The 72,089-nt window shown below is 35.6% G+C and overlaps 3 protein-coding genes and 1 non-coding gene across 4 annotated transcripts; 2 read left to right on the top strand and 2 right to left on the bottom strand.

Moving 5' to 3' along the window:
• Window positions 1-1,716: 1,716 nt before the first annotated feature.
• Window positions 1,717-1,822, bottom strand: LOC132287463 (small nucleolar RNA R71). The gene has a single exon (XR_009473031.1). It is a non-coding gene; the product is annotated as a small nucleolar RNA R71 (small nucleolar RNA).
• A 20,580-nt stretch (window positions 1,823-22,402) lies between these two features.
• LOC132285582 (plasma membrane ATPase 1) lies at window positions 22,403-30,591 on the bottom strand. Its single transcript, XM_059787773.1, has 21 exons — window positions 29,972-30,591; window positions 29,749-29,868; window positions 29,279-29,377; window positions 29,033-29,170; window positions 28,733-28,867; window positions 28,429-28,608; window positions 28,125-28,331; window positions 27,920-28,039; window positions 27,695-27,814; window positions 27,479-27,601; window positions 27,288-27,392; window positions 27,029-27,173; window positions 25,816-25,980; window positions 25,440-25,678; window positions 25,214-25,246; window positions 24,976-25,057; window positions 24,418-24,578; window positions 23,764-23,949; window positions 23,466-23,648; window positions 23,167-23,345; window positions 22,403-22,773 (listed from the first exon to the last, which is right to left on the bottom strand). Exons 1-21 carry the CDS (start codon window positions 30,023-30,025, stop codon window positions 22,677-22,679), a joined length of 2,871 nt encoding a protein of 956 aa, XP_059643756.1. The 5' UTR covers window positions 30,026-30,591; the 3' UTR covers window positions 22,403-22,676.
• Window positions 30,592-43,784: 13,193 nt separating this feature from the next.
• On the top strand, window positions 43,785-45,572 carry LOC132280897 (uncharacterized). The gene is made up of 2 exons (XM_059782655.1): window positions 43,785-44,934; window positions 45,199-45,572. The coding sequence occupies exons 1-2, from the start codon at window positions 43,785-43,787 to the stop codon at window positions 45,570-45,572; spliced, it is 1,524 nt and encodes a 507-aa protein (XP_059638638.1).
• A 1,587-nt stretch (window positions 45,573-47,159) lies between these two features.
• Window positions 47,160-48,461, top strand: LOC132280896 (uncharacterized). Its single transcript, XM_059782653.1, has one exon. It carries the CDS (start codon window positions 47,160-47,162, stop codon window positions 48,459-48,461), a length of 1,302 nt encoding a protein of 433 aa, XP_059638636.1.
• Window positions 48,462-72,089: the final 23,628 nt, after the last annotated feature.

Genomic DNA, 72,089 nt, shown 5'->3' with positions numbered 1-72,089 from the left:
TGTTGTGGTTTTTAAGGTTCCTACAACCTTAAAAGTGAAGATCCTGAGAAGAGAAGTGTCATCCGTGACGATAGAGATGAACTCAACACAGCTAATATCCAACCTCATCATGAGTAACTAATTCCTCTCTTACATCACAGATGTAACCCAACCTAATATTATGGTTTGATTGTTTTAACTCCGGGATTATTTTTAATGTATGATTATTTTTCTTGATTATATGAATGTGAGCACTTAAGACAACTCAAGTGGTTTTCACGCTTTAATAGATTATAAACTATTATTCCCTTGTCTTAGATGTAATAGTTTATATTCTATTCTCAACCTATCTTGTTGTGCGGTATCTGGCGGAGCCCTGCCAGACACTAGAATAGAGGTTATATAATGGTACTCTCATATTTTTTTACAAAAGAATGTTTTCATAATCTATGCTTAGGAAAGGTGGTTCATTCGCAAAGTAGTTAAAGTAGGTAGAGTAGGTAGGCGGATAGTCCACGCTAACTGCATATAGGTTATAGTTAGCTAATCTTGTAAAACATCTTTCTTTAAAACCCGAATTGAACGAATGTTATTGAGTTCAATTCTTTTCAAAAATATTATTGTTAAATTCCCAGAGTTAGTATAATTAATCATAATATGATGGTTGTGGTGAAGTCAAAGCCCTGAGACTCTCTCTCTGATCATTTTAATTAGTTTAATTCGCTGTAGTTAAATATTTTGTTATAATTTTAGTTTGTTAAATCGTGACAACCAACAAACTTTCCAACCAAGTTACCGATAAACCATAAAACAAAATTAAAGACTAATGCAAATCTCATCTCCCTATGGGTTTAACATCCTCTTTACATAGAGGTATCCTACACGATATCGTTCTATTGCGAGCGGGTGTTTTATTATTGCGAGATACACAAACAATTTTTTGCGCCGTTGCTGGGGAGATTATTTTTGTTTAGTTTTTAATTAGTTACTTTGGTTTACCAGTGTTCGAACTTTCTGATATCTCACCTTACTTCTTTTTCTTTTCAGGTAGAAATTAGCAGTGGGGACAAAGACGCTTAAGGGAGAAAAGCTTCGGTTTATTAAACCTTTTGTGAGTTTTACTATTTTTCTGTTACTTGGAATACTTTCTTTTTGTTACTGTTTGGATTAGTGGAACCAATGCATGTTAACTCGCCAAAATAGGTCAAAACCTTTAGTGCATGATTCTGAAATAGAGAGAACTTTGAGTCGGTTAAGAAAACTTAAAAAACATTTGAATAATATAGATAGTTCCTCTGATAACATGGCTGAGCAACTTAATGCACCAGGGAATAATGGTAATGGTAATGGAGAATGGGATCCACCTGTTCCTCCTCCACAACCACAATTGAGGGACCTTCATTCCTACCACATATACTTCCCCTTAGTGCTTTGCTTTTCCGGATGCTGATGCAACACATTTTGAAATCAAGCCTGCTATGATCCAAATGCTTCATACCTTCCATGGGTATGCAATAGAGGATCCTTATAAGCACTTAGATGTGTTTTTGGAATTTTGCTCAACTATCAAGTTGACCACCCTAACCAATGATTCACTCAAAATGTGTCTTTTCCAATTCTCTCTCAAGGACAAAGCAAGAACTTGGTTGCAGTCCCTTCCAACAAATTCCATATCTACATGGGACACGTTACAATAGGAGTTTTTGAAGAAATATTACACTATGGGTAAAACCACATAAATGAGAAGAGAAATCATGGCATTTTCCCAAATCCCGGGAGAACAGCTCCATGATGCGTGGGAGAGGTATAATGATCTTCTAAGAAAATGTCCACACCATAATATTGTTCAATGGCACTTGATACAGATATTCTATGATAGTCTTACAGATTCTTATAGAAATATGGTTAATGCTTCCAGTAATGGAGCTTTTCTGCGTAAGAGTCCGGCTGACTCTTGGGAACTGTTTGAGGCCCTGAGTGAAAACTCAGTGCAACATACTTCTTCCTCTAGGTCTAGGTCTTCACCTAGAATGCATAAGGTTGAAAAACTTTATGAGGTAGATAAATCTAGTGAGTTAGCCGCTCAAATAGAAGCCTTGAACCGTAGGTTCGATCAAATCTTATCATCTGGCTTTGCTCCTATTGTTAATCCACAAACTGCCTTGCCAAAGGAAGTTTGTTCTATCTCTGTTAATCCTAACCATTTTGATGACACTTGCCCTATGTTGGGACAATTATCTGAGATCTCACAGGAACAAGTGAATGATCCATTATCTAGGCCAGTTTATAATCCATATTCTTCTACATATAACCCTGGCTGGAGAGATCATCCCAATCTGTCATGGTGTAATAAGAATCAAGGAAACACTGTTTCCCAGTCTCAGGGGCAATATCAAAATTCATCTAATCCTATGCCACAAAAAAATTCTTTCGACCAATCTGGTATTTACCGTTCACCTCAGTTTAGGAATCAATCCACTCAAGCTCCTAATCTTCCACCTCCTCCTAGAAATTCTGCTTTTGAGGAACAAGTACTCAATGTTCTTGTTGATCTTAAAGCCAATACCCAACTTCTTAATTCTCATTCTCAAGCCATAGCAAAGCTAGAGGCACAAGTTGGGCAAATAGCGAGTACTCTATCTCAAAGAAATGGTGGAAAGCTGCCTAGTCAGCCAATATCCAACCCGAAAGGGCAGACTTACATGATTGATGAAACCAATTCCTTAGGTATTCATCATGAGCAAGCTCAGGCTATCACTGCATTGAGGAGTGGTAGAGTGGTTGATAACCAAGTTGAAAAATGATAGGAGGAAAAAGAAAGGTTTAGGATTCCCATTGTTCCTATCATTCATCATTCACATCCCAAGGATGTTTCCTCAAGTGCTATTCCACAATCCACAAAATGAGTTGAAGGTGGAGTCATTTCTTCATCTACTCCTAACCCTGAGATAGCTTATAAGTCAAAAGCGCCTTATCCTGAACATCTCAAGGAACCCTCCCACTTTGGTAAACAAGGGGAGAAAATTCAAGATATGATGGACGTCTTTAAACAGGTCAAAATCAATCTTCATCTGCTCGATGCTATAAAGCAAATTCCAGCCTATTCCAAATTTCTAAAGGACTTGTACACTCTTAAACAAAAGTCAAAAAGCCAAGTTCCTAAGAAAGTTTGTCTCACCGAGCAGGTCAGTGCTATTCTGAAGTATAACACTCCTCTTAAGGTTAAAGATCCTAGTGCTCCTATAATTTCTTGTATCATTGGAAACAATGTGATAGAGCGAGCACTTCTTGACCTTGGAGCAAGTGTGAATCTTATTCCTTACTCGGTGTATGAGAAGTTAGGTTTGGGAAAGTTAAAACCTACGTCGGTTGTTCTACAGCTTGCTGACCGTTCTGTCAGACAACCACGAGGTATTATTGAGGATGTACTTATAAAAGTGGACAAGTTCTATTTTCTGGTCGACTTTCTAGTTCTTGATACAGAACCAGTTCACGATTCCAAAAAGTATATTCCAGTCATTCTTAGGCGTCCTTTTCTAGCCACAGCGAATGCTTGCATTAACTGTGGGACTGGGGCTATAGATTTATCTTTTAGAAATATGAAATTCAAGTTAAACATCTTCAATACTATTCATCATCCCCACGATGATAATGAATGTTTCTTCCTTGATGTTATTGATGAGTTGGTTGAAGAATCACTCCCAACTATTTTATCTAAGGATCATTTAGAAACTTGTCTGAATCACTTCAATTATGAAGATTTTGATATTGATTCTTCAATAGCTGAAGTGAATTCTTTGTTCAATTCCACTCCTATCACAGATTTTCATCCATGGAAATCTAGGTTAGAGCCTCTTCCACCACTTTATAATACTCCGTCTATTCCTTCTTTAGAGTCTCCACCTAAGCTTGAGCTTAAACCACTACCGGAAAAGCTCAAGTATGCTTTCTTAGGTTTAAATGACACCCTCCCGGTGATCATTGCTTCCAATCTTACAAGTTCCCAAGAAAGTATTCTCTTAAAAGTTCTTGAGCAAAATAAAGAGGCTATTGGGTAGAGTGTGGCTGATTTGAAAGGAATTAGCCCCATAATTTGCATTCATCAGATTCATTTGGAGGAGGATTCTCGAACATCTCAGGAACTCCAACGAAGATTGAATCCTAAGGAGGTAGTTTTGAAGGAAGTGGTGAAGTTGCTAGATGAGGGAATAATCTACCCCATCTCAGATAGCAAGTGGGTGAGTCCTACTCAGGTATACCTAAAAAGACAGGTATTACAGTAGTTGAGAATTCTGAGGGAGAATTAGTTCCACAGTGCACCACAACTGGATGGCGTGTGTGTATTGATTACCGAAAACTCAACTCCGTTACTAGAAAAGATCATTTTCCACTTCCATTCATTGATCAAATTCGAGAGCGATTGGCTGGCCAGAGCTGTTATTGCTTTTTAGACGGATATTCCAGCTATAATTAGGTGGCCATTGATCCTAAGGATCAAGAGAAAACTACTTTCACTTGTCCATTCGGTATGTTTGCATGTAGATGAATGCCTTTCAGATTATGTAATGCGCCAGCAACATTTCAGAGGTGTATGATGTCTATCTTTTCGGACATGGTTGAAAAGTTTCTCGAAGTCTTTATGGATGACTTCTCTATTTTTGGGTCCACATTCAAAAATTGTTTTCAAAATCTTTCCCTAGTGCTTCAGTGTTATAGGGAAACCAATCTTATTCTTAGTTGGGAGAAGAGCCGGACATATCATTTCAGAGAGAGGTATTGAAGTTGATTGAGCTAAAGTAGATTTGATCTTTAAATTGCCTCCTCCTACCTCCGTAAGGGGAGTGCGATCATTTCTTGGGCACGCCGGGTTCTATCGACGCTTCATTAAAGATTTTAGCAAAATTTTTCGTCCTTTGTGTAACCTACTTGCAAAGGATGCTCCTTTTGTCTTTGATGAGTCATGCCTTGAAGCTTTCCAAAAGCTTCGCTCTCTTCTTTCTTCAGCTCCTATAATGAATACTCCGAATTGGGCTCTTCCATTTGAGATTATGTGTGACGCATCTGATTATGCTATGGGTGCCGTCTTAGGACACCGAGTGGATAAACTACCTCATGTTATCTACTATGCTAGTAAAACTCTTTCAGATGCGCAATTGAATTATACCACTACTGTAAAAGAGTTCTTGTAGTTGTCTTTGCTTTAGATAAATTCGAATAATATCTATTAGGTTCCAAAGTCATAGTCTACTCTGATCATTCTACTTTGAAACATCTTCTTTGTAAAAAGGAAACCAAACCCCGTTTGATTCGATGGATCTTCTTGCTTCAAGAGTTTGATTATAATCTCCGGGATAAGAAAGGGTCGAAGAATGTTGTAGCTGACCATCTTTCTAGAATTCTAATTGAGGATACCTCAACTTCCCTTCTAGTTTGTGATTCCTTTCCAGATGAACAATTCTTTGAGGTTTCTCATAAGGATTTGCCTTGGTTTGCTGATATTGTGAATTACCTCGCAATAGGCAAAATTCCTTTATCTTGGTCAAAGTACGAAAAAGATCGATTCTTTTCCCAAACAAGGATGTACTATTGGGAAGATCCTCAGCTAGTCAAATACTGTGCTGATCAAATCATTCGTAGATGCGTTTTTGAGAGTGAATTTCATAGTATTCTAACCTTCTGTCATAGTTTGGCATGTGGAGGTCATTTCAATGTAAAGAAGACTGTAGCTAAAATTCTTCAATGTGTTTTGTTTTGCCTTCACTCTTTCGAGATGCGTATTTATTCTGTTGGTCATGCCTTAGATGTCAGCAGCTAGATCGATTTCTAGAAGGAACATGATGCCCTTAACTCCAATCTTAGTTTTTGAGGTTTTTGATGTTTGGGGTATTGATTTCATGGGTACTTTTGTTCTGTCCAATAAAAATGAGTACATTCTTATTGCTGTTGACTATGTGTCTAAATGGGTTGAAGCAGTGGCTACTAAAACCGCCGACCATGCAGTCGCGGTTGAGTTCATTCAAACGAACATTTTTAGTCGGTTTGGTATGCCACAAGCTATTATTAGTGATGGGGGTGCTCACTTCTATAATAGGTACTTCCGTACCTTGTTCTAAAAATACTCTATCACTCATAAAGTTGTTTCTGCCTATCATCCCCAAACAAATGGCCAAGTAGAAATATTCAATCATGAAATTAAGAGAATTCTTGAGAAAACGGTTAAGCCAGATCGTAAAGATTGGTCTTATAGACTGAACGACACTTTGTGGGCTTACCGAACAGCATATAAAACTCTGATTACTATGTCACCTTACCTTCTTGTCTATGGTAAAGGGTGTCATCTTCCTGTAGAGTTAGAACACAGAGCTTTCTGGGCCATAAAAAAGCTCAACTTCGATATGACATCTTCTGATTCTAACAAGAAGCTTCAATTAACTGCGCTTGAAGAATTACGTAATGATGCTTATGAGAGTGCTAAGGTTTACAAAGCAAAGACTGAGGCTTTTCATGACAAGCATATCTTGCGTAAGAATTTTGAGCCTGGGAAGAAGATTTGGTTGTTTAATACACAACTGAAACTTTTTCCTAGAAAGTTAAAGTCACGTTGGAAAGGTCCATACATAGTTATTTCTGTTACACCTTATGATGCAATAGAGATACAAGATTACAAGACTGGACAACTATCCAAGGTCAATGGACAGAGACTTAAACCCTATATAGAGGGTAGTGTGCAGAGAGGCACAGTCGAGGCAGTAAAGATTCATAATCCTATTTACTTGGACTAGAGAGGTCAAATTTTCATCGAGCTATCGACGTTAAACATAGCATGCTATCGAGCTGTCGACGTTAAACATAGCATTTGTATGTCGTACCGTAGTTTATTTTGATTTTTGTTTCATTATTGTAGTTTTGATTTAATTATTTTCTTTTCTAGATTTTAGGTTTATTTTAGTTTACATTTAGGTTTAGTTTAGTTTAAGTTTGAATAAAATAGAAAAAGAGAATAAAAATTGAAAATTGAGAAAAATCCAAAAATTTGTCTCAATGCTCGAGCCTAAAAGTTGAGGCTCGAGCATCAGCTACTATAAGCTCGAGCATCGATACCAAACGCTCAAGCCTTTCATCATCGTTAACATTAGGGTTTTGCAATAGCCGTGCTCGAGCCTTACACTTGAGGCTCGAGCCTCTGTACTTTAAAATAAAAGAAACCCTCGAGCCACAGACACAAACCCTCGTGCATTTACTTTGTTTTGCTTCCATACACTCTCCAATCTCTCCATATTGAGCATCAACACCATTCAAGGCTTCGATTCCACATCAAAAAGGTACGAATCTCTTCCTTCCTATTGGTTTTATATAGATATATATATATGTGTGTGTATATATGGTCTATATATACACTAATTTCATCTCTAATTGATGCCCGAACCTATTAGAAACCTTCCTTATGAATTTGTATACTCCAATCTAATGTTAAATCTATAATCTGAACTTGCAAAAATTCCAAATCTCAAACGGATTTGAAGAACACAGGTAAGGGTGATTTGGGGTGTTTGAGGACGAATTTATTGAAGTTTGGGGGTTCTTAAGTAATTGAGGAGAAGTTTAGGGGTTGTTTAGAGAAGTTTTGGGGTCGATTTCGAAGGATTTGAGGGAGATTTGCTTCGGTTGAAAACCAGGAGGCTTAAGCCTTCAGATTAAGGCTCGAGTATTTACTTACGGCAGGCTCAAGCATCAGGACTCCAAACTCGAGCATTAGCCAGCACCAAGCTCGAGCCTTAGAGCACATACTTAGGAGTTTTGCTGAGACAGTGATTTTGGTTTATAGAGATACCGAGACGGCCGAGGTAGCGGGCTGTCAAGACGCCGACGATGGCATTAGATGATTCTTGGTAGTATTGCAAGATCTGCTTTGAGACAGATTTTGTTATAGAGGATTGTCAGCGGCACCGCGATACCTTTTGGGCAATGAAGGCCCTTCAAGCTCGCCAGCTCTCGGGGTTCTTGACGTATCTAGCCCAGATTACCTATCCTAGGCTAGTGAGAGCATTCTATAGATCCCTGCAGTTCCATGCAAGAGATAAGGAGCAGGAGGAGGAGGATCACTTCACAGCCACTGTCGATGGTGTATAGCTGAAAGTGAGCTGTGATACTATTGCTCAGGTTATGGGTTGCCATAACAGGTGCCCAGCCGCTCTTGAGGGGAGGTTTCCATAGATTCCCCCGGGCACAACCCGGGAGGCAATGGTCCGTGCTTTGGGCCATGGGCAACATGCCACCACCTGGGAGACGATCCATAAGTCACAACTTCTAAGACTTTTTTGGTTTTTAGATACCGTCCTTGTGGCCAATGTTCGCCCTATCAGACACAAGATAGTGTAATGTGCTGAGATGGTGGATGCGACCTACCATTTCACGCCGGCTACTGGGTGTCTATTCCCCAGTTAGTTTTGGTGCAGCTCCGCCTACTTTATGAGGAGATGGGAGAGGCCCGACGCCCTCCTATTCATCATATTCACTTTCCTAGGCTTGTCACATGCCTGATGGAGGTAACGGGGGTTCCAATACCCCTAATTGAGACTAATGTTACTGTCTTCACCCAGTACCGTTTCACGCAATGGAACGTCTTTGGGCATATACCCAAGACGAGGAAGTTGGAGTGGGGTGTTGACGATGAGATCCGAGAGGATCAACAGCATAGGGACGTCGAGGCGTGGGGTGTGCTTTATATGCTGCACTTTCTACCTTATCCACCTCTGCCTACTATTCTTTCTACCGACCCTGCTGATGTGGTGATGGCAGCAGCGGATGAAGGCGAGGACAACGACGACGATAATGAGGATACGGACGAGGAGATGTATCTCTCCGAATCTAGGCCTTAGGTGAGGAGGAGACCCACTCCTACAGCCCAGCCTGAGAGTTCTTCTCAGGCTGAGATTAGAGTTTTACAGGCCTGGGTGGCCGAGCTGCAGGATAGACAGACAGTGATGCGGCAGATGCTGACTGCGCAGCAGAGTATATTGGAGAAGTTACTTCGCCGTACTCCATCCGCTCCATCCACTTCTTCTGATCCACCACCACCATCACCTATGGATTAGTTTTAGGACTTTTCTATATTTTTGTTTATTAGGCCGTCTTTTTGCTGTATTTATTTCCATATGATGTATATCTGCCCTAAGTCTTTCTTTTACAAGCATTATACTAATTTCTGATATATATACATGCTTGTTGCTTATATTCTCCTTGTGTTTATATTTTTATATGCTTACTCCATATACTGATACTCTAATGTGTGTTGGAGTTTATTGATTTTGCCAAATACAACACATTAAGTTTGGGGGTGATTTTGAGAGGAACCATTATGTTGAAGGAGACGATGCTGAAAACTCATTTTTACCCATCTGTGCAGTATTTTGTCATATCTTTGTTGGTCTACTTGTATGGTAATATCTTTCTAACTCAGCTTTGTTCTCACACGTTGAGGACAATGTGCACAATAAGTTTGGGGATAAGGTTGGTTTGGAAGTTTTAATTTTTGGCTTAATCTGCTTACACAAGGATATTCAATAGTTGATAACATAAGCATATGTTTGAGTCTATTGATGGTTATATACTCTATTTGCAGTCTGATATTGGTTGGAAATGGTTTATATGCCAAATTATTGTGAAAAGGATTACTTGAAAAATTTTCAAAATCAGTTGGTGGCCTGTGGTCCACTCTGTTAGGATGATTGTTGTTTAATGATGTTAATCTCTGAGATGCTACACTTTGCACATATTCACACTTGCATGAATTATGAGGGGTAGAAATTGGAAGTCTTGTTTTGTTTTAAGTTAAACTAAGATGATCAAGTAGATTTGATAATTTTGATGACCAAGGTATAAAAAAATAATAAAAAATAAATAAAAATAAAAAAGAAACAGAAAAATTTAGTATATATGCAAAGCAACAAAAGAAAATTTTCTTCACCAATGTGAATGGAAAAAAATATATATATATGATAAAAATAAAAATAAAAAAAAAAGTAGAAAATGATCAAGTTCAAGTTTGTACTTAGATTGCTTGAGTGATTAAGTCCTTAGGGGTGTGTTCTGACACCTAATGCCCTAAGATCGTCTGGTCTGGGAGTCATTGGCTGAAAGCTTGTTACATAAGGGGTTTAGGTTGCCTAAATTACTTGAATAATTAAGTCCTAAGGGGTGTTTAAACACTTAATGCCCTAAGACCATCTGGTCTGGGAGTCATTGGCTGAAAGTTCGTTACAAGGGTGATTTAGAAAGCTTAATAAACCTGAATATTACACAGTATCCTTTTAAAAAAAATGCATACCCAGAAAAAAATAAAAATGCCTTGGGAGTTGGAATTTGAAGAGTCTACTTGTGAATTAAGGAATAATAAGGAATAAATGCAAGTATGGACAGTAAGCCACAAGTTGAATTGTAGGATCAATTTCAAAAAAAGTTTTAGAGATTAAGATTGTTGAATAAATGATTAAACTGATATGTGGGGACTATGGTTGCTTAATTGAAATTAGAGGTTGAAAGTTTTTTTGATTACATGATTGGTATACTTACTGTATTTGACTGATTAATGAACAGCAGGGATGATATGATTTGAAAACAGGCTTGAATAAGCTTATTGTGCATTTAAGGCACTGGTTTGAGAAGTTTGTGGGTATTTTCACTGAAACCCTAACGAGACTACAACTCGTCCACTAGGGGTAACCTAAGGGTTTAAAGGCTTGTTGCATAGGCTAAATGAAATTGTGATTCCCACGAAAGCGGCTTTTTAGTTCTGTATTGCTAAGGGACCAGCAATATGTAAGTTTTGGGGTGTGATGAGCGCTGAATATATGTATATTTGAGCCCCTAAATACGTATATGTTAAGGCCAAAAGTGATACTTCTGTCCATAATTAGACTAATGTATGTTTAATATGTGTTTATAGGTACTTTCCCAGATAAATGGTTAAAACCGGGACTTTATGACAATATCGAAGCTTACAGAGTCATTGCCGGTCATCCAGAGCAAGCCAAGAGCTTAAATGGTGAAGTTTGAAGAAATTCAAGCCTAAAAGCTTGAGCCCAAGTGTTAAGGCTCGAGCATCACAACAAAGAAGTGAAGAAAAGTCAACAAGGCCCAAATGCTCGAGCCTTGTACCTTGATGCTCGAGCCTTACCATAGGGTGCTTGAGCCTTAACCAATGGTGCTCAAGCCTTGACTCTCAAGCTCGAGCATGAGGCGTCGGAAATAAAATAGTTGATTTATATGTTAAGGCTCGAGCATCAGTGAAATTTCAATCCTTTTGACGGTGTTATTCAGAAGGCTGAAGGTGTGGTGGCTTTTAGAGTTCTTACAACCTTAAAAGTGAAGATCCTGAGAAGAAAAGTGTCGTCCGTAATGATAGAGATGAACTCAACACAGATGATATCCAGTCTCGTCATGAGTAGTTAATTCCTCTCTTAGGGCACTGATGTAACCCAACCTAATATTATGGTTTGATTGTTTAAACTCTGGGATTATTTTTAATGTATGATTATTTTTCTTGATTATATGAGTATGAGCACTTGAGACAACTCAAGTGGTTTTCACGCTTTAATAGGTTATAAACTGTTATTCCCTTGTCATAGATGTAATAGTTTATATTCTATTCTCAACCTATCTTGTTGTGCGGTATCTGGCGGAGCCCTACCGGACACAAGAATAGAGGTCATATAATGGTACTCTCATGTTTTTTTAGAAAAGAATGTTTTCATAATCTATACTTAGGAAAGGTGGTTCATTCGCAAAGTAGTTAAAGTAGGTAGAGTAAGTAAGCGGATAGTCCACCTTAACCGCAGATAGGTTATAGTTAGCTAATTTTGTAAAATATCTTTCTTTAAAACCCGAATTGAACGAATGTTTTTGAGTTCAATTCTTTTGAAAAATATCATTGTTAAATTCCCAAAGTTAGTATAATTAATCATAATATGATGGTTGTGGTGAAGTCAAAGCCCTAAGACTCTCTCTCTGATCATTTAAATTAGTTTAATTCACTCTAGTTAAATACTTTGTTATAATTTTAGTTTGTTAAATCGTGACAACTAACAAACTTTTCAACCAAGTTACCTGTAAACCATAAAACGAAATTAAAAACTAATGCAAATTTCATCTCCCTGTGGGTTCGAAATCCTCTTTACATAGAGTTATCCGACACGATATCGTTATATTACGAGCATGTATTTTATTATTGCGAGATACACGAACATCGGGTCCAAGGGTGTTTTGAGGAATGGTGAAGAGGGAAGGTGATAGTGTTGGCGCTAGGGCGTAAGGCAATGCCATGCCAACAAATCCTTAAAACAAAAATGAGCACAAAGCCTAGAATGCTCAACACCCAACTGTTTCCTTAAAACCATCCACATCAATCATTAACACTTAATCGGCTATGATGGTATTATCCTATAAATATTTGAGGAAGAATCCCTTGGTGGTGGCTTGATGGTCCAGTGGGATGATAGGTTTGAACTGTTGTTTGGAATGAGTAGCAATAGAGGTGTTATGGTGTGGTGTTTAGTGCTGATTGATCGTGTCTAATTTTACCACTCGTAATAGGACAATTCCATGTATAATAGTGCTATAGAAAGAGATGTCGAACCCACAGGGAGATGAGATTTATATTAGTCTTTAAATTCGTTTTATGGTTTACCGATAACTTGGTTGGAAAGTTTCTTGGTTGTCACGATTAAAAACAAACTAAAATTAAGCTGAAATATTAAACTAAGTAATCAAAGAGAAAAATCTTAGGGCTTTGACTTCACCACAATCATCATACTATGGTTAACTGCTCTAACTCTGGGAATTTAACACTTATGTTTTTCAAATGAATTGAACTCAATAACATTCGTTCAATTCGGGTTTTAAAGAAAGATGTTCTACAAAATTCAGTTAACTATAACCTATCTGCGGTTAGCACGAACTATCCACCTACCTACTCTAACTACTTTGTAAACAATCCACCTTTCCTTAGCATAGACTATGAAAACATTTTTTTTGCAAAAAACGTTCAAATACCATTATATGACCTCTATTCTTGTGCCCAGCAGGGCTCCGCCAGATACCGCACAACAAGATAGGTTGGGAATAGACAATAAACCATCACATCTAAGGCAAGGGAATTATAGTTTATAATCTACTAAAGCATGAAAACCAATTGAGTTGTCTCAATTGCTTATAGTCATATAATCAAGTAAACATAATATAATAAAATAAAATCCCAGAGTTAAAACAATCAAATCATAATACTAGATTGGGTTACATCAGTGCCCTAAGAGAGGAATTAGCTACTCATGACGATATCGGATGTCATCTGTGTTAGAGTTGTCTCCATCGTCACGGACGGCACTTCTCTTCTCAGGATCTTCACTTTCAAGGTTGTAGGAACCCTAAAAGTCACCACGTTACTAGCCTTCTGAATAACACCGTAAAAAGAACTTGAAATTTCGGACCCCTTCTATCAAGGCTTACGCCTTCTTTTATAGAAGAAAATAAGGATTTGGTGGGCTTTTAGGTCTTCTAGCCCATCTGGGATGAGATACGGCTGTAAAGAGAGCAATCCCGTACTTTAAATCTAACATGTGATGGAAGGCTCGAGCTTTAGGAACAGAGGCTCGAGTTTTAAGGTTCAAGCTTGAGCTTTAGGAATAAGGCTCGAGCTTCTCTGGATTGATGCTCAAGCTTCAAGAATTGGTGCTCGATTTTCACTTTGACACTTAGCCAATTTTTTTTAACTATTTTCCGAAGCGTCTTTTTCTTCAACACTTAGAATATTTTTGGGATTGAAATCTTTTAACATTGCTCGATCCAAGCTTCATGGACTCAAGCACTATGTACCAGGCTCGAGCATTTGGGACTCCAAGCTCGAGCTTCAATGGATAGTGCTCGATCCTGAAGGTGAGGCACGAGACCTGGAGCATAGCCTTTCAATTAAAATCAACTCTTCAACTTCTAACGCCTCATGCTCAAGCTTGAAGGTCAAGGCTCGAGCACCCTTAGGTAAGGCTCGAGCACCCTAAGTTAAGGCTCGAGCACCCTTAGGTAAGGCTCGAGCACCCTAAGTTAAGGCTCGAGCACCTTAAGGTAAGGCTCGAGCACCAAGGTACAAAGCTCGAGCTTCAATGCCTTGTTGACTTTTCTTTTTCTTTATTGTGATGCTCGAGCCTCAACACTTGGGCTCGAGCTTTGGGGCTTGAATTTCTTCAAACTTCACCATTTAAGCTATCAGCTTTCTCTGAATAACCGACAATGACTCTGTAAGCTTCGATATCATCATAAAGTCCCGGTTTCAACTATTTCTCTGAGAAAGTACCTATAAACACACATTAAACATAAATCAGTCTAATTATGGATAGAAGTATCACTTTAGGCCTTAACATACGTATATTTAGGGGCTCGAATATACATATATTCAGCGCTCATCACTGATGAGCATAATGGTTTAAGGTATGATCCGAGGATGGATTAGAGATTGTGGGTTATTTGTTGTGTGTTGTCAGGTAAGTGATAGGATTATGGCCAGTTAAGGCAATTATAGACTATTTAGTCATTAGAGCCAGTGAGGACGATGTTGCCAGATAATCACCTTTTTCTTTTGACAAGTCAGTGGGTTGTTGTGACTGAGGTCACGGGTCTTATGTGTACGGTGATCGAAGTAGTATCGCCTGGGAAGGAAGAGACGGAATGGGTGGTAAAATGTCTTTTTATGGCTTAGAGGTTGTCATTTAGGAGTGACTGATTCTAGATAGAACAGGACGCGGTGTCCAATGTACTATAATCGTTCCTAATGTTAGTACGCTATGAGCAATTGGTGCTCTTATCTGATTGATTTTGGTTAGTATGGGTGTTGCAGAGTAACGTATGCGAAGTTCCGGGGTTGATAGTGTTTGACGGTCCATTTGTGGCGAGGTCGCCTAGATTTAAGTTCATAGTTCCGTATGAGTATCCAGTTAATTCTTCTCCTTGTGTGTAAGGAGTTCAGTTCATTTCAGGTGAGATTGGGTGTCCACGGTTGGACGATTGGTGAGCAGCATGTGATAGGGTGTTAGGCACATTCAGGTACGAGTCGTCAGACTCTTATGAGAGTGGAGTTGTTACCCTTCCATTTGTTCTGGTCTTGACAAGGACGTCGTTTGTCGTATATCTTGTCCTCTATCTAGGAGTTGTGCGTGTCAGCGGATAGGCTGACCCGTGTGTAGGTTGTTATGTTGTTAGAGTTCATTGGTATGGGTTAAATTGAATTGGTCGACTCACTCCCACGGAGGAAGGTGGAGTCTTTGGTTTTTGTTATGTTTGTTTTAAGAGTGGCTTGACCGATGGTGTATGAGGCACGAGTTGCCGAATAGGGATGTGTGTTTCCAGTGTTTATTACTAGCAGTGATGGCTAGGGAATGTGTCGTGAACTGTAAGTTCAGGGATGATTAGGTGATATGATGTGAGTCATGTACTTGGGTGTTTTTATAGACGTTTCATTCAAGCAGTGTTTTGAGGACTAGTGTCGGTATCGTCTTAGGATTAGGATTATATGATTTGAAATGTAAATGTATGATTCCTTTGAGGAGTAATCGTAGTGATTGACTTTGGTTTTGAGATCTCAAGCATGAGATAGTCGCATTGTGTGTTTTGACGAGGTAGGAATTGAATCGAGTGATGTTATGGAGTTGTTTACCTAGTATAGGTGTTATGAGGAGATTAGAGAGCTTTTATGTTGGTCGATGATTGTAACGTTTGGTGTCATGTTATTTTTAGCTTGTTATGGGTTATGTGATTAAAGAATGATTGGGATTTTTAGAACAGGTATATGACTATATAGTTGTTGAGGTTACGTAGAGCGATGGATTAATAGTGAGTGGATCTCATCGTTGTTTTGTGGACTGTGTGAGATTGTGTTTGAGGTTTAAACCTGAGGATAGGAACGACGTCTGTGTTGAGACCAAATCGATGATGAGAATGGCCTGGCCAACCATTTCTCCTGAATCAATCCCTCTTTAGCACGATGTCGGGTCAAAAGTTAATGATTATTTCGACTTGTTAGTGACAGTGAGAACATAGTTATGTACGCTGTGTTGGTATGACAGTGTGGACTCAGATGATTTATTTCGGGTGACGAAGTGTGTTAGGTGGGTCCATGTGTCCAGTCCATTTGATTGTTATCTTATTTTAAGGATTTATGTCCTGGGTATAGGATAGTGCGCTCTACTGATTTGCTAACTAATGTTTATGCAGTCATTGGGAGATTCATTGTTTGGTCATCTTGAGGTTGGTAAGTATTGTGATTGTCGTATAGTGCGATTAGTAGTTGTAGATGCTGTTATGTAATGGTGTAGTTACGTGTTAGATAGCGAGTGCTTGGTTTGACAGAGATGTATAGAATTGGGATTTAGTGTGTCCTTTGAAGGATAAGTTGAGGTTGGATGTTGTCTTATTCAGTGGTTTGGTGACCGTTCTTCTTTCGGGCTTTGGAGCCTTTCATGGCAGTGTAGAGTTTACCGATGTCCGTTTTGAGTCAGGCGTAAGGTCTTGTTGGTCTTGTGTTCTGATGTTTTGAGAGATAAGTACCCTCATAGGGTGGTGAGTATTGTGTTTTAGTGGTAATAGTATGTAATTGCCTATTGATGTCCGGTGTCAAAGGCAATAATGCCGGTGAGTTCATAATCGTGTGGTCTTATGGGGTGTTTCTCGATGAAGTGTGTTGCTGTAAGCCTTTTTCTTTAAGGAGAGTAGATTTCGAGAACGAAATCTTTTAAGGAGGGTAGAATGTAATATTTCTAATTTTTACCATTTTCCATTTTCTGGAATTTTTTGAATTTTTTTTAGGGTATTTTTGTCTTTTTCTCGTTTTGCGTGTCAGACACTGTGAGATGTGTCTGGTGTGTCTGAGAGTTAGTTGGGGCATTCTATTGGGTTCAGGACTCTTGGAAATGTAATGGTTGCTATTTCGGCATTTTTTTTTTCATTTTTGGGCCGGAAGGTCCCAGGTGGGACCCGTTACCGGGGCTGTGGTGTACGAGGACTGTGTTTTGGGTTCATTGCATTTCATGCATGTCTAATTGTTGTACATTTGTGTGGTGACATGTTTACTTTGTGAATGTAAATTGGTTAATGTATGTATATATTTATATAAAGGTTAATGTTAAAAGATATTTTAAGTGACCATGGGACCCACCATCATTGAAAGTCATTACAAATGACTTATTACATTGGCAGAGTCTTCATTTCTCACCTAGCAACCACAAGATTCTCCTTCTCGGCTCCATTTTCTTTTTTCTTTTTCTTTTTCTTTTTTTTTTCTTACACACTTCAAGCCTTGATCTAGAGTTAATTATTGAGGATTTGACCTTGCCACTTAAAGCAAAGTTGATGAGCGCGTCTGGATCTTCGTTTTAATCGAAGCAAAGTTACGATTGGCCAACCATTGGATTTTCAAAATTTTGGGCAATTTTAGGGGTTTTCTCTCACTTGATGTAGGGATGTCCTAATCAACAAAAACTCTTTGATTTTTGTGAATTTTTTTTATAATTGAATATATAGCATGCTTCATTGTGCTTAACTCCTGAAAGAAAAGAAAAAAAAAATCATTTTATTGTTGTCAATGATTTGTATATTTATATAAAATTCTATGTCTAGGTGATGTATGTGTATGTGGTTTGTAAACTTGATGTGAGAAGCATGCTTATGTGAATTTATTTCATAGATTATGTGATTAACATGCTAAATTATTGTTACATGGAAGTACGATATGTTCTTCGTATTATTTGTAGAACATGTTAGGTGGTTAAGTTTGAATTAGAAGCATGATAATGAATATTGATATGGCATGAAAAGGCATGATACATTCATGCATAAGCATCGGGAAGAAATGGGAAAAATGATTTTAAAGAAAATGAAAAAGGTTTTGGGAAAAAGTTTTGAAAGGGTTTGCGAAAACTCGGCCGCCTAGGAGTTGCCTAAGGACCGTGGCGTTAGTGTGGCCTAGAGGGAATTGGAGAGATTGCCCTAGCATGGTTGAGTTACCTGGCCCCAAATGACGCCATGGAGTCACCATGGGTCTGTACAATTAGCCAATCCTTCTCTCGTGCCACCATGGAGTTGCCATGGGACGGATTACACTAACGGTTTAGAAATGATGACGGAAAAGGTTTTGGAAATGGGGAGCGATATTGCATAACATTACATTCCATAGCATGGCATGGTTCGTTTATAACTTAGATTATTGTTGTTGATGTTGTGGCTATATTTTTTTCCGAAAATGGCATGATCCCGGTTCTTTTTCCTATTCCTCGTTTGGATTCACGGGGTCACAAGAGGTGTGTCTTAGGCACCTCATACTGAGTCATTGTGCTCACCCATTTATTATTAATATGTTTCAGGACACAAAAAGGAGGTAGCAGACGACCATCCACCACAAGTTTAGACGGGATTGGAGATTTATATTTTGCTATTTTTTTTTAGAACTTTAATATTTTGTAAATGTAAATCTTGACTATTCTGTAAAACTTTAGTATAATTTGCATAATGTCGTAAATTATGAACTTTTGATTTCAGCTCTATTTCATGAACTATAAATTGATGTAATTAGAGTATGTTCCTTGTAAAGGAGTATGTAAATCTTGACTATTCTGTAAAACTTTAGTATAATTTGTATAATGTCGTAAATTATGGACTTTTGATTTCAGCTCTATTTCATGAACTATAAATTGATGTAATTAGAGTATGTTCTTTGTAAAGGAGTATGGGACTAGGTAGTAAACTGGTGCTTCCATGTTTTTTAAGGAATTGGAGGAATGGGACTCTTTTATATGTCTGTTGTTGTTTTAGGAATGTTTTATATTATTTGCATTGTGGATTGGGAAATGATAGATTAGTTTGAGGCCATTACATTTTTTTTTATACAGTTCAACAGGTTATAGAGGGACTTTTTCTGCAGAGATCGTGCCGAAATTTTATATATTAGTATTATTATTATTATTATTATTATTATTATTATTTTGGTATCTTTTTGGGTCGTTACAGAGATGAAAATTGAGATTCTTCTCCAACAAATTGTAAGAAATTATCAAAATTGTCATTTTATTAGTTAAATTGGGAGTTGTAGTTGTAATATGGTGGTGGAGGATCCATGGAATTGAACTTGAGTAAAAAAATATAACTAAAAGATTGAGAAAATGACTTAGTGGTTGTAGTTGTAGGTTGAAGAGTAGAGAATATAGATGGGTTGGATATGAGGTGAATAATAGTACGGGTTGATGTATTTATAGAGACAAAAAAATAATAATAATAAAATAAAAAACCAAAATACCAAAAAATCAAAAAATATGCTTTTGTGCCAATATAGCTGTTAAGGCACTATTTAGGTCAGCCAAACAGTGCCTAAAATGGCTATAATGTCGATAAGAATATTGAAATTTTTAAAAAGGAAAAAAAAAAATCACTTTTCTCCATTTTTTAAAAAACTTTTTTGGTCCAAAAAAAGCCTTTAAGGCACTGTTAGGCTGAACAGTGCCTTACGACTCTTTGGTTCAGTTATTTTAAGGGACAAATAAAAGAGACCAAAATAACCCAAAAACTTGATTTTTGGGTATTATTTCAGCTAAACATGCCCTTAAAAACAGTACTCTGGGCTAATACAGTAAGTTAGGCCACAATTAAAATATATATATATATATAGGCGGGCCCGCATGGCAGGCCGCACTCACTAACAAGGTCGTCGTTTCCTCGATCCACATGACGTGGCCCAATTTTGATGACCCACAATGGAACAGATTGGGTCACCAAAAATAAACCCAAATCGCCAAACAGGCCACCATTGGACTTGCTTTAACAATAACTATGAATTATGAAGAGAAAAGACTAAGAATAATGCTACTGAGCACACCAATAAGCCAAACAAGTCAACAAAAAACTGCCGGAGACACGACAAAGGCGAGGACAATGCTGCCGAACACACCGGCAGACTAAACAAGTTGATCAAAACTGCCGATGACACAGTAAAGACGAAGACAATGCTACCGAACACACTGACAGCCTAAACAAGTCAACAAAACACTGTCGGAGACACGACAAAGGCGAGGACAATGCTACCGAATACACCTGCAGCCCAAACAACTCATTCAAAACTGTTGAACAACTCAAAGACACGACAAATACAAAGAACATTACTGCCGAACAAACCGGTAATCCAAACAAGTCACAAATAATACCGAAAAACCCTTAGCAACATTTCAAATGCTAAGAGAATATTCCAAAATAGGGATCCGAACCTAAGAAGAGAAATTAAGCTTTGATATCATATTATAAAGCATAAAACAAAAGCGAATAGGTAAATAAACGAGTATAACACATAGATATTACGTGGCTCAGCCACTAGGGCATACATCCACGGCACAAAGAACCGGCTACATCACTTTTATAATTCTTTCTCAATTTATACACAATACAATGGTGGAGGCTCCTTTATATAGGAAAAGAAATTAGGAGAATGGAAAGAATTATAAAATAGGAAACAAGGAGGATTTTTCTCCATTGATTCCTCTAGTAACACAAAATCTTCAGCAATAGGAAACAACATCATTACTGAAAGATTTTTCTTCACTGATTCCTCCATTAAATTTTCAATATATTATAAAGCATGAAACGAAAGCAAAGAAATAAATAAGTAGAACACATAGATATAATGAAGTTTAGCCAATGGGCCTACATCCACAGCACAAAAAGCCTAAAGGGCTATACTAATTTTATAATACTCTCTCAATTCATACACAGGAGAATGGAAAAAATTATAAAATAGAAAACGAGAAAGATTTTCCTCCGCTAATTCTTCCATTAATACTTCAATAATATGTGTGTGTTAATGTTTAGGGTTCTTTGTACAGAGAGAATTCCCCCAAAAATATATCGTCTCTCTCTCTCTCTCTCTCTCTCTCTCTCTCAACATAGTTTTAGAGCACGGATTTCCTTTTCTGATCAAAACCCTAGTTCGCTGTCTCTAAGAGAGTTTTGTAGTAGCTGTGTTGGTGTACTCTTCGTCGTCCTTGCATAGGAAGAGCAGTTGATCATCTTCCCTACTTGTTACAAGTGTATTCGTCACTATCCTCTTGATCGTCACTGTATATTAATTGATCCTTTTTGGGTGTCATTGGTGGCTGGAATTTGTTGCTGGTGTTTAGTAAATAACCCCTGCTACCATTACGGATCGTGTTGGAATGCAAATTACTACTGTCAAATTAAGTAACACCAATTACTTGCTATGGGCTCAGGCTGTGAAGATATCCTTAGGAACTCGAAGGAAATTAAAATATATCAAGAATGATCTTCTGTCCAAAACTGATAAAGGGTATGAAAATTGGGAAATTGAGAATTACATGGATATGTCTTGGCCATGGTTCTTTTCCATTGCCAAGGAAATATGGGATGTTGTTCAAGAAACTTATTCTATGGAAAAAGAAAAAAAGGTTTCGAGAATCTACTCTTTGTATGAGAAGATGTTTCTTTTTCGACAGTCGGGGAAGGGTATAGGTGAATATTATAGTGCTTTGAAAGGATTGTTGGATGAATTAACTCAATACCACCCACTGACTACTGATCGTGAGGTACCGGAACGGCAATGGGAAGAATTTTATGTCTCTATTTTTCTTGCTGGTTTAGATGTTGATCTCCATCATATTCGCAATCAAATTCATGCTAGTGATGGAGGACTCCCATCTTTGGGTAATGTTAATGCACGAATCTTTGGGTAATGTTAATGCTCGATTACTTGGAGTTGCTAAATCATCGTCTTCAAAATCAGTTGGAAAAGAAAATTCAGCTTTGTTGACCTGGTCTGGGATTCAAAATTCTACAAGGGGTCGTGGTAATTCCTCAAAGAACATGGATATTGTTGGGTTCACAGATGCTAACTGGGCTGTAAGCCAAATGGATAGGAGGTCTACATCTGGGTATTGCACGCTTGCGGGAGGTAATTTGGTAACATGGAAAAGTAATAAGCAAAATGCTGTGACAAGATCGAGTGCAGAGGTAGAATATATAGAGCGATGGCGCATACAACTTACGAAATGATGTGGGTGAAATCTCTTTTACAAGAATTGGGTTTTTCAAACAACATGCCTATGAGAATGATTTGCAATAATCAGGCTGCTATGTACATTCCTAGCAATCTGGTGTTTCATGAGAGAACTAAACATATCGAAGTAGATTGTCATATTGTGAGAGACTTGGTGATGAGTAAAAGGATAGTTACTACTTATGTGAGATCCAAAGATCAATTAGGAGATGTCTTTACCAAGGCATTGGGGAAATCTCATTTTTCAGATTGCGCTTCTCAAACACTTTCAGCTGCATAATTCATTAACTCAACTTGCAAAAGTCAACAAGTAGAAAAGATCAAAGAACAAAAGGACCAAAACATTTCTTGTATAAACATTATCAGTACTTGCCTCCCAGTTAGGGTATTGCAGAAACATGTGAAGGAAGACATGACCAAAAAAACAAAAACAAAAAAAAAAACATAAACAAATAAGAACTGATGCAGGCATCCTGAGATCTGAAAATGGAAAGCACAGTTGCACAAATTGAAATGGCTATTTCAAGGGTAACTCACAACTACATGCTGATTTATATGTCTTTAGTCTCGGCACCAGTGAATTACATCTCTAGAATATATCATCTCCTCAGACTGTGTATGATTGCTGAATTGTTTCTATATCGAGACCCTTCAATCTTACCACCGATTCTACGTGACCTTTCAGTGTGGTTAGTTCTCTCAACCTGCAGCAAGCCATGCAAACAAAATGTATCATGAAAATAGATTTCTAGTTTATATGCCAACAAAACCCAAAGGGGCCATAACCAAACACCACGAATGCAAAATGCATGTAGTAGTAATACTATACTAGAGGTGGCCTAAACAAAGTTGGGAAGAATCAAAACCTCTAGTGACAACAATAACACAATCTAATTAAATTTGGCTGAGTAGACAGAACAAAGCCAAGGCCTCACCAATAGAGCAAAAAGGAACTACACCCATTGAACATTTTTTTATTCCTATGCTGAATATGACTCTAGGTCATCATTGAGTTATAATTGAGTAATATCGCGATTAAGGCATGGAAAATCTGATTTAGTAATTGAATCAACTCTTTGCTAAAGATTAGTGCACACCTTGCTATTTCAGCTCTCCTTTTGGCTTCCTCAGCCATCTGATTAAGCTCAGTGAAGTTAGTTTTGTCACTAAACATTTTGGGGTCGGGTACGTCCAGCCCATGAAGAGTTCTTTGAGCATGTGCCCACTTAAGTTCTCGTTGTTCCTTCCCAAAATCCTTTTGCCTAGTGAAGGCAATCTGCAAACGAATAATTTATTAGAAGGGGGGAAAGTTGAGTAAAATAAGAGTTCTTTTTGGTGTTTGAGAAATAAAATGCCATCCACAATTCCCAGGCCATCCAATCAGTGTCATTCATACCCTTTGCTCGAGAACAAGATCCCATGCCCTCCCACTAAGAGCATAGCGAATAAAGAACTTTATAAAATCAAGCGGGAAGTAGAAGATGATATTGAAAAGCCAAATCACACCAGCCCAGCCCCATCCAATTCCTTCAATTGCAGCAAAGCTCCAGTTTGCATAAACCGCAATCAAAGTAGCAATCTGAACACTTGAAAATAAAGATTATGCAGCTAAAAATAAAAAATAAAAGGTAGAAAGATTAATGTTTTATCTATAGTACTTGAAAGGAACTTGCAGTAGATCAGAAATGACTCACCAATTGAGCAACCACAAAAGCCACCACAAGCAACAACCCAGGACGCTCAACGAAGGACCAACTTCGAGATCGTGTAACAAATATGAGAGCCTGACTGATGGTGCTCACTTGAAGATATACAGCTGAAGCAAGCTTTCTGAAGTCGTCGTGAGCTGTTTTCTCCAGAGTTGGCACTCCAAATACCCGCTGGAAAATTACCAGGAGAATGGATCAACTAAAAATTAACTCATCACTAACACTAAACACATAAAACAAGTGAATGCATGTGGATCTGATAAGCAAAAAAAATTTCTTGATAACAGACAAACACAAGCAGAAGATAATTGCAGGTACGACCAGCTGCATAGATTTTGCTATATAGTATCATGAAAACCAGGTATTGCATGTTCTTCTTCAATGTCAAATAATAATAACAATAATAATAAGACACGACAGATTTCATTAGAACCAAATCGACCACTAAAACAATTTTTTTCAAAATAGAATAATACAATTTCAAAAAGAAGAAGAAAACACATGAGAAGTCCTTAGAACCAAATCGACAACTAAAACTAAACTTTTAAAATACAATACAATTTCAAAAGGTTTATACTCAAAGACGCATCTTTAATGCAAATCTTCATTACCAACTATAATGAATACAGGCATGCTTACAGGGAAAAAGTTTGTTTTGTATGCCGCCCAAAAAAATATGACTGTCATCATTGCCAAGTAACTACCAAGAACGATGCCAGTTGTGAAAATTTCAGCCAGCTTCCAGCTGTCAGGTAGCGGAGATGGTTTCACCCTATCCTTTGATATAGTCATGATGGTACCTGACATGTCAAAGGTGGTAGAGATATGCCAAGAAAACACCTACTAAGTCATCCCAGAATTCAACATAAAACAACTAGAGGAAATAAAATAGTGATTATCTGATCATTGAGTCTACTCAATCTCTGAAGTTATAATAAACTTTGTCAAGTCAAGTAAACTCATAAATGATCTCAGTAGGGCAATATAATAGTGGATGGAATTTTAATAATGCCAATGAAATTAATGAACATGCATAGTGAGAAAAATAGGAAAATGCGATTCAGTGTGTCTGCTTTCAGTGCTTCAGTTATCACATAATCATTTCTTAAGTGTAAGAAATCAGATATATATACTGGGATTCAGTATGTCTGTGCATCTGAGAGAGAGATGTTCTATGTCAGAGAAGGAAGAACAAACCATCATTTAGGATTGCAATGATAAGCACCATAAATGGTGGAAAATCAAACTTCCATATCAGGGCCAGCAGCATGAAACCAAGCTGTTAAAACACGCAGAACATGGTAAAAGAGTTTATAAGAAAATGCACTCCAAGCCATTGAATACTAGTGAGACATGAATAAAATGTACAAAAATTAGCAGCACAACACACCACCTACATAACAAAATCTCCCAAAGCAACCACAATAGAACTTACCACAATACGAATTGTAATAGAAACAGCATAAATCTGGCAAAAAGGAGAACAAGTGAGTGAATCATCTGATGAAATTCAAGAATACCAACAATAAGGGCGCATAACCTCACACATAATAGTAATATAGTTATTCTGAAAATTAAAAGCTCAATAAAATATAATTTGCTGAGACTGAAGTGAAAATAGTCAAATTTAATACTGCATTATCATCGGCACCCATGCTTACAGTGTAATTTTTCATCCTCTGAAATATAGCTCGACTTGTCAAAACAGCACTAATGATAACACTAAGGCCAGGTTCAGTAAGGACAATGTCAGAAGCACTACGAGCTGCATCAGTTGCATCAGCAACAGCAATCCCAATGTCAGCCTTCTTCAGAGCAGGAGCATCATTAACTCCATCACCAGTCATTCCACAGATATGTTTCCTTGCTTGCAAGCGCTTTACTATCTCGTATTTGTGCTCTGAACCAACAACCATGATAGGTCAATCAATTTAACCAACAAGCAATGGAAAGAACGCAATTTGGTGCAAAGATTGAATCTCAGGCATATGTCAATTCCAAGGAAAGAGAATATAATCAAACATAAGAATAACATACCAGGGAAAACACCAGCAAAACCATCTGCTTTCTCTATGAGCTCATCAATTGGTAAAGCAGCAATAGACTCGTCCTTGTTCTGACCCAGCAAAGCAGATGAAGGATACATGTTGGTTCCCATTCCCAGGCGGCGCCCAGTTTCCTTTCCTATTGCAAGTTGATCCCCTGATAGGATTTTCAATGTTCAGACATCCAGACATAAATCTGAGAACTGAAAGCTCGTAGAACTAATTCTGAAGAGAGACAAGAAAAAACTGGCACAAATATTGTATAATACAATACACAAGGGAAAATTTACAATAATCCAAACTATAACATTACAAATTTTATCCACTAAATTAAGGTATTCATGTTCTCTTTGCTTAAAAGGGAGGAAAATATTTCATTATTAGTCATAAATCCGTGTAACGACGTCCATCCCTCTTGATACTTTTTTCAAGGTCATTGCGACCAAGTTTTCTCAAAAGAAGGAGCATCAAGTTCCCAATACCTCAATTCAACAAAGCCTTTTAGCCAACTTCTTGGGGTTGGCTAACCATTTTTCCATTCCTCCCTATCTAAGGCCATTAATCTATCCTGTTTTGGTTTTATGATTAACATTATCTCCAATTTCTCCTTCATTATGAATAATTGAGCCTAAATAACTGATGTTCATTGTTTTTGTACCCCTTGATCCTTAATCTTCACTACATCCTTTATGTATTTCTAGATTTACTAAAGTTAGACTCATATATTTACTTAAGTTATCTTAAACCCTTTTAATTTTAGAGCTCTCCTCCAAGCTCCCAATTTTAGCACTTAATTCTCCAGTTTCATCAATTAAAAAATATCCTCAGTAAATAACACACACCATGAAATTTCATCCTGAATTTTCCAGTTCATCCATAAGTAAGGCAAAAAGATACGGGCTTAATGTTGATTCTTGATATAAGCCTATGGTAAGAATTCATTTGTTTCCCCATAGTCGTTTTAACTATAGTAACACATCCATCATACATGTCCAAGTTTCCGATACCCCAACCAATAAATTTCTGAAGAGAACAAATAACATAGAGCACATATTATAATCACAAGAAGAAAAAAAAAAAAAATCAGTTTACTTAGTTCTCTAAATTTTAGTGCAGGTCTAAGTTATACATAAGGAGGATCCTAGTTTTACTAAAATATGCCTGAAAGTAAAAAATAAAACTTAAGAACACAAAACATAGTGCACCTGTAATCATTTTAACATTTACTCCTAGATTTAAAGCCCTTCGAATTGTCTCCGCACTGTCATGCCTGGGCGGGTCAAAGAGAGGCATGAGACCAATGAACTGCCATGGGCCTCCAGAACTCTCTTTCCTTCCATCTGGGACTTCCTGTATTAAAATTGAAAAAAAAAAAGAGTAAATTGAAATATATTTTCGTTATACAACTTATATGATGAATTAGGGGATCATGAATGAGTGGAAGTGGAACAGTAATTTAGTTACCTGGTATGCTACAGCAAGTGATCGCAAACCTCGCTCTGCAAACTTATCAATCACAGAATGAACCCTGTGCTCTATTTCTGACTTATTGCGTGCAAGATTTAGAATCTAAAAGCCATATTGAAGGAGCAGGAATTAGATAAATAATTCAAACAAAAGATGAAGCCAATTACATAAGCTTGTGAGAATGATACCTGTTCAGGTGCACCTTTGCTAACCCTATGCATTTTGCCTTCGCTGTCAAAATAAGTCAACGCTGTTCGCTTATCGGTAGGATTGAAGGGAAGGAAATGCACCTCTCGAACGCCAGCACGTGCCTGTCAAAAGTGATAATTACCAAAGGAAGCAGCAGCGGAAGCATTAACACCAATTAGATGTCAAAGATAAAATAATTCTGTAATATCAATTACCTCCTTTGGATCAGCCAGCATCCCAACTATGGCAGCATCTATAGCATCCTGGTTTTCTACACGGGAGGCTCGAGCCGCCATCAGAACAACAGTGTCGGCATCTATTCCTTTGGTAAAAACCTGAGAAGATATATTCAGGCACACAGAATTAGAGTTGTAATCATTAACAGAAACAGATGCACATATATTGATATAATCAGCAAAGAGTGGCACAGCCTTGCTAACCTCAATAAGGTTCTTGTCAACAGTAAGCTTGTTCAATGTCAGAGTTCCAGTCTTGTCACTGCAAAGAACATCCATTCCTGCCATCTCTTCTATTGCTGTCATTCTCTTTGTAATAGCTCCCTGAAGTCATTGTTCAAATGTGACATCATATATTCAGAAAACCTCAAACCATAGTCAGTGGAAACACCAAGTCAACCTAGCCAACCTGCTGAGCTAAGCGATGAGAACCAATAGCCATTGTCACTGATAGCACTGTGGGCATGGCAATTGGAATTCCTCCAATTAGAAGCACAAGAAGATTGTCAATCCCGGGGCGATATTTTCGGTCTTGAATGGGGTACATCACAATAAGCTCTATTATCATCCCCACGGCAATAGAACAAATGCAAAAATTTCCAATTGCGGTCAAGACCTAAAACAATCAAGACAATAACAAAGTCAAATAAAAACTGGGACTGAAAATAACATAGCAATTCCAGAGAAAATGCTACACAATTTTACTCCCTTGCCTTTTGAAAGTGGCCCACTTGGTTAGTAGAATCAACAAGATGAGCAGCCTTTCCAAAGAAGGTGTGAACCCCGGTGGCAATGACCACAGCTTCAATCTCTCCCTGTTTGCAAGTAGAACCAGAGTAAACACCATCTCCAGGGCCTTTTGTAACAGGAAGGGACTCGCCCGTGAGAGCAGACTGCAAAAGCCCAAACAAGACACAATTTCAGTAACATAGTCAAAACTTGAACAATCTAATGTGAAAATACCTTCCACCAAGTAAAGAAAATATAGCTTGCAGAGCAAAGGTTAAAGCAACCCACCTGGTCAATTTTCAACGGATCACCTTCAAGAAGCCGAGCATCTGCAGGAATTATATCTCCGAGTTTTACACTAATTACGTCCCCAGGCACTAAAATAGCAGCATCTTCCTCACTCCACCTTCCATCTCGAAGAACCTTCATAAAAATAAAATTTTAAAAAAAACCAACTTAAATCCTCAGGCATGTATGCTAGAAAATTAAACAGAACTATTTATTCAATTTCCCACTCCTTCATTAAATCATCAAAATCCATAATATAGGCAAACAAATGATATGGGATGACTTAATTATATTTAACACCTTGGCTTTTGGAGCGAGGCGAGCCATGAGAGCAGCCGCTGCATTGCCAGCATTGTTCTCCTCAATGAAACTAATTGTTGAGTTAATCACAAGCAAGGTAATGATACCCACAAAATCTTGCCAATCAGGAGGCTTTCCCTGCAAAATTAGATAAAAAATTAGTACTTAAATAATGCAATAAATTACCAAGAAACGAAATTCTCTCTAAAGACAATTGCTGTATGAATCTACAAGAAAAATTCTTACTCCTCCATTGGCAAGGGCAATCGCCATGATAGCAGCAGCTTCCATAACCCATGACAGAGGGTTCCACATAAACCCCAAAAACTTCAAGAATTTGCTCTCCTGAAAAACACCCAACAGATGAAATGTTTTGGAGACAAAAGGATTAAGATCAGAATTACACTTCCATAACCCATTACAAAGAGCTCCACATAAACATCAAAAACTTCAAGATTTTACCCTCCTGTAACAGACCCAAAAGATGAAATTTTGTAGGGACAATAGGGCTAAGATCACAATTTTAGTTCAGAGGGACTGGAACTCTGTGTGTGTGTGTGTGTGTGTGTGTGTGAGAGAGAGAGAGAGAGAGAGAGAGAGGGTCATCATTACAGAAGATGAACTGTTGGATAAGGCAAAATTGTTAACATCAGAATTACATTTCAAACGAGGCAGAAGATTGGAAATGTAAAAGAGGAAAAAAAAAAAAACATTACCCTCTTCTCCTCAAGCTTGTTGTGGCCAAAAAGCTCTAATCTCTGTTCAGCAGCCTCACTAGTGAGGCCCTCTCTGCTACATCTCAAATTCTCAAAAACTTCTTCAACAGGTATGTTTTCCTGCACTCACAGAACACAAAATCCATCAACCAAAATGAAACAAATCAAACAAGTTCACACACAAAACCAACAAAAAGAAAACATCAGCTCTCAGATCCATTACCAAATCCACTGCCTCCTTCAAAACAGCCTCCAGAACTTCAGGTTTCTCTGCCATCTTCCTCTCTTTCTCTCACTAATTCTCTCACTCTATCTCTCTAAAAACAATTATATATTAATAACCCATTAAAGAACCACCATGAACAAACCACGAAAGCAACAGAAACTTGTAATCTACAAGAAACTCCAAAGACTAGACTACCCAAGTACCCATTAATAATAGAGACCCGATTTTGAAGATGAATCTGGATTTGTAGACCACAATGAGGACGACCCACCAATGACCAACTCCAAATCTACTCAAGAGGTTAAACAGACACAGATGAAAGAGTTCAGTAAAAGTTATGTAGTCCACATTTGTATTTTCTATTTATTTTGGGTACAATATCCAAAACCTCTCTATTTTCAAAATCTCAGCAAACTATCCAATCCAATCCAAGTGTGCCATTTTTTTTTCGAAAATTTATTTTGACAATCCAAGTGTGACATACATACGTCCTTGTGTTTTCTTCTTTTTTTTTTGGATTGAAAGCCACTTTAAGATTTTAAACAGCTTTTCAGAAATTCTTCTTTATCCTTTTCAAATTTTCAGAGCTGCTTTGTATGTCTGTGTGGTTTTTTTTTTTTTTTTTTTTTTTGATGAGACCAACCAAAAGCTTACTATGACCATACAGCCCACATGGACCAGCGCACATGGACCTCACTCCTCCTCAAGCCTGGTTCATAATCACCTTTCCGTGCACGTACGTATATATATATATATATATACCCAAGTCTCAAATTAAATGTTTATCAGTTTTTTTTTTTTTTTTTTTTTTTTTTGTGTAACATTATTAATTTATCCTTTATATTAAACTTTTAAAAAGTTAATCATCTCATCGTCTAAATTCACTATGAACATATTTAATAATTTATTTATTATTAATATTATAAAAAAAAATTATAACTCATTTTTTTAAAAAGTTAAATTTAAAAAATATATATATTTAATTTGAGACGAATGAGTGGTGTATATCAATATATATATATACACACACACATACATACCAGCAAATGGCAAAAAAAAAAAAAAAAAAAAAAAAAAAAAAACTTCTCTCAACAGTCCGGTCAGTTTTGATGACATGCTTCCTCTGATTTTATTTATTTATTTATTTATTTTTGTTCGCAAAAAACGGTTTATTCATTTTGAGATTGCTGCAATAAAACCTCTTTGTTGCATAACTGTTAAATAAATGACCAAAAACGTTGCACTTGACATCAAAAAAGCATGATGCGACGGTTTTGCTCTTAGGCAATTTTAAGTCTTGTAATATTTGGATTAACCTAGCCCTAAATATAACGAAGGCTTCATTCAACGAGAAAAAATTAAAAAAAAAAAAACAAAAAATTAGAGTCGCAAATTAAGCCACACAATCTTTTTTAATAGGTGTTGCTTCCACAATTTAGAAGAACTCTCGCTTTTTATTGTTTATTACTTAATTGTGCCTAATTATGCCGCTCTCACGCTCTGACTCTCAAATTCACTCCCGCTCCCACTCAAGCTCAATGTTATTTTGAATCTTCAATTTTAGAAAATTTAATAGAATGGATATTTTGTATTTCTAACGAATGAGGTATTAGGAAGAAAAAAAACTAATAAGGATATTTTAGTAAATTTTAGGTGCCTTGAAAATCATGCAGACGACTTGGTCTTAGGTTTTTTTTTACAGTCTTAGGGGTAGGATATGTAAGCAGGTTGAATTCGAATCAAATCTCACTCGAAAAGATCCATTAATCCAATCTGTCTAAGTTTTATTTATTTATTAATTTTTTTAAGAAAAGTTAATCTTGAAAGAGAGAGGCAAACAATGATTAGAATATTAAGGAGGGAAAATCAAAGACAAATAAAATATAGAAGAAAAAAAGAGAAAAAAAATTTTGATCTTTATTATTTGTTAAATAAAAAACAATAGTGTAAAAATAGGGAGAGGGAAAAGGAAAAAGAGAAAATAATTATGAACATTTTGATAATATTTAAATACTACTCCACTATTCCTTTTTTAGGATGTTCTAAATTAGTTGTCTAATTTGACAAGTCAAACAAAAAAAATAGTATTTTTTTTAGGATGTTCTAAATTAATTGTCTAATTTGACAAGTCAAACAAAAAAAAATAGTATTTTTTCATAATTAGCTTTTTAGTTTTCAAAAATTCTCAACTTGGTAACATACACATTTTTAAATTTAAAAAAATAACTTCATAATTTTCAAAAGGGACAGTGCATTCACTGTTCGTTCCCTTTTATAATATCAAAAGTGAACAACTAATATGAGAAGAGGGATTATGTATGACATTACACCAGTGTTCAAATTTCTCCCTTACAGTATAAAATGCTCTTTAATACCAACTACCCTTTTAAACTTTCCAAACTGCCCCTCAATCATATCTCCCTCAATTCTACATAAAATACCCCAATTTCATTAACGGCTCTCTCTGTCCCAAGTATATAAATTTTATTTCTTTAATGCTAATAATAATAAATAATAATAAAGTTAATTTTTCTTTTTAAAAAAATTCTACTTATATCCTAATGTGTATCATAGACTCTCAGATTGTCCATGTATGAGATGTTGTGTCGTGTGTGTATATATACAATAATATTTTATTTTGTAGTAATAATAACATTTTCTAAAACATAAAAGTGATTTACATATTATGTTAATAATTTATTTTCCCACATTCACCTGATCAAACAATTAAAAATTAATTTATCAAAAATGAAATAAAATTAAATATCAATAAGATGAATATATATATATATATATATATATATATATATATACACACACACTTAAATTTTTATACCTAATATATATTATTTAAGAATGAAATCATTGGTCAAGTATCAGGGTTTGCCATATGCGTAAAAGAAAATAGTCTATTTCGTATGAAAAATATATAATATTTTTATATTTATTTATATACCTGTGTTGTTCGATAAATTTAAAAATTAAGTATTCATACAAATAAAATTATTGTCCCTTAAAGTTGTATTAAATATTTATGTACAAGTGTTAGATTGAATTATTAAATTACACTTGAATTGAAAAAGGGTTTCGTTTACAAAACGTTTGCTTTCATTGTTACGCCATCTCTCTTTCTAGATTAATGAAAACTAAACAACAATTAACTGTCATTGTCAATTGATTTGTTTTTACTTTATGGCAAGTAAAATTAACTTTGAAATTTGATCAACATGGAACGTCAAGAGAGAAAAGTCCTCAAAATGGGGCGTCAAAAAAGAAAAGTCATGAGAGTCAGTGATGACTTCAACAGTACCATTGTTTTCCTCATTCTCGGCTTTCTTTTGTCTTTTTCTAGTTTTAAATCATTCTTGTAATGATCAATAATTAAGTGATTCTTTTACTAAGTACGTGTATCATAGAGTCGATATCCGTGTTATAAAATATATATATATAAATTTCCAAGCCAATTACAACAAATCCTCTAAATTACAAAAATAAATAAATAAATAAATTTATTAATTATACATTTTTGTCACAGAAATCCCGTTTAAAATGATCTTGTGACCACACCAAACCCACAATATTTGATTTATTAACTATAATACCCTTGAAAGTATAAAAAGACTCAATTACCCCTACTGTGACCATTACATCCAAACAGCACTTTAAACCACTCTCACACCCAAACACACCAGCATATACTGTTACACTCAAAACACACCATTATACACTATTCATCTTCTTCTTCACAAGGCATGCCTTGTGATAAAATAAAATAAAATACATCTTACCGGAATGGACCCTTATATCTTATTTGGGTCTGTTGTGCTATATATATACACACACACTTTTGGCCGGGGCTGCTATTAACTGTTCTCTCCGGCGGGTTTTCTCTTCTAAAGCCATTTGATCTAAAATGCAAAATCGAGGAACTGCATATCCTCATGTCACATGACACATCTCTCTCTCTCTCTATCGAAGAAAAAAAAAAAAAAAAAAAAAAAAAAAAGAAAACCCCAAATCTTAGAAAATACTGGCCTTGCCGGAGAAGAAACACTACTTCTGTTCAAACCTAGCAATAGATCGATTTAGAGAGAGATTATAACTAAAAGATATTGTTGCAAACTCGGTTAATCCAGAAATTGTCAATGTAGACTAATATTGAACATGAATTTAATAACATAATTTTATAAGTAAATTTTTTTTTAATGGGTTTAAAAGGGGAGCTAATATTATTATTAAAATATTTTTTAAAACAAAATTGGCTGAACATATTATACTAAAAAAAAAAAAATTTTTGGGGGGAGGGGTCAAGCCCACCCAAGCCCTCCTCTGTGTCTGCCTCTGTGCAAACTTAAAGAGACAATCTTGTGGAGGGAGAGAGAGTTAAAGTTTGACGCACCGCAAAGAATAACATTAGGACTAGGGATGGCAATTTATCCCGTGAGAATGGGTATTCGCTTCACCATCCGTTTAGCTTATTTGGGTGGCAATAATTTTTTATAGTAAAAACTTGTGGGATTCGAAGGAGGTCACCTCACCCGTCTCACCCCATTTTGGTATGTAAATAACTAAATTATTTTTATTTTATTAGTATATATAGTTAATTCTAAAAATTATATGTAAGATTCACTCACTTTTCTAGTTGTTTTGTAAACTAGCAGAGCCCTACGAACTAAGAACATTAATATCCTTGAATTTTATGTTAAATTATTTATTGTTTATTAGTTTCATGAATTTCTTCAATAGTTATATAATTATATTCTTAGAAAATAAATTTAAAAAGAGGAGAAATTCTTGATCTAAACGGGCAGGGCGTACTGGCGAGAGTAAAAAAAGTTAAAACGGGAGCACGGATGGGATGGAAAGGCTCCGTTTAGACAATTTTGGGCTAGAACAAGGCGAAAATTTCTAAATAGTTACGGGAACGGAAGAGGGTACACCCGCTCAAAATCGTTCCCGTTACCATCCTTAATTGGAACTATTTGCTTTTGTTCCTTTTTTATAAAATAAAATAAAAAAAAAAAAAAATTTATACATATTTCTGATTTTTTTTTATATGGCTTTGTTGTCAATATTCCATCGGCTATGTCAGTTTAAACAGGGGTACATGTGTCTTTTAATTTTTTCGGGCAAATCAGTTGCCGAATTGTCCTTGAATGCAACCAATTAAAAGTTTAGGGGGTTTATGTAGTTCATGGAATTTTCTTGTTTTTACATTTTAACTTATATATTATTATTGATGCAAAATTTTGCAACCATCAGAAACGACATGTCTTAAAAAAAGAAAGATAAATGATCGAAAGGACACCGGTGTAATTATATATATATATATATATATACACACACATATACATAGTACCCAATAATGATATCATGTTTTTAAACACTAGAGTTAGGTCGAACCCTCCTGTCCCCCACTTACTAAATGGTCAAACCAGTGAAAGAAAAAAAAAGAAAAGGAATTATAAAACTTTTTTCTTTTCTTTATAAAATTGTTGTTGATGGATTCACGTTTTTTTTGGACACATGCAATGATGTGTTCATTTGTAATCAACAGTGAGAATTGATCATCTCTAATCGTTTGTACGGAATGAGTAGATGTTGCTTTAGCTTTTGGAAAAAAAAAAAATTAATTACATGTGACGTTCACCGACCATCGTGGAAACCACTTTAACCTTTATTTTTTCTCATAGTTACTCTATGCATATGAGACGTGTTCCGTGTGCTTGATGGTTTAATCATAAGGCGTTCCTCAATTGTTCTTGAATAAATTATAGGGGAAAGTGTAAAAAAAAATTTTGAATTATGTTTGAATTTGTAAATAATTTTTTTAAATTATATTTTGTGTATAAATTTTTTTAAATTATCTCATTTTATTACAATATACCCCAAAGATTATATTACTATATTTCATTAAGTGATCATAATACCCTTCTTATTGAATTACATTTAATATATTTTTCTTGTCTAAATAAATTATGAAAAATGCATACTAATTTGATAAGATATTTTTCATTAAATTTTCATAAATTTACCTTTAATTTTTTTAATTAATTTTTTAAATAAAAAAATTTAGAATAATTTTAAAAATATTTATTATTATTATTATTATTTTAATTTTTAATGAATATATTACATGCAAAGAAGGTAATTTTTCCAAAAGTATTTTATTATTCTTTCATCAATATATTGTATAAAAAAATGAAATTTTTACGATAAAAATGTTTAAATTGGTTATAATATATTTTATTATAAATAATAAAATTTTAATAATAAGTTAATTAATTTAGAAAATGGTAGTTACAAATCTATTTATCTATCTTTTTTCATTTTTATGATAAATTAATACTAAAAATAAAATTAAGGTAAATAGTATAATTAATATTTACATAAGAGAAAAGATAATAAAAATAATTTACTAAAAAATGAAAATTTTAATGAGAAGGGGTAAAAATAGTCTTTTGCGATGAATTTGTCCTTAATTGCAACAAATTAATAGTTCAGGGGGCGATTTTTAGTCCAGGGGATTATTTGCAAAAAGACAATAATTTAAGAGGGTTTTTTTGCACTTAACCCTAAATTTTATTTTATTTCTCTTTTAAGTTTGTTAATATTTTATATAGATTCTTTTTTAATTTTATTGTAGTGTTTATTTTACTATCTTGCCTATAAACTGAACAAAGATATTCAATTATTATAAAAATATGTACTTGTCATTTGATTTCTGAATTAACCCATTTGAATCATTAAATTACTCTAAATTAACCCATTTAAATCATTAAATCACTTCTATAACCAAGATAGATATTCAAAAATAAATATAAAAAAACAAATAAAAGCAATCAGCACCACTTGACATCCCCATCATTATTTGACCAATCTATACAGTGGTCTCCTCATGTTTGATAAAATTATTAAAACTAATGAAAGCTTCTTAAGGGCTTCACTTTCTTCTTCTTTTATTATTTTATTATTTTTTAGTTTTTAATTTTTTTTAACACTAGTTTAATTATTTTACAATGTTGATCTGCTAACATTTAATTTTATGATATTTACAAAAAAGAAATATATATATAATAAAAAAAAAAAAAAGAAATTTTTTTGTTACGAACTGGCTTATTATATCACCAGTTGATAACAAACTCAATTAACCTTTTGAAATCCAGCAAACTCGTATGGGACTATTGGTACCCAATTTGGTGCCCAGGTCACCGCCAATGCCACAGACCGGCCTCCTCTTCCCTCTCTCTCTCTCTCTCTCTCTCTCTCTATATATATATATATATATATAATATAAGGAGATGGTGATATATATATATATATATATATACACATACATACACAAATTGATTATATATATTAAAATTTTTAATTTTGTTTTTATCATTTGGTGGCGGTAGCGGTACCGTCTTTGGTGGAGAGGGAAAGAGATAAAAGGGATAATGCAAGAGATTAAAATGTATATTGACTAAATGGTATTTTGGTCATTTACTTGACCAGATATTTTGGTTCAAAATATAATATTTTATTGAGGAGCAATTTAGACATTTTATATTACTTTAAATGTGATTGTGGTGTGATTGTTCAATTTGAAAAATTTAAGAAGTGTAGATAAGTATCATTGTTCAAAAAATATCAAAATTATAAAATTTTGAACCTTCCATTTTCTATTTTTAAAAAAGAGTAAATATCACTCAACTACAAAAACGTCAAACGTCGTGCATTTTAGATATATTTTATGAAAGCGAACATTGCATTGGTCTTTTACTTGTAAAATCAACAAAAATGCTTTTCAAGTACATTGAACACATTTATTATCTTAGTTTGAGGGACTACATTGATTTCGGAACATGTGATCACTAATTAATCAAAGTTGGCAACTAATAAATTACTCGTGGAGATAGACACCTCCAAACATCCACAGGTTCCCTAGTAGTATTATTTAAATTAATAGCCAAAAAGAGAGTAACATTAACAATACTTTGATGAATAATTTTGTATTACAATAATAATAGTTAATTGAGTAGGTTTGTTTAAGTCCTGTTGATGCCTTCCACGTTATCTTCTTTGATTACCAGTCGCCAACAACTGTAGTCCTTACTCGTCAAACTTTTGCATTTATATATGTGTAGAAACACCCTGGTAGGTATTGTTGTTGAATATTTAAAATGATTTTATTTTTTAAAAAATTATCTTTCAATTGGTTTGGTAATAAAAAAATAATGCACTTTTAAATAATAGAGATTTAAATTCATAAGTAAAAATCATTTGTATTTTTTTTTTTTTGACACCAAACAAAACACCATATCATTTAAGAAGAGGAAGGATACAGTCAGAACTGAGAACGTCTAACAATCGGGTCGACGCTACACTAAAAACTAGAACATTCAGTTGCAAGAGTCTTTTTTTGCTCAAAAAGTAAGATACATCATTGGTCCAGATAAGATAAGGAAGAACAATGCTAAATACAAATCATTTGTATTGGAGTTTACAGATTGTAAACATATGTTCAATTAATGGTGTTTAAATTAATAAGTAAAAATCATTTGTATTTAGCATTGGATACAAAAATTAATTTGTAAATGAAAAACGTGATAATTTAAAAAAAAAAAAAAAAAAATTAAAACATGGATGTGGTTTTGACACCCAAAAGTGGTGGGCGAGTTTCATGAGGCACATGGAAAGAGTAAAATAAGGTACGTGGTCATCATGGGAAGTTCAAGGATGTGACATGTGGCAAGAAAAAGACGATAATCAAGACAAAGATTATAGCCTTGATTAGCGATGTGCGTAAGGCCATAAACTTAACACCTATATTTTAAGAGACAACCAATCCCTTCGTAGCTCCGTGGTTGGTTGTTTTTCACTGTCATTAGAAATTTGATTTTGAATCTTGACACTTTTAATTTTTAATTTAAACATTCTTATCTTGAAATTTTTTTTTTTTTGAAAGACAGTATTAAAATATTTATTAGATAGTCCTTAGTGGATCAATTCAATAAAGAATATAGTCAAACATTAGTGCATTAATATATTACGAATAAATAATTTATTAGATGAATTGGGATCATTGAAGGTTTTTTATTTTTTATTTTATTTCAAGGAAAGATGCGTTAGAAATTAGATTATTAGATATAAAGAGTTAAAATCTATACTCCAAAGTTCATCGGAGACACTAACTCACTGGACTATTGAGGCATCTATAGGACAATTAACATTTATTGGACCGGTTTAATCATGTGTTTGAAAAAATGAACCAACAAGAGTGTATTAGTATATTACAAAAAATTCTTAACATTAATTTATATTGAATTAGTTTACCAAGTGTCAGATTGTTTTGGACTGTTTAATAATTTCTCACAAGGAAATTTCAACACTAATTTCTATTTAATGAGTTCTCCAAACGTCAAATGGCCTAGATCATCGAATAATTTCTCATTCTTAAATAAGGGAAAAGAAGACACGTGGCTCCATTGATATACATATGGCAAATGGTGCTTATTAGTATAGGGTAAATTGCATTCACACCCTTCCAGGTTTGTGTTAAAAATGGGTAGTTATAACTCATGCACTTTTTTAACAATGACACTTCCCTAATAGTTTGGTAAATTGAACAATGACACCCCCAAATTAAGGTAAAAATACCTTATTTCCCTTTGACTTATTTGAATTATGAATTTACCATTTTAACATTTTCAAAACATTCATCTACTTACATTTGTCTATATCTATCACCACTACAAATGATTTGAGGAGAATTCATTGAAGAGGTCATATTGGTGATTCTCAAAGACAATTCTACTAATGGAAGCTTGGATCTTGAAGTTCCACCACTAAAGGATTGGATTAAAGTTTCGGGGGTTCAAATTAAAGATTTATAATTCTAGCGAATTTATTGGGTGATTTTCTAAAATCACTTTGGTGAGCATTCATCTACTCTTGTATGTGTACATGTATGTATCATCTTTTTTTTTTTTTTCTTTTTTTTTTTTTATCGAACACATACTGATCTACACATAAACACATCCGTGGGATTAAACATGCTTCCACTTAATTTTAAAAGTCTATTTCCCAAAAAGGAGATCATCTCACATGAAGTGTCATTTCATGTGAGATGATCTCCATGCTTTCTCTTTGCACAACATCAAACCTTTATTCGATTTTTGCTTATTTTAATTTTACCAAAATAAAACTAAATAACCTACAAAGCAAAATAAATAAAGTAAAGTTTGAGATGACAATAGGGTGTTAGTGTGGAAATTCAAATCGGGAGAAAACTACGGAGACTTTCGTAGTCTTGATCAAAACAATGCATTATCTCAAAGCAAAGTACAACAGACTTCGACTCGAACTCGCACCCTTTCCACTATATCAAGAACCAGTTGCTAAATGCAATTGGCTTTGCGATTCCTCGTCCAAGCGCTCTCGACTTCAGGCTTATTCCTCAATTCTTGTAGATAAGTTGATGGTAGAAATATGCTGGTAGAAATACGAACACTCGAATGATTGGTTCCTTTTGTAGTACGATTGAAACCTCATTTCAATGATTTGTAAATGAAAGAAGAAAAATCATGCTTTTAAACGGAATCAACTAGATCTTCGATAAGCTTGAACTCCGACCAGACAAAGAACACCATCCTAAGATCACTCATGTGTATAGAATGTGCTCTAAAAATATGTAGAATAATCAAATTGATTTTCTGAAAAATACTGTAAAAAAGTTCACTCAAATTGCATTAGTTTTTAATATCAAAAGTCATAATGAATTATGAGAAAAAAAAAAAATAGAGTAAATATAGGCATTAGATAGTCCTAACCTAACTTGAGAAATTAGTCAAAGTCATATAAGGATTTTTCTCCAGGTTTTAATAAAAAAGAAAAGTTAAATTAGACAAAAATTGTAAGTTTCCTTTTAAAATATGTGAAGTGTAACCGGTCAGACTTTGGCAGTTTGCAATTCTACTTTTCAAACAACCTCTCTGGCCAAGTGCTATCGATGGAAGGAAGTTGGACCGTTCGGACTTGTCCAATTTGTTATATTAAACATAAATACCTTAAATTCAAAGTTGTCCGACCAAACTATAACCGTGTAATGTATCCTCACTCATATACCTGTAATAAAATGATGTTCTTATCGAATCGAAGTTTTTTCTGTATATGTACGTAGTTCCGCTTCCAACATCAAGACTCAAAGTAAACACAAAATTACAACTTGATTGAACACATTTTGACACCAAATTAGTCAGTGGGATTTTTTTTTATATTTATATGGTTTACACATAAGTTCTGATAATTATAGAAGTACCTCCATTGAGATTCATAAAAGATCTTAAGAAAAACTTGCAAAAGTAAAAAAGATCCCTCATTTTTTTAACTCATTTGCCCAACAAGAATTTCAACAAAATTATTAAAGACTTCATCTTTGCTATTGAATTTTATGTTACTTGTATTATATATATATATATATATATATATATAGATAATTATAAAAGTGCCCTGATTGAATTCATAAAAAATTCACAAAAATCAAAATTTAAAAATACTCCTTATTATTTAACTCATTTGTCCAACAAAATTTTCAAAATTTAGAAGAGATCCACATCTTTTTTCCTTGGCGGGTTCGACAAAATTTTTATTAGAAAAAAAACCCTCCTTTGCTATTTATTATCTTGTTTCACTTTATTATTATTATTATTATACTAGCAAAAAGCACATGCGTTGCATGTGAGTGTTTGTATGACTGTTGTAAAGTAAAAAATTATAATAAAAATATAAGATAAAATTATGTTAGGCAAGAAGTTTTATTGTTATTTTTTTAATTCTTTTTTTTTATTTTTTTTTTATTTTTTACTTTTTAGTTCTGTGAGGAATAGAAGGAGAGTTGATGAGTTATATGAATATAAAGAGAGTTGAGAAGTCTAAATTATACATCAACTATTTTGTAAATAATACCTAAATAATTTACTTCAATTATTTTTTATTTTGATATACATAAAATCACGAAAGAAAAATATTAAAATATATATATAATGATTGTAATGATTTTTTTAAACGTCAAAATTAATTAAATAAATGTTATGTTACCATGTTCGTAAAAAAAAATAATGTATTTTGCAACTTAGGATTTGACGATGTAATCATGCAGATAACGTTGGAGTTCGATAGATAATTGACCAAATAGAAAAGAAATACACATAGAGATGTGAGATCTGAGTGGCCCATCAGTAAGTATAAAAATACATAAGTTAACTCTATATTTAATTTTAGAAGTAGAGTTTGAATCCAACATTAATGTTTTTTTTTGGGTAGAATTGGCCAAATGGGGAAGGATACACGACGAAGCGTAATTATTATTATATCAAGATGAAATAAAAACTATCATAAAACACTATAAATTAGTTAGATTGAGGTAAGAGTCTATAATGACAGAAAAGTTTTTTAAATTATATCAAGATGAGAAAAAAACCTATCATAAAACACCATAAATTAGTTAGATTGAGGTCATAAATTAGTTAGATTGAGGTAAGAGTCTATAATGACACAAAAGTTTTTTAAATTGCAAATAAATAGTACAACATGACACTAAAATAGAATATATATACAATTAATAATAATAATTCATAAAATGTCTATAAAGTTTCTACTAACAGGATTCACATACACCATAAAATAACTTTAAAAGTAATAAAAATATAAAAACAAAAATATTTTTATAAAATATAAAATATTATTATTAAAAATATAAAATGTTATGACAATGCCTCCCATTAAAAATATCATCATAATGTTAATGTAACAAAAATATAAAAATATAAAGTAACAAAAATATAAAATATAAAAATATAAAGTAATAAAAAAAGTAACAAAAATATAAAATGTTATGACAATGCCTCCCATTAAAAATATCATCATAATGTAATTATGTGATCACCTGAAAATTTAATGGAGAAAGAAAAAAAATTCCAATTTTGATACTAAAATTTAGAATATATAATATTGCGAAAACAAAAATAAAAAATATCCAAAATTCAAAAATTCCACGTCCATGATAGACTCTCATCCGAACTATTAGAGGTCATTTGGAAGTCAGAAAACGCTCTCTATTTCCTACTTAGTAAAAAAAGAAAACAAATTCTAATTTTGATTATAAAATTTAAGATACATAATTATGCGCAAAATTACCCAAAATTTGCAAATACCATGTGCATTAGACACTCTCATCCAAACCATTGTCATCTCGAACTCAAAAAACGGCTCTCTATTTTCTTCATATAAATAATGTAATGGGTTACAAAATTTTAGATTTTGATGTAATATCCCAAAAGGGTCACTATCTGATGATTATAATTTAATTATCCGTGGATAGGAGAAGATCGTTAAAGTAACGCGCTATCTCATAAGATTGAGATAGGCTCTACAGACTAAGATAAGGACTACGACTAAGATAAGGGTTACAGATTACGATAAGAATTGCAGAATACGATAAGGATTAGGCCAACAGATTACGATAAGGATTAAGGACGACGTGGACGCTACATAACATCCTGACCCAAGTCCTATAAATAGGGGGGCTAATCGACGTTTGGAGGGAGGCAAAAAACCCTAACTCAATATCTCGATTTCTCCAGAGAGATTATCATTCACATTGACTTGTTCGTCGGAGCCTACTCCACCGGTAACACGCCGGTGTTTGTAGGATCACTTTTTCTTCTCTTTATTTAGGAAGTCAGATCAGATCCGGGTTGCGCATAATCCATCTTCAACAGTTGGCGCCGTCTGTGGGAACTTATTTTTGTTCTCTAAACAAAGCATGGTTCTATTGCGATCTGGTCTGGCTGCTGGCGAGGGCGAAAGGTTGCAGGCTTCTGATGCAGGAACTTCAATGGGGCAACCCCCCGTAGTCCCAAATGATCAGGAACGCGTCGCAGCGTTGGAACAACTGGTGAACCAGTTAGTCCAGCAAAATGCGATTATTCTGCAACACTTAGCCGCCCCTAACGAGGAGAGAAACAGTGAAGTACCCAACGATGACTCCCGTAGGGTTAACAACGATGTTGAGCTTAGTCAAATAGGGGGTCAACAGAGGAGCCATCACCATCGGTCCCCTGAACGGAATACCACCAGGCTCCGTGGAGATACTTCTAGTTATGTTGGAGACAAGACTGAGGACGCCACTCAGTTCGATCTAGAGTTGCAGGATCTGAAAGCCAAGGTTGACGATGTCATGCAAGCGATGAAAGGGAAGGGCCAGGCTGCAGTGAACGATATGGTACAAAAGACTAACCTAGCTTTTAGCCTAGCTGTTATGAGTTGTCCTCTACCTAGCAAATTCAAGATGCCAACTCTTGAGAGCTTCGATGGGACGCGGGACCCTCTCGACCATTTGGAAACCTACAAAGCTCTTATGTATTTGCAAGCCGTACCGGATGAGATTATGTGCAGGGCTTTCCCTACCACACTCAAGGGTTGGGCTCGTCTCTGGTTCAATAAATTAAAGCCAGGCTTCATTGAAAACTTTGAAGAGTTGAGCAAACAATTCATAAGACACTTCATCGCTGGGCAGAAGCATAGGAGACCAGCAACACATTTACTTAATGTGAAACAGCAGAAGGGAGAGTCCCTTTGTGATTACATAAGTCGTTTTAACACTGAAATGCTGCAAGTTGAAGAGGTGGACGACAAGGTTGCCCTCACAGCCTTTATGGGAGGACTACAGACTTCTAAGTTCCTATTTTCCTTATCAAAGGAAGCCCCTACAAGCATGATAGAGTTGATGGTTAGAGCGCGGAAGCACATGAACGCTGACGATGCTATGAATGCACGAAAAAACAAAGATGGTGAAGATAAGAGGTCGGATAAGAAGAGGCCAGCACCTAGCACTAGGGAGGAAAGGGAATTGAAGTACAAGAAATTCTCAAACAACCAGGCTGACAGATCGTTTCGCCGCCCAGCGAGCCCAGGCAGGTATAATAACTATACCCTCCTAAATACATCTGTAGAGCAAGTCTTTCTGCAGATTTAAGATGACACATCATTGAAATGGCCACCAAAGCTAAAAGCTGATCCAACAAAGAGGTCTTAAGATAAATACTGTAGGTTTCACCGGGACCATGGACATAACACAGAGGATTGTTTCGACCTCAAAAACCAGATTGAGAACCTTGTTCGTAAAGGTCATTTACGCAAATTCACAACTAGAAATGGAAAATGAGGCTCCAACCCAGCCCGAGAGGGCCGAGATGATCGCCCTCCTCAACACCAACCAATAGGTGAGATCAAAGTTATATCGGGTGGCTTCGCTGGTGGTGGTGAGACGAGTTCATCTCGGAAGGCTCATGCTAGGAGAATTCGGAGTTTTTCAGAGATAAATGAAGTTGGAATGACAAGTCCTCCAACCAAATTACCTCGAGTTGAGGAGCCGGTCATAACCTTTTCTGAAGAAGATGACAAGGGAATTCACCAGCCCCACCCTCTGGTAGTTTCTATGGTCGTTGCTAATTTCACTGTTCGACGAATACTAATAGACAATGGTAGCTCGGCTGACATACTATTTCTTAGGACGTACGAGAAATTGAAAATTGGCCGAGAGAAGCTCTGACCCATGAAGTCACCACTGGTGGGATTTTCAAGCGACAAAGTATATCCACTGGGGCCAATTACCCTTCCAGTTACTACAGGAGCCAATCCAAAGCAGGTCACTGTAATGGTGGACTTTGTAGTGGTGGACTGCCCATCATCATATAATATTATCCTGGGGAGAATGACATTGAATGCTATGAAAGCAATCACGTCCACTTACCATCTCCTGATGCATTTCCCAACTGAATATGGTATGGGAGAGATAAGAGGGGACCAAACAATGGCTCGCGAATGTTATGTCGCGTCTCTCAGAAAAATAAAATCGCAAGAGGCATTTACGATTGAAGGGCTGGAAGGGAAAGATAGACCAGACTTTCATAGAGCGGAACCTACAGAGGAGCTAGAAGAGGTCATCCTTGGTGAGCCCAAGAAAAAAGTGAGTATAGGGTCTTTACTCCCCCCAGGTATCAAAGATGAACTTACTCAATTCCTCAGGAAGAATCAAGACGTATTTGCATGGGTACATGAAGACATGCCGGGTATAGACCCCACTATCATGGAGCACCGCCTAAATGTAAATCCTGACTTCAAACCTGTCAGACAAAAGAGGAGGACTTTTGCTCCAGAATGGAATTAGGCTATATTAGAAGAGGTGGAAAAGCTCTTAGAAGCCGATTTTATTCAAGAGGTGTACTACCCCGACTGGCTGGCAAATGTGGTCCTAGTGAAAAAGGCAAATGGAAAATGGAGGCTATGTGTGGATTTTACCGACCTTAACAAAGCTTGCCCGAAGGACAGCTTTCCTCTCCCAAGAATTGATATGCTCATTAAGGGAACGGCTGGACACGAACTATTAAGTTTCATGGATACATATTCTGGATACAACCAGATATCTATATACACCTCAGATAGAGAAAAAACGGCCTTCATCACTGATAGAGGTTTGTACTGTTACAAAGTAATGCCGTTTGGGCTCAAGAACGCTGGTGCAACATACCAGAGGCTAGTGAATGCAATGTTTAAGCATCAAATTGGTAGAAACATGGAGGTATATGTTGATGACATGTTGGTGAAAAGCTTAAAAGCTGAAGACCATTTGACTAACCTGCAGGAGACCTTCGAGGTACTTAGGAGTCATAAGATGAAACTCAACCCCAGCAAGTGTGCCTTTGGGGTTTCCTCAGGAAAGTTCTTGGGATATATGGTAAGCAGAAGAGGAATTGAGGCCAATCCAGAGAAGATCCGAGCAGTCATTGACATGAGATCGCCAAGATCAACCAAGGATCTATAACGACTAACAGGGAAGATTGCTGCCTTGAGTAGGCTAATCTCTCGGTCAACTGACAGGTGTCTACCTTTCTTTCGTGTGCTAAGGAAGGCTTTTGAATGGACCCCAGAATGTGAGCAGGCATTCAAAGAACTAAAGCAATACCTTAGTTCTCCCCCACTACTGTCTCAAACCATACCGGGAGAGGAACTATACATATACCTTGCAGTCTCCACGACAGCTGTCAATTCAGCTCTGATATGAGAAGAAGAAGGGGTCCAAAGGCCAGTATACTTCGTGAGCAAAGCACTTAGGGGTGCGGAGGAAAGATATCCAAGGATGGAACAGTTGGCCTTTGCTTTAATTGTGTCCGCCAGGAAACTGAGACCATACTTTCAAGCGCATACGATAGTGGTCCTAACAGATCAACCCCTTCGACAGGTCCTACATAAGCCACAAAGCTCTGGTCGACTAATGAAGTGGTCAGTAGAGTTAGGGGAGTTCGACATTCAGTATAAGCCAAGAACAGCAGTAAAGGCTCAGGTGTTGGCTGATTTCTTAGCTGAGTTTACCCCTCCAGAAGAGGAGAAACAACCCCAATTTTTGACAGAACCAAGTTTAAGTGAGCAGATGGGCCCAGAAGTAGTCTGGGACTTGTTCGTGGATGGGTCATCTACTGCTCAGGCTAGCGGAGCCGGGCTTGTTCTTGTCTCCCCAGAGGGAGAAAATATACAGTACGCACTTCGGTTTGGTTTCAAAGCAACCAACAACGAAGCAGAGTACGAAGCCTTGCTAGCAGGATTAAAAGTGGCAAATGCCCTAGGGGTTGAGCAATTAAAGGTGTACACCGACTCCCAGCTGGTCGCTCGACAAGTTCAAGCGGAATATGAGGCACGAGACGAGAAGATGAAGAGTTATCTACAAAAGGTGAAGGAATTAAAGAATCACTTCCAAAGATTCTCAATTCATCAAATACCACGAGAAGAGAATGGGAAAGCAGACGCTTTAGCCCGGCTAGCTACTGCATTAGAACCTGAGATCAATAAGAATATACCACTGGAATATTTGGATGAACCATCTATATCTCAGGAGAGACAAATTGAAGTGCAACAAGCGATATTGAGTGTGGAATGGGCAGATCCTATCATCAGATATATCAAGGATGGGGTGCTACCAACAGACCGAGCAGAAGCTCGAAAGGTCAAGATACGGGCAGCTAGGTATACGTTTATCAAAGGGGTGCTCTACAAGAGAAGCTTCTCCATGCCGTATTTACGATGCATTTCTAGCGAGGAAGCTGACTACATTTTGAGGGAGATCCACCTAGGAGTTTGTGGAAACCATGCTGGGGGTAGGTCACTTGCAAACAAGGCCATCCGACAAGGATACTATTGGCCCACCATGCAGAAAGATGCACTTGACTTCGTTAAAAAGTGCGACAAGTGTCAACGATTTGCCAACATCCCGAGACAACCGTCAGAGGAGATGACTCCCATGTCAGGACCATGGCCATTTGCTCAATGGGGAATGGACTTGATTGGCCCTCTCGTCAAAGGCAAAGGGCAGACTAAGTATGCCATTGTTATGGTTGATTACTTCACTAAATGGGTAGAAGCTAAGCCTCTGGCCAAGATCACATAGAACAATATAAAGAAGTTCGTATGGAAATCAATAGTTTGCAGATTTGGGATTCCTAGAGTGATTGTCACAGACAATGCAAAACAGTTCGATAACTCTGACTTCAAAAATTTTTGTTCCGAGCTCGGGATTCAAATTTATTTCTCATCGCCAGGACATCCCCAGGCGAATGGACAGGCCGAAGTCACTAACAGAACAATCCTTCAGATGATCAAGACTCGACTTGATGCTGCAAAGGGACTGTGGCCTGAGCAGCTGCCGAGTGTAGTGTGGGCTTACCGTACTATTGCAAGGACTCCCACAGGGGAAACCCCTTTTCTTTTAGCGTTTGGAAGTGAGGCAGTAGTACCTGTAGAGATTGGCCTAACAAGCTTTAGGACAGAGCACTACGAGCCCAAGCAGAATGAAAGGGAGTTGGAAGTAAGCTTGGACCTGATCGAAGAAAGGAGATACCTAGCCCAGATTAGGATGGCTACCTATCAACAGAAGGTTTCCAAGTATTACAATGCTCGGGTCAAGCCTAGGAGGTTCTTAGTAGGAGATTTAGTACTCCGCAAAGTTACTCAGGCAACTAAGGATTCAACCATAGGGAAACTAGGTCCCAAATGGGAAGGGCCTTACAAAGTTACACGATGTCAGCGACCAGGAACATACTGGTTAGAGGACTTAAAGGGAAAACCACTGCCTCACCCATGGATTGTTGAGCATCTAAAGAAATATTATCAGTAAACAATTTCAGTTTAGTCTCAATTTATTATTTATTTTTGCTAATACTTCTAGTTGCAATAATTACTTCATTCTCTACGAATGAATGTCTTCAATAGCCTTGTTATCAACTTTGGCTTTAATAAAGTATTCCCTACTTGGATCAGTTGTTTCAAATAATTCATTATCATTTTGATATGTTAAGATATTCATGTTAAATGGGTGAGTTGGGTGAAGCTCATAATAATCTACTTCCCTTGTTAAAGGGTGAGCTGGGTGAAGCTTATAGCAATCTACTTCCCTTGTTAAAGGGTGAGCTGGGTGAACCTCATAGCAATCTACTTCCCTTGTTAAAGGGTGAGCTGAGTGAAGCTCGTAGTAATCTACTTCCTTTGTTAAAGGGGGAGCTGAGTGAAGCTCGTATACATCTACTTACCTCATTACATAAACGAGCTGAGTAAAACTCGTCTTAATGTACTTTCCTTATCAAAGGGATGAGCCGACCAAAGATGTCAATAAAATAACATAATGCGGTAGTCGCAATGGCAAAACATAACTGTCCTTCCTACTTATCAACCCTACAAATATAAATGGAAACTGATTGTAAAGAAAGAGAAGTTTCAAGCACAAAGAGAAACATGGGAGCAAATAAATGAATGGCTACACATCTATCCTATTCGGAATCACTCGCTTCATCTAGTTGAATGACAGAGAAGTCTTGGTCTGCAAATTCAAAAGCAGCACGATTCCGAAAATCTTCGAAGCCGTCAAAGTAGGCCTTCGACATAATCTCCTTGAAGGTGGGTGAGGCTTTAAACTCACCCACTGCATTAGCTCTTTCCATCATTAGTTTCTGGGACATCTCCTTGTTGAGTTTTTGCACATAAGATGCATGACAAGCTCGTTCTGTTTCTAACTCAACACGCATTGCTTGTAGAGCGACCTCATGTTTATCACGTTCCACTTGTAAATCGGCTTGGTGTTGGGAGCGAGTAGAAGCCAACATATTGGTGTAATGCTCTCCTCCTTTTACAGCTAGACACGACAAGTAATACGCGTATGTATTCACCTGTACGCACGTGGGAATAAAAAGTTACAATGAAGAGGAAAAGAAAAGCTAAATAAAAACAGAGGATGGTGCGAGAGTTAATCCGTGCGAGATCATGCATGAGTCGGTCTACAATCTCAGTTGGAGGGCGTGAATTCAGATACATCATATCCTCCTTCGACAAAGACTCGCTTATCTTCTTAAAAGCAAGTTGAGCATTGCCTAGAACAGATGTTGCTGAAGAGTAGGGATCTGAGGGGAGTACCGCTGCTTCAGTAAGGAGTGGCATAGTCCCATCCACAAGCTGATGAGGGAATTGCGAGTCAGATTCGTGTGGAGAAACAACTGAAACAGGTAAGACCCTTTGTGCTGTAATAGTAGGCTTCTTTTTTTTCCTCTTGGCGGAGAAAGTAGGTGGGAAGTCACTTGAGCCTTCTTTGAACTGAGCTAGAAGCCTCTTATTAAGTTTTCGGGATATAGTTACAGAGGACTTGCCAACTGGCTGAGGACCAATCCCATGGGTAAACAAAGTCTGAGGTGTCACGAGTGAAGACCAGTCCCTCATTGGGTAGTTAAAGGCTTTCTTTATTCGCTGGAGATCATCAGATGAAACGGCAATCTCTTTAACGCTTGAAAGAACAACAACTCTGTTAATAACTCAAACAAAATTTACTTTGAGTTTTAAAACATAAGAGGGTATCATTATGGATAACTCACCGGTGGAATTCTGATTACACCACGCACGAGGAATGGAGGTCCCTATTCGTAAGAAAGCACTTTCTTCAGGAAAGAACTCCCAGCCATCACCAGAAACGAAAAAGAAACTGCTTTTCCATGGTTTGTGCTTAAGGGGAATTCTAGAGATAAGAATTCTGTCCCGTGGGGAGAAGTACAGCCAGTCACCCCTTTTGGGAATGTAGCAATGAAGAAACTCTTGGATAGTGAGCGAGGTATTACAACAAGCTCGCCACAGAACTAAACAACCCATCATTGTTTTCCAGGCATTCGGGGAGAGTTGAGTCGGAGCAAGATTAAGGTGACGCAACAGTTCCCTAATAAAAAGAGGGATTGGAAAACGCAATCCGGCAATAAAAGCAGACTCATAGAAATAAATCTCAGTTAGGTAAAAGGAGGACGCTTTATCATCAAGTGAAGGAAGTCTGAGAGCAACACTGTCTGGAATTGAATAAGTTTGCCTGATCCGATCCAGATCCTGTGAGGTAAGGGAGCCTGCTATATCCTGTACCAGATGTGTCTCTGAGGGAGCCGAATCAGACTGGCGGTGTTCCTCATCTGACATAATGTTAGATTCTGGGTAAAACATGCTGGCAGTAACACACGCTACTGTATGCAAGAGCCTAGCTTCACAGTGACCTATAAAATTTTCTAACTTTGGTCTTGGTATACTGAGTTGGAGGAAAAAGCAACAACGAATTAAATAGAAGCAGGAAGAAAACGAGGGCATGGAACTTACCACATCACTACGACTGGCACTACCTGGCTTTCTGGATGATGGAAGTAATTTGAATGAATTTTACTCGAACCATCTCGGTTTATAGCAGAAGAACGTAAACAGATAAGGAAAGTATTTCTGGTGGAATTCTAATAGAAATCTGTTTCGTGAGGGACAAGCAGCTCTCAGCGGGCTATTTTACTTTTACAAGGTAGAATAGAATTCGGAGTTCGAATAGGACAACCACACTGGCAGCCCTGCATGAGTTACCTATGTGCCAAAAGGTAGGCTACCAACATGGCAGCTCGACCCCCGACTGTATCCGCGAAGTGGCAATCTAAGTCAAGTTAATGGATAAGGCTCTACTATTTCATAATCAAACCAACTTATTGTAGAAATACAGGGTGAACGGTTCTACAATTCCAGCTATTCGTTATTATGTCATATTTGGGAATTAACGTTCCGGTGGTTTGACAAGCAATCCTCCGAAACGGGGGACAACTGATGATTATAATTTAATTACCCGTGGATAGGGGAAGATCGTTAAAGTAACGCGCTATCTTATAAGATTGAGATAGGCTCTACTGACTAAGATAATGATTACGATTAAGATAAGGTTTACAGATTACGATAAGAATTGCAGAATACGATAAGGATTAGGCCAACAGATTATGATAAGGATTAAGGACGACGTGGACGCTACGTAACATCCTGACTCAAGTCCTATACATAGGGAGGGCTAATCGACGTTTGGAGGGAGGCAAAAAACCCTAACTCAATATCTCGATTTCTCCAGAGAGATTATCATTCACACTGACTTGTTCGTCGGAGCCTACTCCACCGGTAACAAGCCGGTGTTTGTAGGATCACTTTTTCTTCTCTTTATTCAGGAAGTCAGATCAAATCCGGGTTGCGCAGAATCCATCTTCAACAGCTATCTATGAAGCACGGACACGGATACGGATACGGGATACGGGTACGACACGACACGGATACGGCGACACGGCAAATTTCAAAAAAATAGGACACGGACACGGCGGGGATACGCCTATAAAATTATATATATATATATATATATATATATATATATATATATATATTTAAAATATAATTATTAGAATCTTGTACAGGTAAATAAAACAATAACAAAGAACAGAATCAATTTCAATAATTTCATCTCTGTTATAAGAAAAATATAGACAAGACAAAACAGAAAATAAATGAAAAATAAAGTTGATCCAAATTCCAAACGAAGATGTGCAGAAGAGACATAGCTATAATGAACTAAATATGTATATGAATAAACATATATATTTTCAGTCTTTCACAAAATCTTGTTCGCGTAATTTAAATATATATATATATCTTATTCATGTAGAGAGATAATTGAAGAATATGAGAGACTGAAAGAGGAGTGAGAGAAAATAAATTTTGTCTCACAGAAGTGTCGGACCGTGTGTCCGAGTCTCGGACACGGGTGTTGGTGTCCGAAAAGTGTCCGACACTGGTACGGGACTCCTGGAAGGAGTGTCCGTGCTTTATAGGTCACTGTAGATGGCTCCAAAAGTACTTTGTATATCAAAATCGTTGTGACATTGTGATTTTTTTGAAACATTACAATTGCCAAGTGTTGAAATAGTATTATCATTAAATTTTCACATGTCATGGTCTTCAAAGAAGTCTGAAAAGCAATAAAATTTCACATGGTCAATATTTAGATAAATTAAAAAAAAAAAAGAGAAAAAAATAAAAAACCAACAACCGAACTCATCATTCAAAATTCAGAAGAAACAAAACCCAAGGAAGAATTGAGGTAAGAATTAAAAAAAATAATTCTTTAGATAACTTGAACAACCAAACAATTAGTAGATACCTAACTATCCTTTTGATCATTAGAACGCCTAATAATAAAATAGTTGAATATAGAATTCATGACTCTTAAATCAAATAGAAGATTCGAAAAAAAGCAAACAACTCAAACATTTTCTTCTTTCCAGAAAACCTCCAAACTCACCAGTTTATTTGTTTGTTTTGTAGCTTTGTCTTGGCGTTCTCTTCGCGAATGATTTTGCAATGGGGGGACAATTGGAGTAGAGAGAGAACGGTAAAACAAAAAAAAAAAAATTCCTTCTTTTGATTTGTACTTTTTAATGTGATTAATTTGGTGTCGTTAAGAATTCCAAACTGAATAGAAAAGAGTTAACTATTATAAGTATTATAATTATTGTTAGTAAAAAATACCTTTTAGAATCCCAGAACAAATAGAAGTTAACAAATTATAATTATTGCTAGTAAAAATTATTTAATGTAAACTATTTAATGAAATTTTTTTCCCTTTTTGTTAAACATTATTTTTGTATTTTAAAAAAAATAAAAATGTAACAAAATTAGGAGAGGGCATGTTTATGACTAATTTTAAAATTTGCAACTCATCATGAAATAATAACATATTTATAACTCATTGAAATATTATTTTTGTATTTTAAGAAAAATAAAAAATATTAAGAAATTAGGAGAAGGCTTACAATAGACAGGAACGGATCTAGTATATGTGTGTGTATATATATATATAGAGAGAGATTATTATTAATGTTCTCATGAACTAAATTCCTGACTTCGGCCACTATCACTGCTCACAATCACAACATTATAAGGGCAATCACTATATTTCTCAAAACGTTAGTGGTCTCCCGTGAGCTTAAACCTCCTTATCACAACTTTTTTTATTTTATGATTCAAGATCTGAACAACTCACATATGAATCAGTCGCCAACATGTTTATAATTTGTTTAATTGGAAAATTTCACCAGTGAAATGAATGATTTTTCTGAGGAAAAGAAAAAATAAAAATTCAAATGATTTAGGTGCAGTGAGACCCCGGCCCCTAACTCGGAATTTTTTATTTTATTTATTTATTTTTGGCGATAGGCAAGAAAGACAAACATGCACACACTCCGTTGTCTCGTTGGAAACACAAATTACTCAATAATTAATCAGACTTATTGAGAGTCAGATTAATTAGTTTTTTTTTTTTTTTTTTAAAAAACAATTAATTAACATGTTTAAGAACATCCGGTATGATTCGATTGTGACAAGATTTGTTCACGTGGCCAGCAAATGTTCTTATAAAATTTTCTTTTATATATTGGATTGCTCAGATTTCCCTCTCAAAATTCTCTAAAAATTCCTTAACAACGAAATCCAGGATTAGGAATTTATCCCTTTTTTAAAAATAATATACATGTATATGTATATGTAATATTAGGTCCCTGACTACCATGTGAATGAATCCAATTGTGGAAATGGAAGTGCCAAAAGAAGGGACACAAGTCATGGGACAGATTTACCTAATCAGTAGACAAACCAATTTGGCGGCATGCATGGAACAGTTTTTGGATCACCGAAAGGCCTAACAGCAAAAATAAACACTTCACATGAGATTTGTCTCCTTTCAATATCATCCAAACCGTACAATGCCGTAACACCACAACCTCAAAAGTTTGTATTGTATTAATCGAAAGCCCACCAAAATGATATTCATTGTCACACCCCTCCCTCACACAGCTTAGCTGTTGATTGGACTTTAAACCAGAATGCCCAAACCATTTTTATTAATTTTATTTTTTGGGATCACTCCGTGGGCAGAGCCAAAAATTAAATTTAATGTAAAAAAAAAAAATCACTAAAAATAATAAAAAATATAGATTCTACACATGCATTGCTTCACCTCTCACTCGGGGTATCCGAGCCTTTGTCTCGATTAATTTTTGAGGACCCATGAAAAGCGTCTCCCTATCCTAGGCCAAGTAAATCACTGAGTATGACAACGAAAACGTAACCCAAGTAATATAAGCTCCTTGTAAAAATTGAACCCATGTAATTTTACCACTAGGCCAATCCCTTATGCAAAAATGTAACAAGGGGGAAACTTATTCTACATCGGATCCGAATGAAAATTGTAATGAGTAAATATGGATTGGGTATTAATCTCACCTAATGAGTTAAGTTTTTGGATCGAATCGCGAAGTACCTGACTCATTATAATTGATATCAAAGTCAAACTCCCTCCTTAAGAGCGTCGAAATAAGCAGGATGACTTGAGCTACAATGACGATGGAAAAATATAATAGGTGTATATATAAATTGGATGCTAGCCATATGGTTTGGTAGCATAGAATTAATAAAAATCCACTGTAAAAATGACAGGACAGATTGTAGTGGAATTAAAAGCCAGTCTATTATGATCCTAAAAGTACAAATTTATTTACGTGGACCAATATCTGTTCATGCAAGTGGATTGTTTCTTTATGATCTTTTAGTGTTTTCACTTGATTTTTTTGCCTTTTTGTTTCTAGCTAGCTTTTTATTAGAGAGATGAGCTGCGAGTCACTGTTTGATGTAACCATAATAATATAAGCTTTAAAAATTTTGAATATCAAAATAATCTGTTTTTTTTTTCCTTTCCTGGTAAATTTATAATATTTATACTTGTTTTTGAGTGTGTATATATATATATATATATATATATATGGTAAGGTTTTTTGGCATATATTTACTATATTTTAACTGTAGGTCAATTTTAATTATTGGACTGGAAGGAACATAGAGCCTAGCATGACATTTGGTTCCAAAAAAAGTACAATAAGAGTTAGACAATTGCTCAATATATAAACTATGCAATTAAAATACATCAAACCTGAAAATGTTGAGTGGGTTCAATTCTCTTATAATAGCGATTAGAGACCACAACACTTGAACTCATAAAGTTAAGGTCCTTAATTCAACTCTCCTATTTCTTTTTCTTTTTGGTTTTTGTGTTTTTTGTTTTTTGTTTTTATTTTTGACAATGAAAGATTATACTAAGAGATGAGAACAATCAACATAAGCGGGTGATAAAATATCAAGAACAATATCACGAGCCAAATGAGTGTTCAACAGCTTAGATATTGCTTAGTTATTGCGTGAGCCACCTCATTGCTATGTGTTTGAGTGTCTTTTAATTTCATCTTAATATTTTATTCGAGATGGATAAATCTTCGGTAGAGGCGACTTATAAAGAGAATTTTGTTTGAAGTGGAACTATAAGAGAGCACTTGAAGACCAAATTCAAGCCAAACTAGAAATATATTGTTGTGTTTTGTGACTCGAATTAGGTATGCAAGTAGTGTCATGGGAGAAGTAAACATGTTCAAGTTATTTGGAATCAGTTTAATAAAAGTTGCAGCAGTTGGATGTGCAAGCCGTAAGACTAATATGGTAACTCCTTGTAGGCAAGTTAGAGAATATTTGTCCAATAAGAAATTGGGTTTGAAGACTCTCTAAATAAAGATGGGTTAAGAGAAAAAGAGGGAGAAATAAAAGATTTAAGGGTGAGTGTACATTGTAAGGAGATGAGAGAGTATATGTAATTTTTGAGTATATAAATGTAGTTTCAAAAGAGATCATGAGTGAGTGAGTGAGTGAGGTTTTGACATCTGATTGTATATTCTCTTCCTTGATACATTATACATAATAGTAAAATCTTTTTCTACATGGACGTAGTCCTTAGAGTTGGGTGAATCATGTAAAATATTATATTGTGCGTAAATGTGTATGATTGTTATCTCCATATATGTCTATGTTGATGTGATAATGATACTTTCTTTATGTGTGATATGTAAAAGAATGATTTAATTCTTAACAACAATTGGCCACGAACTAGTTGGAGAGGTTGGTATCGCTAACACTGTGTCCGCGGATATGATTTGAGATATATGGGCTAGAGGTATTTTATTTTATTTTTTTATCGGCAAAGGAGAGGATCAGTTGAGTTGAATCGAATTTAGATTCTCACACATGACACGACTTAAAAGAGTGTCTTTATTAATTAAGTTGCCCAAAGGGCTCCAGGCATTAGCTAACCCTAATTACAAAGAAAAAGCAAAAGAGTGAGATCACAAGTTCAATATGTTGGATTTATTTTATTTATTTTGGTACCCTAGCTACCCCTCAATACATGGATAAAGAAAATGAGTGAGATCACAAGATTCACAACTTCAATATGTTGGATTTATTTTTATTTATTTTCGGAACCCTAACAGCACTGAAATTAATGAGTGGGAACAGTTGCACATGTGCTTGCTTCACACCATGTGTAGAATTTATTATATGCTATTGAATCATTTAATGCATCAGAATCAATGAGTGGCTATCACAACAACAAGAAAAACCAAGAAGATAATTCACGAGTGATTTGACCGATGAGGCTTATTTCAGTGTTCTGGTAGAGCCAACCATAGGACATAGAGTATCAAATCATGATCCTCTTTGAGCGTGCTTGTATGATTGCTGGACTTCATGAAAATGTGAAAAAATAAAAAATAAAAAAAGAAAAAAACGAAAAAAGAACTTTTTCGAGCTTTCAACTAAAAATTTTCAACTCCAATCTCAAGTCGACGGAGATTCCATGTTGCCAAAAGCTGCATAAGATTTCAAGGAATTTTTTAAATTTAATTTAAATTTTTTTTTTTTTTAACTTTTTGTTTTTGTTTTTTTAATGAGAGGAAAGGAAAGACAGTTTATGAAAATTTGACTTGTTATGAACTAAAAAAAGATTCTGATCTGGACAACACCTTTTAAAGGAAAAAGTTTCTCACAGTGGACTGCCTTTATGTAATCGAGTGGCTTTGGTGTATATCCACTATTCCTACTTTGATTCTCTGTATCTAACTTTGCTCTGTCTTGAAGTAGAACATGCTTTAATATTTCCTAAAACAAAGGCAAAAAGTAGTAAAGTATAAAAATGATGCCATTTTGATGGATGAGTCATTACTTGCATGGTCATGCATAAGCAACTAACCCTAATTGAACCGCTTTCTTTTGATGCATGTTATGATCCCAACTTCTTCAAAGAAGCACTTTTGAAGTGTAAAGCTTGAATGTAGAAAGTGGTTGGGTGACTTTTGCCAGTGCTTTGATTATATATAGTTTATATTATTTATATACTTACAATTGTGGTAAAACATTTCCTTTCAGCTTCCTTTTCTTAAAATCTTGAATTGTTATATATTGATCCTTTACAAAATTAATTTGCTTACACTTTTATATGAATCTTTTATTTATTTATTTTTATGTTTATTTTCTTTTTATGCATAAGAGTAACTATACTCTAGACGAAATCCATTTTCTAACCCCGAGTAAAAATATTTGAGTTATGGTTGGTCGAGTTAAATTGGACTTGATTGGAGGTTATATACCCCTTGACCTGCCAATCCCCCGAGTTGCACATCTTCATAGTTGGATAATTCAACTTCTAAGGCCCAGTTTGGCTGAAAAGAAATGGAAAGAAAAGAAAAGAAAAGAAAAGAAATGAAATGGAGGGATATGGTTTGTTATGTTTGATATATATATAATTTTTGAAGGAAAGGAAAGGGAATGAAATGATTTGGAGGGATAAATTAATGCTTTGTTTGGAAGGGAGGAAGGGGGGTGGAAGAAAATAGGAATGAAGGAACAAACTTTATTCGTTTGATAGAGATGATATAAGGAAATAAATGATAATATGATGGATGAGTCATTCTTCATAAATTTATATCAATGCTTTGTTTGGTAGGAAGGAAGGAAGGGGGGTGGAAGAAAATAGGAATGAAGGAACAAACTTCATTCGTTTGATAGAGATGATACAAGGAAAGAAAGGATAATAGGATGTTTGAGTCATCTTTCACAAATTTTCATCCGTTCAAATATGGATAGAAGAGAGGAGAGAAAACAAGTGGGCCTATTATAAAATTTTTAATTTACTGTATCACCCATTATAAATATTTAATAAATTCCACAAATAAATTAAGTGATGGGTTTAATAGTAAAAATAATTTAAAAGTCTCTATTTCCTTTTATCCTACCGATCAAAGTAAATTGTCAGTTATTCTTTTCTCTTCTATCAAACCAAACAAAAAAAGGAAGAATATAATAGCTTTTTTTTAGTGATGCCTCATTCATCCATTTTTTTTCTCTTTTCTATCCAATTTTCTTCCTTCCTACCAAACTAAGCATAAAGTTTTATGAGTTGGTTTCATTATCCTCCCAAAATGAAAGGAAATAGAAGTAAAGACTAGCATTTTTAATTAAATTTAATTTGGTTAATACCAAATTTATGCTTATTTTTATAAAAGACAATTTATAAATAAAAAAAGTATGGTAGTAGATTCATTAAATCTTTTCTTTCTTTTCCTCATTCATTAATTTGTTGGGTTCATGGCTCAAATTCTTGAAGATCGTTGTTTTGAAGAAGTTGGACTGGTTCAACTATTTTGGACCAGTACACTTTCTCGGTTAGGGTGTTCTGAAATGTGTGACCGGTCGCACTTTTTTTTTACTAGGGCACTTTGCTGATTTGTGTAGAAAATAATTTTTTATTCTATTTTGAAAGCTTGAAAACTTGTGGAGCAAGACTGAAGATTTGGAAATGAAATTGTGACATATTAGGTGTTGCTATTTTAGGGTTTGAAGACTTTATAAATACATGTGAGGTTATGGAGAGAAAAGTATAGAGAAAGAGGTAGAAACAAATAATTATAGAAAGAGAAAGTGAGTTAAGTTTGTGAGAAGAAAAATAATATGTAATCAAAGTGTTGAAATAAAGTTGGTTGTTTTTCGTCTATGAAGGTAAATCTCAATTTGTCGAACCAAGTAAATCTCAATTTGCCGAACCACAAATCTCAATTTGCCGAACCACAACGTAAGTCTCAATTTTTATTTATTTATTTATTTTTTTGTGCGCTTTTACCTGTTCTATTTGCTAGGGATTATTAACTCTTTCCAACCTACTCAATGGTGGATTGTTGTTAAGAGTTAAAACCATCCTTCATCACACACAATGAAAACATCATGATATCACATCAACACATGCATATATGGAGATAACAATCATACACATCAACGCATAACACAATATTCTATAGGATTTACCCAATTCTAGGGTTACGTCTATAGAAAGAAATTTTCACTATTATAAATCAAGGAAAGGAAAATATACAACCAGATGTCAAGACCCTACTCACTCATTCATCATCTCTTTTGAGGCTACATCTATATGTGCCGGAATTATATATGTATTCTCCCATCTCCTCATAACATTCACCATTAAAACCTCTTTATAGCTTTTCTTTCTCTCTCTATCTCTCTACTTAAACACATCTTTATTTATAGGGTTTTCGAACCCAATTTCTTATTGGATAAGTATTCCACAACTTGTATACAAGGAGTTACCATATCAGTGTTTAACTCTAAATAGCAGTCTTTTGGCTTCTACATCTAACTGGTTCAACTTTTCTTACACTAGTTCAATTGGGGTTGCATGTCCAGCGTTCAAAAAAAACTGGTTCCAAATAACTTGAAGTGAATATTTACTTCTTTCAAAATCCTACCTGTACACTGAATTCGAGCCACTAAACCCAACATTATTTGCAGTCCTAATATAATCAACCAAACACCACTATTCTTTCTCTTTCTCCCGTAATTAATGTTATTACGAATTTGTTTTTTCTTTTCCACAGTACCAAACATAACCGATCATATTATAATTATAATTATGAAAATCGACGATGCCAACATAAATTTGCTCAATTCCCCCCATGGGAAATCTAAGTGCCTCCCATTCTTGGAATACATTGTTTATATAAATTCTTCCAGCACAGATCTCAAAAGAGGTCAAGCAACCATTGCATACAATTTGATACCTTCCGATTTTAGAATGAGACTAGATTTTTTATGTAATTTAAACCCAAGAAGAATGATTTTCAAATATATAGAATCCCAATAAATTAAACACTCACAAAAAAAAAAAAAAAAAAAAAGGCCAAAAAAGAAAACATCCTATCAAGCCAAAAATTAGAAAAGGAATTGTCAAATCAACTGAACTATTCCTTCCAAATCAGATTGATACCCATACTCTTTTTTCTTTTTTCTTTTTTGTCCCTGATACATAAGATTGATACCCCTACTTAAAACAATGTTTAAATTTATCCCATCTTTATCAACGTATCCGCCACTCAAATACTACAGTTGATTAATACTATTTTGGATGCTTTATCATATGGTTTATGCAGTATATTAATTAACTTGACCTCTCATAAGGTTTGACAAGCAAAAATGGCCGACATAAGGCAGCATGTGCTCAACGGCTATTCTTTTTGTTATCATATCAACCACTTAGTGTAAAGCATTGTTGTTAAAATCGCGATTCTGAGTCGTAGAATCGCACGATTTTACGACTCAGCTCTTAAAATCGACTCAAATCGGATCAGAATCGCCCAATTGGTAGAATTGGGGGTAGAATCGGTAGAATCGTTAGTAGAATCGTACGATTCTACACGATTCTACCAAAATGTGTGTTTGGGCGGGTCTTTATACTATTTGGTCTTTGGGCCTTTATTCTTTTAGTTGTTTCGGCTAAAGCTTGGCCCAAATTTTGTATAGAAAGTTATTTTAATTTACCAAATTATATATTTAATTATTTATTCTATAAATCATAAAATACAAAACCTTCTCTATTATAGAATTAGAAAATAGAAACGGGAACCTATCTCAGAGAGGAGTGAGGACTGAGAGGAGGCGGCAGTGCAGAGGCTCATAGCGAGCAGATCGGAATCATCGGATCCATACAGCAGCTTACAGGTTCGGCCCGATACGTTCTATATTTATTTTCTTCCTTGATCAAGAAATTTCAAGAGTTTTCTCTAATTTCTATAACCCTTCGTAGCTTGATTATTCTAAGATTGTTCTAACCTTGATTATTCTAACCTTTTATCTACTTGTTCTTAGAAATTATTCATCATGTTCTGATAATATTTTGCATTAATGGTTTAATTTTACTTTTAATTTTAAGTTCTGACTATCTTTTCCGATTTCTGTAGTTTTTGTTTTAAGTTTACCTGGCCATTTAAATTTTTATCACTATTTTTTAGAGCTTTTACTATGGCTAATTAGTTCTAGCTGAACTGCTGTGACCACTTCTATTGAAATTTATGCAATACTTGGAGTATGAACATCATCTTTAAGTTCTGGTAGATGTACTCTTATCAGTTGAATCCATATAAATGAAGACGAGTTTGCTATGTTTTAATATGTTGTCCATAAGATATGGTGTAGCAGTTGGCATGGTAATATTTTTTACTGCAATAATTTCTTTGATGGCATCTCGGTCTCTCTCATTTTCTGGTTCAGTAAGTTTGTTCGTGTTATATTTTATCTTTATTTGCAGTTCATGCTCTGTTTTCTGTTGCTCCGTTTGTCTTTCACACTTGGAATTCCAAAAGTCCATTTCCTCTCTCTCTCAGATTTACTTTGGTACTGTATCATGGAGGAATGGTAGATCTCTCCCTGGTTCTTATCTGGTTGAAGGGTTCAATGATGACTTTATAGACATGTAATTTTATTTTCTAACTTTGGAGATGGATGAGTTAGGATTTAAGATTTGTGGACTATGTTATTTTGTGTTACATCCTCTTTTATTTATTTTTAAACTTTAGAATATTTTCTTTTACTTTTATTTATATTCGGACTTTAGAATATTGCTAGGATTTGAGATTTGAAGTCATGGATATGTAATATGGCGTGTTTTGACCTTATTTTGGTTATATTTTACATATCTTATTGTTTAGGAAGTTAGTTTCAATTATTTTTTCATAATTTGGTAGAATCTTACGATTCATGATTCGATTCTACGATTCTGATTCTATGGAGCCCAAAACGATTCTACGTAGAATCTCGATTTTAACAACTTTGGTGTAAAGTGCTGCTACCTAGCAAAATTTCCCGTAAGAAAATAGAATCTAATTCTAGCCTTGGTCTCTAAAAATAACATTTATGCATTATTTATTTATTATTAATATAAATGTTGTATAGTATATATTATACTATTTTGGATGCTTTATCATATGTATATAATTTAAATGTTTTAATTAATGGTAGTAGGCGAAATTTACTGTGGTGGTTGTAATCCAATTTTGAGTTTATTCTAGATAGGCCCAGTCCTTTTAACCCACACATATTATAGCCCAACAAGCCCAGGCCCAATATAAAATTCTTTTTGTTAAAAATAATATTTCTTTCTGACCCGGCCCAAAGCAGGCTGGGCGAGAGTGTGGTGGTGGGTTTAGATCTAAGCTGGTTAGGTCCTCCCTCTACAAAACTTGGGTGCCCCAAAGGCCCATTCATTCCCACAAACCCATTTTTACCTCTTTAAAATGGTTATTAAACATCTCACTTTGGACTTAATTTCTTATTCTCCATAAATGTTTTTGAGAAAATAAAAAGTTTGTTTGGTTTGTAACTCTGAAAATAATTCTAAGAAACTAAGAAAATAGAGAACTATAAAAGACTGTTATCTGAAAACAAGCCTTTTTATAACTGAGTTTTCATAAAATAATTTTCACAAAACTGAATCAAGCAGAGTTTCTTGTACATTTTTCAGTTTTCATAATTACAAACCAAGCAAGCCCAAATATACCATGTCCATCTATTCTCAGAGAGAAACACGTTTCCCACTTCAAAATCTTAGTGGAATCCACTCTAATTTTGAACTAAATTGCTTAATTATAATACACCTCATAGGATCACATTCTGGAATTGCATGTATGCGCTATTTCAGATCTAAATTAATCCCCAATTTTGCCCCCCTCCCTCTCGCAACAAAGTAAAGAAACAGAAGCCAACCATTCATTGAAAAATAACATCCAAATGGACTAAATGGACTACTAGAAAGTAAGAATCAATACAAATTGACACTATAATATGCCATTGTTATCAAAGAGTCCCAAGTTTTGTAATATCTCAATTAAGAAATTTCATCAAGGATTCAATCACCCACAAATCTCTGAGTTTGAATGACAGGTATGATTTGTGGGTATTAATGTCACATATTCAAGGTTTACCTTGTCTCTTTTGCCAAAAAAGTCACCACAATTTCCAAAAAGGAAAAAAGAAAAAAAAGAAGAAGGAAAAAACAGAGAAAAAGAAATTGATCTTGGTATTCTTAAAAATGGTATATGAAAGACTTATTTATCACAACAGCTTAAACCATGAAGTCAGAGTGCTGATTATTCCCATGTCAATTTTTCACAAAGCTTGACCAAAATTAGGATTCAAAATTCCAAGTGCCTTTACAGGCCAAGTTAATTTTAATATTTAGCTGTGGTTGCTTCTTGTTGTTGGGATCATGTGTCCTAAAAGTTAACTATTTATTATTTATTTGACATTTTATTAATAAATGTGATTCATTATTATTAAATTAAATATTTATGCATTGGGAAAGTTTTCGATATATTTGCATGAGATGCATTATGGTTCTTTAAATTGCATTATAGGTGACTTAAGTGTGTGAATGAGATTTACACACATGAGATTTAAGATCGCTGGTTTCTTACACTTTGGCATCGTTTGTAGTCGATGATAAAAGTTAGACACTTTTATTTGCAAGGTTGTAACACACTTGATTTTTATGAGATAATATGGTTTGTCTTGACCATTGGGATAGTTGACTATGTTGGTTGGTGTAGTAGGCAACACCTCTCCTTGCACGGTTGGGCCCTGGTGTTGAATGCCATAAAAGGTGTGTCCTTCCCTCTCTAGACACCAATTGGTTTTTAGATGAGTTGGTAAGGCTCGATCCATCAAGTGGTATTAGAACCTCGGGTTATGAGTTTGATTTGCAAGAGAGCCGTCGCGTGGGAGAGGGATTGTAGGCTGGTGGAGCACGCAATGCCGCTCCTTGCACGGGTAGGCCTTGGTGTCAAATGCCAAAAAAAGTGTGTCCTTTCCTTTCTGGACACCAATTGGTTTTTAGATGAGATGGCACGACCTGATCCAACCGACTCTTAATAGTGTGTTAGTGTGCTTTTGAAGTATATTGAACTGGATCATCATAAGATCACACCATACAAATTATTGTCATTATTCTGGTGTGATTTTTATCTACTAAATTCATTAGGCTTGGGGTGAAGGTCAGTTTGACTTACTATGAGATCTTTAAGGTCAATAACACAGTATATTGGATGGTTAATGTTGGAGTTGTGGGAACAGAAATGCTTAACATGTAATCTACACTCTTTATAAGAATTATAATATCCATTTGATGCAATTTATTAAGGTTGACCACTGGAACCTGGCCAAGGCATATTTATAAAATGTTTACTAAATTATTTATTTATATAAATTTTTTTTTTGTAAATTCTTTTACAAAAATTCCAAGGGGTTGGCCTAGTTGGAAAAGACTTAGGTTAGGCTCTAGGTAGATTGTTCAATTAATATCAATGTCATCTAACAATAAGCTTGAATTGAACGGATCCCACAAAATGTTGAACTAATTGAGTTGTGATATGTATTTTTGAACTTTAAAAATATTGAAGAAAATATAAAAAAACAAAATATTGTAAAAAAAATTATAGAGTTACGTTAAGATTTATATATAGTTAATGCGACTCTCTAATCTAAACATTAAACATTAGGCAACTAAATTAAATAAATATTTTACAAAGACATACTAAAAAACATTAGTATAATTCAACTTAGATTTTTTCACTCCATTGTAGCTTATTTTGCTTACTAATAACAAATTGTTGAATGCAGTTTTTAATATTTATGTTTCGATATAAAATTGTTATTCCTATATGGTAGATAATGATGACTTGTAAAAACTCAATTTAGATAACATAGTAGAATTATGAATTTAAGTCTCCCTAATGTTAGATCATGTAGCATACAAATAATATTATTGTTGGTCGAATAAAAAATTAAATGTTAGACATAGCACACAAATAATATTATTGTTCGTGCAAGACAAAATTTAATGCATACTTTCAATTAAACACGCAATGTTACAATATTTTATTGCTGAAGATAATTTGATCAATTAATTATCAATGACATCAAACAATAGGCATGAACAATTGAATGAATACCAAAAAAATAGATATGCAAATTTGACGCAAGAGCAAAGAGATAAGAGAATTAGACAACTGCAGAATACAACGAAAATAAGAAGTGAAAGGGGATGTAGTACAATCAAGTCAGCCAACACTTTACGAGTTGAAGAAGGTTCTAAGTTGCCAGTACTGTTGTGCGAAAAAATTCGAATATGAACCTCAAATTTTTTGTTGTTCTAACGGTGATGTGACATTAACATCTACGCCTGTTCTTGATGAGTTATTTACCTTTCAAATTCCCTAGCAATATGTTTTTGCTGATACATACGTGCATATGATAATATCTTCTCTATCACATCATTTGGAGTTCGCGTTGACAAAGAACTTGCGAATATGAAGAGTACGTGGGATCTATTGTAACGACCCGAACCCGAGGTAAACTAAGAATACTACCGTCCTTTCCTATGTCAATACATAATATACATATCATCCCAGTTTATACAAAACAAGTGAGATCACAAATATAAAGGATGATAAAATAGTCCACGAATCCATTCAAACCTATGGAGTAACTTCATCTGCCACTTCCTTCCCGTGACCTGAAAAACGTTAAAATGATGGGGTGAGCATAAAGCTTAGTAGGAAGCATCTAAGACACACCTCTTATGACCCCGTGAATCCATACAATGAATATGATACGAGAGAATGGGATCATATCTCGGGAAAAACAAGCAAAACAACGATAATATCAACAGATACATACGTAAGTCGTCCAATCACCAAATGTGCAATGTATGTCAATGAAATGCCATGCCATGCAATGTCGCTCCTCATTTTCGAAACATTACCGTTTTACCTTCCAAACTGTTAGTGTAATTTGACCCAAGGCACCTCCAAGGCGTCACGAAAGGAGGATTGGCTAACCATCCACGACCACAAGGCACCTCCAATGCGTTGTATCCGGCTTAGTTAGCTCAACCACACTAGGGTCTCTCCCTAATCCCCTCTAGACTACACTAACACCACGGACCACTAGGCACCTCCTTGGCGTCCGATTTTCGTAAATACTTTTCAAAAACTTTTTCCAAAAATAATTTTCAGTTGTTTTTAAAATAAACTTTTCCCTTTACTTTCCCAATGACAATGCATGAATTATGCAATTTCTTCAATGCCACGACAATATAGAAATGTCATACATATCATTCACATCATTTAAGTATGTTTAAAACATGAATTTCCACACAATATCGCATTCTCATATTTTTAAATCATGGCATTTTACATACTTTAAATTCGCAAATCCAACAATTAAATTCCACACATTCCATCAACGTCATGTTCACATTTTGAGAAGAAATTCTAAATATTTATTTCTACAACTAATAATCCCAAATTTGCATAGCAATTGGCAAACATTTTACATACAACTTGTTGTTATTAAGCATGCTTTTTATCACAACAAATTAATTAAGTTCACAGGCTCAATTAACACACCACACCACACCACTTATCATCATGAACATAACTATATACAATCACCATATTTAAAATAACCAAAACTAAGCATGCTTATAACTAACTTTAGAAAGGAAAATTCACAAAGAATCAAAGAAATTGTGAATTAGAACACCTCTATCTCAAAAGATAAGAAAAGCCCCAAATTATGCCCAAAATTTTGAAATACCTATCAAAGCATAGATCTCAACGAGCTTTCCGATTTGCCTCAAACGGTACTAACAAATTCTAAGAAATGAAGGAGAAATCAAAGCTTGAAGCTTTGTAGAAAAAGAAAAGAAAAAAAAAGAAAAGAAAAGAAAAGAAAAGACAGATTTACGCAGAGAGAGAGAAACTGATGGTTGCATATGGCCATTAGGCCTTTTGAGATGATTTAATAAAATGGTGGGGCCCACTTGCTTTTAATATATCTTTTACCATTTATTTTCCACCACAAAAATATGTATATATATATCTTTTAAATCCCAACCACACAAATTAATACACTACCATGAAATTGTGCAAAAATAACAATGCATGAAATGCAATGGACCCGTGACGCAACTCCAGTACACAACAATTCCGGTAGCGGGTCCCACCCGGGACTTTCTGGTTCGAAAAACAGAAAAATGCCAAAATGGAAACCAGAGCATTTCCAAGAGTCCAAAACTCAAGGAAATACCCCAATCAACTCTCGGGCAAATCCGGTACACCCCACGGTGTCCGGCACGCAAACTAGAAAAGGCGAAAATACACTCAAAATTCAGAAAAAAAATTCTAGAAAATGAAAAAATGATAAAAATAAAAAACATTATAATCTACTCTCCTTAAAAGATTTCATCCTCGAAATCTACCCTCTTTAAAGAAGGAAGCCGACAGTACACACCTTTTCGAGAAACATCCCACAAAACACAATGCTCATCACCTTATGAGGGTACTCATTACTCACGACATCAGAACACGAGACCAACTAGGCCCTACATTCGACTCTCAACAGACATCGGTCCACTCTACACTGCTCTACAAGACTCTGAAACCCGAAAGAAGAACGGTCACTAGACCACCGATTATGACAATATCCAATCTCAACTTCTCCCTAAAAGGACACACAAAACCCCAGACAAAGAATCCCGTCCATCTCATAATCAAGCTCAACTCTAATCTACACATCTCTCAGACCAAACACTTGACTACACCATCACATACCCGTACAATGACTACCAACCACACCAAGTGGCAATCACTAAACTTATCATCCTCAAGACGACTAAATAATAAATCTCCCAACGACGACATAATCTTGAGTCACTAGAACAATAAAACAAATTCTCCTGTACCCAGGTCACAAATCCTCAAAACAAAATCTTCAATAGTCAATGGTTGTACCACAACCCTTTCTCAGACACTTGATCCTACCTAACACACCTTGTCACCTGAGACAAATTATCCGAGTCTACAATGCCATATCGACACAACGTGCAAAACCATGCTCTCATTGTCACTAACAAGTCGAAACAATCATTGACCTTTGACCCAACATCGTGCTAAAGAGGGATTGATTCAAGAGAAATGGTTGGCCAGACCATTCTTATCCTTGATCCGGTCTCAGCACAGATATCGTTCCTGTCCTCAGGTCCAAACCTCAAACACAACCCTGCACAGTCCACAAAACAACGATAAGGTCCATTCACTTTCAATCCATCGTGCTACATAATCCTTAACAACTATACAGTCACATACTTACTCTAAAAATCCCAATCATACTTTAATCACATAACCCCTAACAAGTTAGAAACAACACAGCACCAAACGTCATAATCATCGACTGACGTAAAAACTCTCTAATGATCTCATAGCCCCCATACTAGGTAGACAACTCCATAACATCATTCAGTTCAATTCTTACTTCTTCAAAACACATAATACGACCGTCCCATGCCTGAAACCTCAAAACCAAAGTCAATCACTCCTATTATTCCTCAATGGAATCACACATTCACTTTCTAGCTGCTTAGCACTCAAACAATACCAACACTTGTCCTCAAGACACTGCTTAAATCAAACATCAATAAAGACACCCAAGTACATGACTCACATCACATCACCTAATCATTCTCGAACGTACAGTTTATGACACATCCCTTATCCCTCATCGCTATTACCAAACACTGGAAACACACAATCCCTGTTTGGTAACTCTTGCCTCACACCACCGATCAAGACCACTCTCAAAACAAGCACCACCGAAACCAAAGACCCTACCTCCTTACGTGGGAGTGAGTCGACCCAAACAACCAAACCTTTACCGGTGGACCCTAACAGCGTAACAAACCACACATAGGTCTGTCCATTCGTGGATGCACACAACTCCTAGATGGAGGACAAGACATACGGTAAATGACGTCCTTGCCAGTACCAGAACAAATGGAAGGGTAAGGAACCCCGCACTCATCAGAGACTGACAACTCATACCTGAATACACCTGACACCTTGTCACACACTACTCACCAATCGTCCAACCGTGGACACCCAATCTCACCTGTGATGAAATGAACTCCCTACACACAAGAAGGTGAACTAACCGAATACTCGTATGGAACTATGAACACAAATCTAGGCGATATCGCCATTAACGGACCGTCATACACAATCAACTTCGAAACCTCGCATACGTTACTCCACAACACCCATGCTAACCAAAACCAATTGATCGACGGATCGATTACAATTATAAATCAACCCATTTTGCAATAGCACAAATCATTGTAAAATAAGGCTCTTGGTCGGGTAAGTCGAACCACTGGGATTGCTAGTCTATGGCAACCTAAGTGTCTAAAATCATCTTTTAGAATGACAAGGGAGGTTTATAGAGGATTTGTTGGTTTGTCACTAAAACTATGAATTGAGAAATGCATAAAATGGTAATGCTATGAAATAAATAGGCAAAGACAATTAAAAAGAGCTAGGGAAGTGAATCCGCACTAAACCCTAAACACTTGCTAGATCAAGACTAAATTGGGGATAGAATATATATATATATATATATATATATATATATATATATATATATATATATATATATAATGGTCAAGAATTATATAGCAACACATGGTTACCCTATAATCAACAAGAAGTTCACTAAATCAAAACAAGAATGATCCATCAAAAGTTCATACATTTGAACTACCTAAACTAGGGTGTAGCATCAAACCTACTACCTTAAGCAAAAGACCATCAAGCCATTAATCAAATGATAAAGCACATGAAGCTAGGAATTAAGTATAAACCATCAAAGGGAATACCTAAGCAATGGACTATCAAGTTTCTCTATCAACATGCCATGAAAACCACTCATAATCTTATTTTCATTGTCACCATGAAAATGTCAGCCTTAAGATTAATATAAGGATCATCAAAGACAAGATAATTAACTTACATCAATCATTTATGAACATTAAAATTCATTACAACAAGTAATATGCTCTAGATTATGAGAAGACCAAAAATTATACATATTTATCCCCAAAATAGAGCCTAATCTAAAACATGATTACAAGGGAAGGCATCATCACCTCCCTAGATAGAGGTTTAGTTACCCATTAATGTAAGGAGTAGAGAGAAAGAAGAAGAAGTATTCTCCATTGTTGCACCTTGAGCTCCAAGAACACCCAAAAAGCTTTCTACCTCCCCTCTATCTTTTAAATTTGAGATATGAGATATGTATGATCATACCCCCTTTTTATCCTTCCAAAACCTACTCCCCATACTCCAAAATCCCGAGCTCCCCCCTCTGGCTCAATCTCCACCACATAAAAGGAAGATAAGGGAACAAAAATGTTGAAAAAAGGGGCAAGTGAACTGCCTGCAGAGGACCGGCGGGCGTCGGCGGAAGCTGTGGCTCGCGAGGATGGTTTTGGCATGTTTAGCGGGCGCTCGTGGCACGATGGCGGGTGCCTGCGGTGGTGCGTGGGAGCTACTGCAGGGGTTTTGCAAGGCACCGCGAAACTAGGCAGAGAGGTGAGGCATTCGGC

This window comes from Cornus florida, unplaced genomic scaffold (genome assembly GCF_030987335.1).
Source record: "Cornus florida cultivar Cherokee Brave unplaced genomic scaffold, ASM3098733v1 CherokeeBrave_3.0.0_Hap2_Chr11, whole genome shotgun sequence".
NCBI classification, from domain to species: Eukaryota; Viridiplantae; Streptophyta; class Magnoliopsida; order Cornales; family Cornaceae; genus Cornus; species Cornus florida.
This window is presented reverse-complemented; position numbering and strand designations above follow the sequence as displayed.

What these genes read in the sequence shown, in the direction of transcription:
- LOC132285582 (XM_059787773.1), bottom strand. Translation starts at nt 30,025, where the DNA reads ATGGCAGAGAAACCTGAAGTTCTGGAGGCTGTTTTGAAGGAGGCAGTG. An exon ending in GCCTCGCTCCAAAAGCCAAG is followed by an intron (nt 28,868 to 29,032) that starts GTGTTAAATATA and finishes ATTTTTATGAAG; the next exon opens with GTTCTTCGAGATGGAAGGTG. An exon ending in ATCTTGTTCTCGAGCAAAGG is followed by an intron (nt 23,346 to 23,465) that starts GTATGAATGACA and finishes ATTCGTTTGCAG; the next exon opens with ATTGCCTTCACTAGGCAAAA.
- LOC132280897 (XM_059782655.1), top strand. Translation starts at nt 43,785, where the DNA reads ATGGTTCTATTGCGATCTGGTCTGGCTGCTGGCGAGGGCGAAAGGTTG. An exon ending in TCGCCGCCCAGCGAGCCCAG is followed by an intron (nt 44,935 to 45,198) that starts GCAGGTATAATA and finishes GCTCCAACCCAG; the next exon opens with CCCGAGAGGGCCGAGATGAT.
- LOC132280896 (XM_059782653.1), top strand. Translation starts at nt 47,160, where the DNA reads ATGGAACAGTTGGCCTTTGCTTTAATTGTGTCCGCCAGGAAACTGAGA.